This window comes from Oncorhynchus kisutch, linkage group LG17, assembly GCF_002021735.2.
Source record: "Oncorhynchus kisutch isolate 150728-3 linkage group LG17, Okis_V2, whole genome shotgun sequence".
Taxonomy (NCBI): Eukaryota; Metazoa; Chordata; class Actinopteri; order Salmoniformes; family Salmonidae; genus Oncorhynchus; species Oncorhynchus kisutch.
The window spans coordinates 23,259,653-23,331,741 of record NC_034190.2 but is presented as its reverse complement, the minus strand read 5'-3'; the positions used below and the strand labels follow the sequence as shown (position 1 = coordinate 23,331,741).

Genomic DNA, 72,089 nt, shown 5'->3' with positions numbered 1-72,089 from the left:
GCAACTCCGAACACAACGTGTCTTTATATTTAATTATCTTTATTTCACAGAGACATCGCTATATGCCACGACTTAACCTCAATGATGTAATGTAAACAGTTAGCGTATATTTGTTTTACAGCATGGTGGATGATGCTACTATCCTCTAGACCCCCATAAAGACATTTGGTGTGTGTGTGTGTGTGTGTGTGTGTGTGTGTGTGTGTGTGTGTGTGTGTGTGTGTGTGTGTGTGTGTGTGTGTGTGTGTGTGTGTGGTAGCTAGCTGTGTGGCTGAGGCTAAAACGCTCCACTTCAGCCCTTTTGCCTTGGGAGGCCCATGATTGATGTGTCTTGGAGATCATTTGAACAGGAAATGGCTGAACTTTACCACACAGATAGTGCATTTTCATCTTCCTTGCAGACCACCAGGGCTCTCAGTCCCCTGTGGTTGGTGGGGAATCAATGAAGGCAGGAAGGAAGGAGAGGAAGGACAGGATGGTATGTATGGTTCTCATGAGGAAAGGTAGTTAGTGAACAGGCATAAAAAGAACAGGCATATTGGCAAAACAACATTTATTACTGGAAAAGGACCAGTACTTACATGGAGTTCACTAGGTATAGACTACACCTTCGACATCACATCGTGATGGTTCTGGATGTTTAAGGCATCGTGATGGTTCTGGATGGTTAAGGCATCGTGATGGTTCTGGATGGTTAAGGCATCGTGATGGTTCTGGATGTTTAAGGCATCATGATGGTTTTGGATGTTTAAGGCATCGTGGTGGTTCTGGATGGTTAAGGCATTGTGATGGTTCGGGATGGTTAAGGCATCATGATGGATCTGGATGGTTAAAGGAGCTTCATGGTTCAGATGGTTGGTGGAGCATGATGGTTCTGGATGGTTAAGGCATTGTGATGGTTCTGGATGGTTAAGGCATCATGATGGATCTGGATGGTTAAAGGAGCTTCATGGTTCAGATGGTTGGTGGAGTTTGATGGTTCGAGAGGATGGTTGCTTGATTGTCGTAGGATCGGAAAGGGGAGATGAAGACTCTGAGTGTTGGGATGGGAGTCCTGGTGGGCTCTGCTTCTTGGTGCAGAGTTGATCCCCTTTATGGATCCTGGAATGTAACAGGGAGAAGAGCAGAGGCAAAAATGTGTTGAATCAACGTAGTTTCAATGTTCGGCCAGCCAGATAGGACCAGTTAGGAGTTGAACTGCCAGATTGGACCATTCAGCAGGCCAGATATGACCAGTTAGATAGTACCATTCGGCCGGTCAGATATGACAAGACGGCTGGCCATATAGTAACAGTCGGTCAGTCAGATAGGACAAGTTGGCTGGCCATATAGTAACAGTCGGTCAGTTTGATAGGACAAATCGGTTGGCCAGGTGGGACCAGCTGAAGGTGTGGGTGTGTGAGTACTATCTGGCCGTCCGGGCGACTGGTCCCATCTTCCCAGCCGACTGGTCCCATCTTCCCGGGCCAACTGGTCCCATCTTCCCGGCCGACTGGTCCCATCTTCCCGGCCGACTGGTCCCATCTTCCCGGCCGACTGGTCCCATCTTCCCGGCCGACTGGTCCCATCTTCCCGGCCGACTGGTCCCATCTTCCCGGCCGACTGGTCCCATCTTCCCGGCCGACTGGTCCCATCTTCCCGGCCGACTGGTCCCATCTTCCCGGCCGACTGGTCCCATCTTCCCGGCCGACTGGTCCCATCTGAGCTCCAAAAGTGTTGGGACAGTGGCAAATGTTTTGTTGTTTTGTTTCTGTACTCCAGCACTCTGAATTTGAAATTATACATTTACAGACGCACAAATATAATACCCCCATAACCTCTCACCATTACAATAACAGGGGAGGTAAAATTTTTTGGAGGGGTATGAACTTTCTCCATCCTCATTATTCACAATTTTTCAGGATTATCTGTAATCATGGTAGCATCCACATTAATGTTGAAATGTTTAGAAACTATTTACAATTGAAAGGGACTCCAAAAGGACACGATACATTATTTACCATTCATCAATATCGGGCACATAATAATCTGATAGGTCCACCCGGCCGGCTGGCCGTCCTCCTTCCTTCCTCTCTGGCCTCCTTTTGAAAAAGATCAAAGGTAATCGAGGAGAGGCAGAGAGGAGAGGAAAAGTGGACGAAAATGTGTTAGTTTATAGATAAAAGGATGTAGCATATTGTTTTAAATTGTTTGCAGTGGACGGAAATATATAAAATGAGAATGAGACCTATCGTACCATCCGACCGACCGACTGGTCCATTCTGGCCGTCCAACTTCCATTTCAACCAATGACATTCATGTGATGACATGGAAAACTGATTGGATTTGCAAAAAGTCATCAACATAAGGGCATTTCATCTTTTTCACCCGACTTTTAACCTATATCCAATGACATGGGGACATTTGTTGCTGATTTCACATTAAATTCAAGTTAGTTGACAACTCAACCAAATGTAAATCCAAACTAGACTTTGAACTGCCTTCTGTGCCCAGTGGGAAGCTTTGTCATTTCATGCAATTGAAGTGATCTAAATTATATTCTGTTTTTTACAACCCTGTGTGACTGGATGTCCATGTATTCAGTCAAAATACAAGTGAATCACACAGGAATGCTAAGAGCAATATTTAGGGAGAATGTAGAAGAAGAGGTTAAATCATGAAAATCAGCTTCAATAGTTTTATTTTCAATGATAACATTCATTTCAAAATGGCTTCGCCTCCCAAACAGACAGGAAACAGTAAATTGTGTGCAATAAACTGGCTCCACTATAACGGTGATGATTCATTTTATAAAAAGTATCCTGCAAGATAATCCCGAAGCTATAAATTCAAACTCTGTTTCCCTGGCTCGCCAACAAACTGCAAAAACAGATAAACACACCCACTCAAATGAAAGAGTAGACTAGAGGTGACTGCTTCTCTGTGCAACAATAAAAGGGTCATTGTTGTCCGTGTTACCAGAGCCACAGGTCTCAGTGTAGCTCAGATGCCATTAGGACTCCCACCAGAAGCCAACAGGAGGATCACTACTCCTCTTACTGCTCCTCTCGCCAATGTTTCAGTCTCCTCCAGTCTCCTGCAAGCTCACAGGAAATATCTATTGGATCTACAACTCTACCACTGGGCTTTAGGATGATTCTTAACTTCCATCAAATGGCAAAAACTTGTGTGATAATATTGCCATAGTACTACAATTTTTGTCAGGTGTCATTTTTGGTCAATATCTCTTCTTAGCGGCCGATTGGTTTTGATTTACCATAACATATCGATCTCAGGCTCCTCTCTAACAAGGGATGGTCATTGGTAATTGGTCAGTCACACCCCAATAATACTGGCTCTCATTGATCAGTCAGTCACACCCTAAACAATGTTAGCTGTCACGGTGGAAGAAAAGCTGCTAAACTGATCATCAACCTTGGAAGATCCAAGTCATAACAGACATACACAGAGTGTTGGGCTCAGATTTGTTATGTAATGTATTTCTAGCAGATTAACAACAGAATGTTGTTGTATAACAATCAAACCTTCACTGTACAGTCTTAGAAAAAAGGTTTCCGAAATGTTTCTTCAGTTGTCCCCATAGGAGAACCATTTTTGGTTCCAGATAGTAGAACCCTTTTTGGTTTCACGTAGAACCCTCTATGGAAAGGATCTTACTGTCACGCCCTGACCTTAGTTATCTTTGTTTTCTTTATTATTTGGTTAGGTCAGGGTGTGATGAGGGTGGTTTGTTTAGTTTTTGTATTGTCTAGGGGTTTTTGTATGTCTAAGGGTTTTTCTAGTCTAGGTGTTTATATGTCTATGGTTGCCTAGATTGGTTCTCAATCAGAGGCAGCTGTTTATCGTTGTCTCTGATTGGGAACCATATTTAGATAGCCATGTTCCTTGGTTATTTTGTGGGTTGTTATTCTATATTTAGTTGCCTGTTCTGCACTAGCCATATTGCGTCACGTTTTGTTTAGTTCTGTTCAGTGTTCTCTCTTTTATTAAAGAGTTATGTTCGCTTACCACGCTGCGCCTTGGTCTCCTCTTTATGACCACCGTGACACCTACATGGAACCCAAAAGGGCTCTAACTCTAACCAAAAGGGTTCTACCAAAGGGTTATTCTATGGTTATTCTATGGGAACGACCGAAGAATCCTTTTAGGTTTTAGATAGCACATGGGGCGGCAGCGTAGCCTAGTGGTTAGAGCATTGGACTAGTAACCGGAAGGTTGCGAGTTCAAACCCCCGAGCTGACAAGGTACAAATCTGTCGTTCTGCCCCTGAACAGGCAGTTAACCCACTGTTCCCAGGCCGTCATTGAAAATAAGAATGTGTTCTTAACTGACCTGCCTGGTTAAATAAAGGTAAAATTAAAAAAAAAAAAAAAAAAAATTCGAAGTGTGTATGCTTCAATTAGTCCTTTCATTTTTCTAAGTCTATGAGGAGTGTTCCTAGATTAGCAGCTACAGTAAAGTTTCTGGTAGAATCTAGTCTCTGGCTGAATGTACATTTAGTGAAGTGAGAGTTTTTACAGACTACCCACCTCTCATTTTAGCTCAGCATGAGACTGTAATATGGATAGCAATGATGGGCTTCTTGTAAAGAAACTGTTTTACCCACAGCTGTTCAGCAGACAGTTGTAACACTGATCACTGAACATATGGCCTAGCAACATCTTTGTCAGTGTTGTTGTGATAATAGCTGCATCACCTTGGCATAGACCTTTCCTCATGGAACAATAGTTATTTGAATTTGAAAACTGTGTCTGGTCTATTCCTGGGACTTGTAACATGACTGTTGAGTTTCAGTGAGCTCCTGAGAAAGTAGTTCCAGTCAGACCACCTTGGATCCATACGCCTTTGGCAATGTAGTTCATACACGCACACACACCTTCAATCCCATGGAGGACCACAAACAACATGGAGGTTATCTCTCAAAATAGTAAATAAATTAGAAATACATTTACAAAGGTAGAGTGAGTTTTTATGTCATTGTTTTGATGACTTTGCTTTTTTTTATACTAGGTACATTTTTCAGGCTGAGGACTGGAGGGGGTTTTCGGTGCCAAGCGAAATACACAAAAAATGATTGTCAACCAAACAGAACTGCATGACGTTGTTGAAATGTTTTTACAGTGTGCTGCATAAATTGGCTAAACCTTTTACGTTCTCATGGAGCTGGAAAACCTCACGTCTGACAGAATATCATCTTCGGTTTTTGGTGATGATATGTTATTGTTTACATTTAGTAGTAGCAATAATATAGAGGAGTGGCCACCAACTGGTCGATCTCCAAGGCATTCCTAGTCGATCTCCAAGGCATTCCTAGTCGATCTCCAAGGCATTCCTAGTCGATCTCCAAGGCATTCCTAGTCGATCTCCAAGGCATTCCTAGTCGATCTCCAAGGCATTCCTAGTCGATCTCCAAGGCATTCCTAGTCGATCTCCAAGGCATTCCTAGTTGATCTCCAAGACATTCCTAGTCGATCGTCAAACATTTCTGTAAAAAACCTGTAAATAAACCTTGCGTTCCTATTTTTTTTAATTCATCTCGAGTTGTTGGATGGTAGGTGCACCAGATTCAGTTCCCCTGCTCGCCGGGTAGTTGATGTGTTCCCATTTTGAACCAATTCATATGTCTGAAGGTACAAACTCTGAATTCCCGGAGGGAGCAAATCTCCACTGGCCAATCAGATTACTCAGATTACTGTGTATTTTTTAGGGAGTAGATCAGCTTTAATATTTCAGATAGATTGTGGGTTCCATCAATGTTATTGTCTGCATCATTTCCAATCTCCAATATATTTTTTGTAAATATATAAAATACATATTTTGATATATATTTTCTTTATTATTTTCCCCTAACCCTACCATCCCGTAATTAGAGTAAACTAATGGACAACAACTCTTAGGCTTCTACGTCCAGATTATACATACTATATACATTTTACGGTCACAGTATATTTTACAATAGTTATCTTTTGTTTGTTTTGAGTCCCATCCTTCAGCTCCACTCAACCCTCCCAACTATCTCTGAACACCATCCGGTGGCGGCAGGGTAGCCTAGTGGTTAGAGCGTTAAACTAGTAACCGAAAGGTTGCAAGTTCGAATCCCTGAGCTGACATGGTACAAATCTGTCGTTCTGCCCCTGAACAGGCAGTTAACCCACTGTTCCTAGGCCGTCATTGAAAATAAGAATTTGTTCTTAACTGACTTGCCTAGTAAAATAAAGATAAAATAAAAATTTCTATTTGTCATATATTTTTCAAATCTTTTGTGATGTCTCACAAAAACCTTTCTATTCTCATAGATTCTACATATTGTAAATTAAAAATATATTTTTTTGCTAAGAGTATTATTATATTATTGATTGACTATGACTTTTTAAATCACTCAGCAGTGCTATTTGCAGAGTTAGCTCCAGGTATATGTTACAATTCTTCAGACATTCCTGAACCTGCGACCAAAAACAAGCTACTTATGGGCAGTACCAAAACAAATGATCCAATGATTCTGTCTCTGCGGGGCAAAATCTGCAGAGCTGGGATGGTTGTATCCCCCAAATATATAACGTCCTACTGGTTGCAATTTTGTAAAATAATTCAAATTTAAAAACTAACTTTGGTATCCAGCATTGTTTTGTGTATCAGTTCATAAACCGTGTGCCATGGAATCGGTACATCGAAAATCTCTTTTGCAATCAATATGACACAGCTGTCAATTTTTTGGTCCTTAAATTATCTGGTCAACTTCCTTATTCATCACAATTTTGTTTAGCAAATGTTGGTCTTTAATTCAGGGTAGACAGATAAGTTCCTTACTTTCTCCCCCTTCCACATGTCTCTTCCATTTTTGCAGTAATACTGCGATTAGTTGGTTGTAATTTTGAGTAGAGCAGACATTTCCATATATTTTGTTAGCTGCATGTTTGACATAACTCCACCAGTCCTATTTATGATAAGTTGAGACTGTGAGATTTCTAAACTTTAAAAACATGACTAGAGAGAAACTATCGATGAATACAGTAAAGAGTGGATGTTTTTATGAGTTCATGTTTACATTTTTACTCAGCATTGTCAACACTTTTTATTTAACACTTTTATAAGCCATAATATGCGCGTTCTGGAACATGGTGTCCCTTTTTGGTCAGTGTCAGTGGAGGAAAGGGAAAGTGAAAAGATGCTTCTCTCTCTCCCTTCACTGAGACAAACAATCAGATGCAGGATCATAAGCCAGGTAAAATAAAAAAAGGAAATGATTTAAACATATACTCACTTAGTTGTGCCTCACAATAAATACAACAACTTATCTATTACCAGTGTGATCATATAGCCTACCTCAAATGTTTTGTTCGTTTAATGGTCTGAGATGAACAACAATGTATTGGCAGGGCAATTCAAGCAAAGCCAAAATGCTATGATAATGTTTTGGGCCAAATAGCCTACTGCACAAACCTCATTACTCCAATACTGTTTTAATAGGTTTAATAGGCTTTTTTTTTTAAATGGTATGTTAAAAAAAATCTGATCGGTAGATCTCGGCTTGTATTTTAACTCAAAAAGTGATCTCCTGTCACGACTTCCGCCGAAGTTGGTCCCTCTCCTTGTTCGGCGGTCAAAGTCACCCACCTTCTAGCCATCGCTGATCAACTTTTCATTTTCCATTGGTTTGGTCTTGTCTTCACCTGGTTCCAATTCCATCAATTACATGTTGTGTATTTAACACTCTGTTCTCCCCCGTGTCCTTGTCGGTAATTGTTTCTTGTAGTGCTTATGCACGGTATGCTGGTATTACCGGGTTTTGTTTGACCCATTTATTGTATTGTTCTGTTGACGGTGGTTTATGGATATTAAACGACACCATTGTAAATCAGTTTTCGCTCTCCTGCGCCTGACTTCTCTGCCGCCAGTACGCACCTCACTACATCTCCACTCAAACAAAGTAGTGACCACTGCTTTAGAGACTTCCTCCTGAATCATCTGTCAGATCTGTCTACACACACACACACAGGCGTACTCACACACTTGCTTGTGTTCACATGTTGGTCTTTTCAAACAGCCCCTCCAGTTAACCATCTGTGTCTCTACATTTAAACACACCTTATGTCCAGATTCAGACATCTACCATAGAAAACTGAGACCATTGTTGATTCTCTTCCTCTGTTCTTCCCTTCTTTCTCTGGATGGTTTATAATGGAACATTGATCCAGGGTGTCACACACACACACACACACACTTTGAAAGGGCCAGGCATCTCTGTAGTGCATATACTCATTCCTCTGCACAGTGTGACGCTGTGGAGTCTGTCAGGAGACACTGCGGAGGGGAAGAGAGGAAAGGAAGACTGGAAGGGAGGAGAGGAAAGGAGAAGAAACGCTGAAGACGGCTAATCCCTGGTGCCAGCAGCCTGTTGGTTCACACACACACTCACATTCACACTTATACTATGTGAAATATTATAAAGAAGTGTTCTGGTCACAAAATGACACAGCAGCAAATAACATAACCCCCCTACACACACACACACACACACACACACACACACACACACACACACACACACACACACACACACACACACACACACACACACACACACACACACACACACACACACACACACACACACACACACACACACACACACACACACACACACACACACACACACACACACACACACAAAGTAATCACGTAGATGTGCAGAGCCAATCTCTATGTAGTCACCAAGGCCTTAAACGGATTATGGCCTCCAATGAAGCATTGATTTGCGATCCGTTGACTAACTGGATGCCCCATCAATCACGTTATCAATGGGGTGTGAGAGGAGAGGGAGGCTGTTGGTATTTGGCACCAGAGATCCCCTGCACACAGGGCGCCAACCCAAAGAGAGGCTTAAGCTCCAGGACACTCGACAAACCATTCTCTGTCAACGCAATACTTCACACTGTCTCCACCACCGCCCAGCCAAAGATATATGGTGCATATCCTGTGGATGTGGAAGTCAGAGAAGGAAAATGTAGGAGTAAGCTCTCTCTCTATCTTTTTCTCTCTCTTTCTCTCTCTTGCCGTTATCTCTCTCTCTCTCTCTCTCTCTCTCTCTTTAATGCCAGAAAACCACTCTTTCAAAACTGGAATTGGACCTCAGCTTGAGACCTACAGAGGTAGGGAAGGGATTTGTTATATTATTCATCTGTACAATAGACCATTGACAAGTCGCATAACAGGAGGAAGAAAAATAAGCGGACGTATGGCGGAAGGTGGAAGTTGGACTGAGAGAAAACTGTAATGCTGCGATTAGTTGGTTGTAGAGAAGACATGTCCATGTATTTTTGTTAGCTGCATGTGTGACATAACTTCACCAGTCCTATTTATGACATAATTTACAAAGATTAAACTATTTTTTTAAATTCAGTTAGCATATTTGTGTTCAACCATAATATTTGTTGTAATATTTGTTCTGTCTGTTCTGGCGGATTAAACTGAAATTGCAACCAGCTTTCAGATTACCGTGTCTGCCGTAATGTAGCAGGTGTAAAAGAAAGATACAACAAAGTTGAGACTGTGAGATTTCTAAACTTTAAAAACATGACTAGAGAGAAACTATCGATGAATACAGTAAAGAGTGGATGTTTTTATGAGTTCATGTTTACATTTTTACTCAGCATTGTCAACACTTTTTATTCAATACTTCTATAAGCCATAATATTCTCCCTACTTCTACTAGCACTACAACCAGCACTGCAGCTGCAATGAATGGGTAAGAAAGTGTATCGATAGGCTTGCATTGTTGTTATTAGCAGCTTGGGACTTTTTCATATCAAGGAAAGTTTCACTTTCTCTGGTAATAGGACATAAAAATATTATTTCCACGCTTAATAAAGAGATATACACTGAGTGAACAAAACATTAAGAACACCTTCCTAATATTGAGTTGTACCCCTCTTTTTTTCCATCAGAAGAGCCTCAATTCATCGGGGCATCAACTCTACAAGGTGTTGAAAACGTTCAACAGGGATACTGGCCCATGTTGACTCCAAGGTTTCCCACTTTTGTGTCAAGTTGGCTGGATGTCCATTGGGTGGTGGACCATTATTGATACGCACGGAAAACTGTTGAACATGAAAAACCCAGCAGTGTTGCAGTTCTTGACACAAATTGGTGCGCCTGGCACCTACTAACATACCTGTTCAAAGGCACTTTAATATTTTGTCTTGCTCTTTCACCCTCTGAATGGCACGCATATACTATCCATGTCTCAATTGTCTCAAGGCTTAAAAATCCTTCTTTAACCTGTCTCCTCCCCTTCATCTATACTGTTTGAAGTGGATTTAACAGGCAACATCAATAAGGAATCATAGATTTCACCTGGATTCACCTGGTAAGTCTATGTCATCAAAAGAGCAGGTGTTCTTAGCGTTTTGTACACTCAGTGTATGTGATTGTATACAAATGTTTTAGTCAAAATAAAATCTGTTATGGCTTCTTGCGGTCAATTTCCAGTCTACAAATAATTGTCATTATGTTCCAGCCCCTTGACCACAAGAAAAGAAAAGAAGAAGAAAAGATTGGCTGAATCTAGTTGATGATCCCTGATCTAGGCTGTCGAGGCAGACAGGAAACACACTGGTTGGAGATCACACAAGGACAGTCTAGCCTATGGCAGTAGCAGTGGGTGAGACCATACTAGGACCATACTTGCCTGCAGGATGTGTTTTGAAACAGCAACACAAACACACATGCACACACGCACTCAGGCACACACATACACACATACACACACACACATACAGACACACATAAACACACACACCTGCTTCCCACAGACAGAACACTCCTCCCTTTTCTCACATTTCCGTCCACACACATACACACACACCTCTTTTCACATTGTCCACACAGTCCACACACACGTTACATGACCCCCATAACTCTGGTGACGCATGCTGCCCTGGCCACTCATGATGTTATCTCATGGCCCCTGGGGGCCCCACATGGCAACACACTGCAGCACAGCACTGCAGTTTCTCCACATCCTGAGAGGAGCTGAGTTGAGCGTTTTGGCTTGGTGCTTTTGTGCACCTTTCAACTATCTCTCTCTCACACAAACACACAAACACACACACACACACACACACACACAAACACACACACACACACACACAAACAGCCAGGAACTTCCATTTACTGTGAAGATTTATGAATCCCCTCACTGTCTACTGTTGTCCATGACTTTAATCAAATCAAATCACATTTTGTTCGTCACATGCGCCGAATACCACAGGTGTAGACCATACAGTGAAATGCTTACTTACAAGCCCTTAACCAACGATGCAGTTTTAAGAAAATACCTAAAAAATAAAACATTTTTAAAAGTATGCGATAAGAAAAACTAATAATTGAAGAGCAGCAGTAAATAACAATAGTGGGGCTATATACAGGGGGTACCGGTACAGAGTGTTACGGCTTTCTTCCGTTGAAGGAGAGTCGGACCAAAATGCAGCGTGGTTAGTTCGATACATGTTTAATGAAAACGAATACGAACAATCCAAAAACAACAAACGGAAAATGTGAAAACCTATACAGCCTGTCTGGTGAATACAAACACACTGAGACAGGAACAATCACCCACAAACACACAGTGAAACCCAGGCTACCTAAATATGGTTCCCAATCAGAGACAACGAGAATCACCTGACTCTGATTGAGAACCTCAGGCAGCCATAGACTATGCTAGACACCCCTACTCAGCCACAATCCCAATACCACTAAAACCCCAATACAAAAACACAACACAAAATAAACCCATGTCACACCCTGGCCTGACCAAATAAATATATAAACACAAAATACTAAGACCAGGGCGTGACACAGAGTCAATGTGTTAATGTGCGGAGGCACCGGTGTCGAGGTATTTGAGATAATTATGATTATGCAGGTAGGGTTGTCAAGGTGGCTCTGCATAGATAATAACAGAGAGTTGCAGCAGTGTAATGGGGAGGGGAGGGGGGTGCAAATAGTCTGGGTAGCCATTTGATTAGCTGTTCAGGAGTCTTAGGGATTGAGGGTTGAAGCTGTTCAGAATCCTCTTGGACCTAGCCTTAGTGCTCCGGTACCGCTTGCCGTGCGGTAGCAGAGAGAACAGTCTATGACTAGGGTGGCGGGAGTCTTTGACGATTTTTAGAACCTTCCTCTGACACCGCCTGGTATAGAGGTCCTGGATGGCAGGGAGCTTGGCCCCGGTGATGTACTGGGCCGTACGCATTACCCCCTGTAGTGCCTTGCGGTCGGAGGCCGAGCAGTTGCCAGGCAGGGATGCAACCAGTCAGGATGCTCCCGATGGTGCAGCTGTAAAATCTTTGAGGATCTGAGGACCCATGCCAAAACTTTTCAGTCTCCTGATTGGGAATAGGTTTTGTCGTGCCCTCTTCACGACTGTCTTGGTGTGCTTGGACCATGTTAGTTTGTTGTTGATGTGGATGCCAAGGAACTTGAAGCTCTCAACCTGCTCCACAGCAGCCCCGTCAATGAGAATGGGGGCATGGTCGGTCCTCTTTCTCCTGCAGTCCACAATCATCTCCTTTGTCTTGATCACGTTGAGGGAGAGGTTTATGTCCTTGCACCATATGCTCAGGTCTCTGACCTCCTCCCTATAGGCTGTCTCATCGTTGTCGGTGATCAGGCCTACCACTGTTGTGTCATCAGCAAACTTAATGATGGTGTTGGAGTTGTGCCTGGCCGTGCAGTCATGAGTGAACAGGGAGTACAGGAGGGGATTGAGCACGCACCCCTGAGGGGCCCCCGTGTTGTGGATCAGCGTGGCGGATGTGTTGTTACCTAGCTTTACCACCTGGGGTCGGCCCGTCAGGAAGTCTAGGACCCAGTTGCAGAGGGAGGTGTTTAGTCCCAGGGTCCTTAGCTTAGTGGTGAGCTTTGATGACACTATGATGTTGATCGCTGAGCTGTAGTCAATGAATAACATTCTCACATAGGTGTTCCTTTTGTCCAGGTGGGAAAAGGCAATGTGGAGTGCAATAGAGATTGCATCATCTGTGGATCTGTTGGTGCGGTATGCAAACTGGAGTGGGTCTAGGATTTCTGGGATAATGGTATTGATGTGAGCCATGACCAGCCTTTCAAAGCATTTCATGGCTACAGATGTGAGTGCTACGGGTCGGTAGTCATTTAGGCAGGTTACCTTAGTATTGGGCACAGGGACTATGATGGTCTGCTTGAAACATGTTGGTATTACAGAATCAGACATGGAGAGGTTGAAAATGTAATTGAAGACACTTGCCAGTTGGTCAGCTCATGCTCGGAGTACACGTCCTGGTAATCCGTCTGGCCCAGCGGCTTTGTGAATGTTGACCTGTTTAACTTTCAAAGCATTTCATGGACCCATCCCGTTAGCGGGATCATTTTCGTTAACATTTTCAGAATGAAAATGAAAATTAAATTACTAAAAATATTTAACTTTCATGAAATCACAAGTGCAATATAGCAAAACACAGTTTACCCTGTTGTTAATCCGCCTGGCGTGTCAGATTTCAAAAAAGCTTTTCGGCGAAAGCATACCAAGCGTTTATGTAAGGACATCTCTCTCAGCAGACAAAACATTACAAACAGCTAGCAGCAAAGTAGATTGGTCACGAAAGTCAGAAAAGCAATAAAATGAATCAATTACCTTGATGATCTTCGGATGTTTGCGAAGTTACACAATAAATGTTCCTTTTGTTCCATAAAGATTATTTTTATATCCAAAATACCTCCATTAGTTTGGCGCATTATGTTCAGAGATCCACAGGCTCGAGCGCTCACCATAAAGTGAAAAGTTCGTAAAGTCCGTAGAAACATGTCAAACATTTTTTATGATCAATCCTCAGCTTGTTTTTACAATATATAATCGATAATATTTCAACCGGGCCGTAGCTTTTTCAATAGGAGTGTGAGAGAAAATGTCTGCTCCAAGCTGCTCCCGCATGCAAAACGCTGCTGGCACCCAGCCATCCACTGACGCAATGTGATCTTTCTCACTCATTTTTCAGAATAAAAGCCTGAAACTATGTCTAAAGACTGATCAGACCATATGGAAGCCATGGGAAAATGAATCTGGTTGATATCCCTTTAAATGGAGGGAAGGCATGCAATGGAACAGAGAGGTTTCAGGAAAAACAGCACTTCCTGGTTGGATTTTCCTCAGGTTTTCGCATGCAAAATCAGTTCTGTTTCTATCCTAATCTGACAATTATATGCTTATTCTAGATTCTGGGCCTGAGAAATAGGCAGTTTCATTTGGGTACATTTTTCATCCAAACATAAAAATACTGCCCCCTACACTCAACAAGTTAAAGGTCTTACTCATATACTTGAATCTAAAGTAAAGCTCCGCCTTATCTCAGCTCACTGGTCACGATGGCAACACCCATCCGTAGCACGCGCTCCAGCAGGTGTATCTCACTGATCATCCCTAAAGCCAACACCTCATTTGGCCGCCTTTCGTTCCAGTACTCTGCTGCCTGTGACTGGAACGAATTGCAAAAATCGCTGAAGTTGGAGACTTTTATCTCCCTCACCAACTTCAAACATCAGCTATCTGAGCAGCTAACCGATCGCTGCAGCTGTACATAGTCTATTGGTACATAGCCCACCCTTTTCACCTACCTCATCCCCATACTGTTTTTATTTATTTACTTTTCTGCTCTTCTGCACACCAATATCTCTACCTGTACATGACCATCTGATCATTTATCACTCCAGTGTTAATCTGCAAAATTGTAATTATTTGCCTACCTCCTCATGCCTTTTGCACACATTGTATATAGACCCCCCCTTTGTTTTCTACTGTGTTATTGACTTGTTAATTGTTTACTCCATGTGTAACTCTTTGTTGTATGCTCACACTGCTATGCTTTATCTTGGCCAGGTCGCAGTTGCAAATGAGAACTTGTTCTCAACTAGCCTACCTGGTTAAATAAAGGTGAAATAAATAAATTAAAAAAATAAAAAAATCTATGCTATCGTGCCCAGAAACCTCCTCCTTTTACTCTCTGTTCTGAACGGCCAGTTCATATAGTCTTTAGCCGTACCCTTATCCTACTTCTCCTCTGTTCCTCTGGTGATGTGGAGGTTAATCCAGGTCCTGCAGTGCCTAGCTCCACTCCCACCCCCCAGGTGCTCTCATTTGTTGACTTCTGTTAACGTAAAAGCCTAGGTTTCATGCATGTTAACATTAGAAGCCTACTCCCTAAGTTTGTTTTACTCACTGCTTTAGAACACTCTGCCAACCCAGATGTCTTATCCCTGTCTGAATCCTGGCTTCGGAAAACCACCAAAACTCTTCAGGGAAGTTAGGAACAAAAATACACAGGCAGTTAGAAAAGCTAAGGCAAGCTTTTTCAAACAGAAATTTGCATCCTGTAGTACAAACTCAAAAAAGTCCTGGGACACTGTAAAGTCCATGGAGAATAAGAGCACCTCCTCCCAGCTGCCCACTGCTCTGAGGCTAGGAAACACTGTCACCACCGATAAATCCACCATAATTGAGAATTTAAATAAGCATTTCTCTACGGCTGGCCATGCTTTCCACATGGCTACCCCTATCCCGGTCAACTGCCCGGCACCCTCCACAGCAACCTGCCAAAGCCCCCACCATTTCTCCTTTACCCAAATCCAGATAGCTGATGTTCTGAAAGAGCTGCAAAATCTGGACCCTTACAAATCAGCCGGGCTAGACAATCTGGACCCTCTCTTTCTAAAATGATCTCCCGAAATTGTTGCAACCCCTATTACTAGCCTGTTCAACCTCTCTTTCGCATCATCTGAGATTCCCAAAGATTGGAAAGCTGCTGCGGTCATCCCCCTCTTCAAAGGGGATGACACTCTAGACCCAAACTGCTACAGACCTATATCTATCCTACCCTGTCTTTCTAAGGTCTTCGAAAGCCAAGTTAACAAACAGATTACTGACCATTTCGAATCCCACCATACCTTCTCCGCTATGCAATCTGGTTTCAGAGCTGGTCATGGGTGCACCTCAGCCACGCTCAAGGTTCTAAACGACATCATAACCGCCATCGAGAAGAGCCATTACTATGCAGCCGTATTCATCGACCTGGCCAAGGCTTTCGACTCTGTCAATCACAACGTTCTTATTGGCAGACTCGACAGCCTTGGTTTCTCAAATGATTGCCTCGTCTGGTTTACCAACTACTTATCTGATATAGTTCAGTGTGTCAAATCGGAGGGCCTGTTTTGTACGGACCTCTGACAGTCTCTATGGGTGTGCCACAGGGTTCAATTCTCGGGCCGACTCTCTTTTCTGTATACATCAATGATGTTGCTCTTGCTGCTGGTGATTCTCTGATCCACCTCTACGCAGACGACACCATTCTGTATACTTCTGGCCCCTCCTTGGACACTGTGTTAACTAACCTCCAGACAAGCTTCAATGCCATACAACTCTCCTTCCGTGGCCTCCAAATGCTCTTAAGCGCAAGTAAAACTAAATGCATGCTATTCAACCGATCACTGCCCGCACCTGCTCGCCCGCCCTGCATCACTACTCTGGACGGCTCTGACTTAGAATACGTGGACAACTACAAATACCTGGGTGTCTGGTTAGACTGTAAACTCTCCTTCCAGACTCACATTAAGCATCTCCAATCCAAAATTAAATCTAGAATCGGCTTCCTATATCGCAATAAAGCATCCTTCACTCATGCTGCCAAACATACCCTCGTAAAACTGACCATCCTACCGATCCTCGACTTCGGTGATGTCATCTATAAAATAGCCTCCAACACTCTACTCAACAAACTGGATGCCGTTTATCACAGTGCCATCCATTTTGTCACCAAAGCCCCATACACTACCCACCATTGCGACCTGTATGCTCTCGTTGGTTGGCCCTCGCTTCATACTCGTCGCCAAACCCACTGGCTACAGGTTATCTACAAGTCTCTGCTAGGTAAAGCCCCGCCTTATCTTAGCTCACTGGTCACCATAGCAGCACTCACTCGTAGCACGCACTCCAGTAGGTATATCTCACTGGTCACCCCCAAAGCCAATTCCTCCTTTGGTCATCTTTCCTTACAGTTCTCTGCTGCCCATGACTGGAACGAATTGCAAAAATCTCTGAAGCTGGAGACTCAAATCTCCCTCACTAGCTTTAAGCATCAGCTGTCAGAGCAGCTTACAGATCACTGCACCTGTACATAGATGGGCTGTTTACAGATGGGCTATCTACCTACCTCATCCCCATACTGGTATTTATTTATTTATTTTGCTCCTTTGCACCCAAGTATCTCTACCTGCACATTCATCCTCTGCCGATCTACCATTCCAGTGTTTAATTGCTATATTGTAATTTACTTCGCCATCACTGTATATAGACTTTTTGTTTTCTTTTGTTCTACTGTATTATTGACTGTATGTTTTGTTTATTCCATGTGTAACTCTGTGTTGTTGTATGTGTCGAATTGCTACGCTTTATCTTGGCCAGGTCGCAGTTGCAAATGAGAACTTGTTCTCAACTAGCCTACCTGGTAAAATAAAGGTGAAATAAAAAATGTAATAAAAAATATCGGCTGCGGAGAGCATGATCACACAGTCATCCGGAACAGTTGGTGCTCTCATGCATGTTTCAGTGGTACTTGCCTCAAAGCGAGCATAGAAGTTATTTAGCTCGTCTGGTAGGCTCACGTCACTGGGCAGCTCTCGGCTGTGCTTCCCTTTGTAGTCTGTAATAGTTTGCAAGCCCTGCCACATAAGACGAGCATTGGGGCCGGTGTAGTACGATTCGATCTTACTCCTGTATTGACGCTTTGCCTGTTTGATGGTTCGTCAGAGGGCATAGCGGGATTTCTTATAAGCTTCCGGGTTGGAGTCCCACTCCTTGAAAGTGGCAGCTCTACCCTTTATCTCAGTGCGAATGTTGTCTGTAATCCACAGCTTCTGGTTGAGTATGTACGTACTGTGGGGACGACATCCTCGGTGCACTTATCAATAAAGCCTGTGACTGATGTGGTGTACTCCTCAATGCCATCTGAAGAATCCCGGAACATATTTCAGTCTGTGCTAGCAAACAGTCCTGTAGTTTAGCATCTGCTTCATCTGACCCCTTTTTTATAGACCAACTCACTGGTTCTTCCTGCTTAAATGTTTGCTTGTAAGAAGGAATCAAGAGTATAGAATTATGGTCAGATTTGCCAAATGGAGGGCAAGGGAGAATTTTGTACGCGTCTCTGTGTGTGGAGTAGAGATGGTCTAGAATTATTTTCCCTCTGGTTGCACATTTAACATGTTGATAGAAATTCGGTAAAACTGATTTAAGTTTCCCTGCATTAAAGTCGCCGGCCACTAGGAACGCCACCTCTGGATGAGCATTTTCCTGTTTGCTTATGGCGAAATGCAACTCATTTAGTGTGGTTTTAGTGGTATCTAAACAGCTACGAAAAATACAGATGAAAACTCTCTGGGTAAATAGTGTGGTCTACAGCTTATCATAAGAAACTCAACCTCAGGCGAGCAAAGCTTTGAGTCTTCCTTAGATATCGTGCACCAGCTGTTGTTTACATAAATGCACCCCCCCCCCCCTGTCTTACCAGGGGCTGCTGTTCTGTCTTGCCGATTGTGTATAACCCGTCAGCTCTATGTTCCTCTTAAGAATCCACACCTTTTTTTCATTTTTTTTCTCCTAAAATGACACACCCAAATCTAACTGCCTGTAGCTCAGGCCCTGAAGCAAGGATATGCATATTCTCTGTACCATTAGAAAGGAAACACTTTGAGGTTTGTGGAAATTTGAAAGGAATGTAGGAGAATATAACACAATGGATCTGGTAAATGATAATACAAAGAAAAAAACAACCATTCTTTTGTATTTTTTGTGCACCATCATCTTTGAATTGCAAGAACAAGGCCATATTGTATTATTCCAGTCCAGTTACAATTTAGATTTTGGCCACTAGATGGCAGCAGTATATGTGCAAAGTTTTGGACTGATCCAATGAACCATTGCATTTCTGTTCAGCATTCTGTAACAAGACTGCCCAAATATGCCTAATTAATTTATTAATAACTTTTCATGTTCAAAATTGTGCACTCTCCTCAAACAATAGCATGGTATTCTTTCACTGTAATAGCTACTGTAAATTGGACAGTGCAGTTAGATTAACAAGAATTTAAGCTCTCTGCCAATATCAGATATGTCTATGTTCTGGGAAATATTCTCGTTACTTACAACCTCATCCAATCGCATTAGCCAACGTTAGCTCAACCGAAGGGACACCGATCCCGAAGAAGTTTTAATGTTGTCGTTCATCCACGACTCGGTGAAGCATAAAATATTTAAGTTTTTATTGTCCTGTTTGTAGGATATACGTGCTTTCAGTTCATCCCATTTCTTTTCTAGCGATTGAACGTTAGCTAGCAGATTGGAGGGCAAGGGCAGATGATCCACTCGTCGCCTGGTCCTCACAAGGCACCCTGATCTTTTGCCTCGAAATATCCGTTTCCTTCTCCAGCGAATCACGGGGATTGGGGCCTGATCGGGTGTCAACAGTATATCCCTCGCGTCCGACTCATAGAAGAAAAGAGTGAATGGTTCAACATGAGTGTAATGTTCAGAGTAATATTGCTGACGAAGCATTTTGAGAAGTACCTCACAGTTTGTTTTATTTCATTTTGATCATACGACACGATACAGTCCAATTCCTCTCCTTCTCTTTGCTTCCCACCCCACTTGGCCCTCTCTCTCTCTCATTTTCTCTCGCCCGCTCTCTCTCTACCTCTCTTTCTCCCTCTCCTACTTCCCCTCTCTTCCACTTTCTCTCTCTCTCCTGTTCCAGACAGTTTAACATATGCCAGATCTCTCCGGTCCAGGCTGAATTGTGTGTGGGGGTAGAGAGAGTGATGAAAGACCAGTCATAACATGTGCAGGAGACTGCCATTAGCACCTTTGGGTATTTCATTACTTTCAGTTTGAAAGGAACAGCCTTGGTTTATTATTTAATGACCAATAATTGCTGTAGTTAATAGGGAACAAGCGCTGAGAAAGCAGAAGTAGCATAAGGATCCCTCACACACACACACACACGGATAATCCACCAAGGTTTTGAGGACTTCTGAGCTGTGTTTTAAGTCTCAATCATTATGAAAAGGCTAAACGGATCCTAGATCAGTACTCCTACCCTTAGACTTTGTGAATAATCACCTAGTGTACTGGGCCAATATTCACAAAGCGTCTCAGAGTTGGAGTGTTGTTCATGAATCAGGTCCCCCTCTTATTCATTATGTTTAATAAAAGGGCAGAACTGATCCTAGATCAACACTCCTACTCTTCGACTGTGAATAATCCCCAGTGATCTGGTTACTGCTCTATACCCTCACAGGCTGTAAAGTGCTTCAAGCTCTGTGGCCAAGAGGAAAGAGGAAAGCGCTGGTCACTCACTTTATATCCCCCATGGCATTTGTTTATAGCCCTGAGCCCTCCTCTCTTCCTCTCTGTACAGCTCTCTACTTCACTCCATCCTTTATCAAACAAACACACCTGCCCAGGCTTTTCAATCTAGCACACTGCTTAAATGTCTGTCTTCAGCAGTGTTAAAATGTCACCATCGTGTGTGTGTGTGTGGTGTGTGTAGAATAGTGATGAAACCTCAACTGGACCTCCAGGGGTATCCCTGTGGTAGGAGTTCAGCCAACATGTTTTCACTGTATAGTATACCGTGGTTGTGTTGTGATGAATTAAGATTTACTTGAGGGAATTCAATAGAATTAAAAAATATATACAGTGGGGCAAAGAAAGTATTTAGTCAGCCACCAATTGTGCAAGTTCTCCCACTTAAAAAGATGAGAGAAAATCACATTGTAGGATTTTTCACCATAATTTGCAAATAAATTAATAAAAAATCCTACAATGTGATTTTCTGGATTTTTTTTCTCATTTTGTCTGTCATAGTTGAAGTGTACCTATGATGAAAATTACAGGACTCTCTCATCTTTTTAAGTGGGAGAACTTGCACAATTGGTGGCTGACTAAATACTTTTTTGCCCCACTGTATGCATTGCGTTTCAGACAGGAATTTTAGACAGGACTGATGCAGCCAGACAGAAACAGACAGGACTGAAACAGACTTAGACAGGACTGATACAGCCAGACATAAACAGACAGGACTGAAACAGACTTAGACAGGACTGATACAGCCAGACAGAAACAGACAGGACTCAGACAGACTCAGACAGAACTGATACAGCCAGACATAAACAGACAGGACTGAGACAGACTCAGACAGGACTGATACAGCCAGACAGAAACAGACAGGACTGAAACAGACTCAGACAGGACTGATACAGCCAGATAGAAACAGACAGGAGTGAAACAGACTTAGACAGGACTGATACAGCCAGACAGAAACAGACAGGAATGAAACAGACTCAGACAGGACTGATACAGCCAGACAGAAACAGACAGGACTGAAACAGACTCAGACCGGACTGATACAGACAGGACTGAAACAGACAGATTTTCTTTGGAGACGCCCAGACAGAGTAGAGGGTTTGTCTGTCAACAACCTGCTCTCTTCCCCTTCCCTCCCTCTCTTTTCCTCTCTTCACTTCTCCTCCACTGCCCTCACTCTGGTCTCCTGCTTTATTTAGTCCCCAAGGACCAACTACTGTCCTGCCACAAGACCCACTTCACCAAAACCCCTTTATTTGGACTCTCCTCCTTTCTTTCTCTCCCTCTGTCACTCAGCCTGTGTGTGCCTCTCTTTCTCTAACTGCCTTGTTTAATATACACCTGGACAGTTAGTGACATGCCAATGAACCATCAGCACTGTTCCTCACAGAGGTGTCATGCCCCTATTTTGAAGTGGCATGGATGGCCAAATTCAATATCATTGAGTAAGAATGTGTAAAGGAAACTGTAGAGTGGTAAACTAAAATGACCTGATGACTGCTGGGGAAAATAAAAATGGGAAATTGCTCAGTGGCTGGGACTGAGACAGACATGTTGGACTGACAGAAGTATGGCGGAGAAATAGAGAGAAAATAGCCTTAGAAGAGCTAGCGAAGACCTTGGAAAACCACAGAAGAAGAAAAAACATTGACATACATCAAAAGTGCAATGTGGGTGACATCTATGTCTATGACTGTGTCATGGGTCAAGGCAATGACTCTTATGTCATTCCAAACTGGGTCTGATTCCATTTTAAAGACAATAAAACAGCCTGCAAACCATTTTTGGTATTAACTAAACTACCACTTCTATTACTATGGATAACACTGGCCTAAATGCCATAGCAATAGCCTGGACCCAGATCTGTTGGTGCTGTCTTGCTTGCTCCTATGGGCATTGTTACGTCAAATTGTACAAGACAGGACCAACAGATCTGGGACCAGGATGCGGCAGCAATGCTTTACCACTCGGAATGCAACCCCAGGAAGGAATAATGACTTTTGAACAATTCTGTGATGTAAATCACAGAACAAACTGTGACAACTGTCGAGATCAACAACAGACAACAGATCTGACTCGTCCTTTTGATCACCCAGAAAATCAGCTTTCAAACATAAATTCCAATCCTTGATCTACTACATTTTGATGTAAGACATTTGAAGGTGGTGATTGATTGCCGGAGTTGTACATTGACACAACGATTCATTTGTCAGAACTCAAAAGTTCTACCTCTGACCCATCCATTACAGGGCAAGATACCAATCTGTACTGTACATAACAGTTCAAACCAACTTCAGAATAATAGAGTAAAAAGGGAAACTGTCTCCATGAGTTGCAGCCAGCGGCTGTATGTGTGAGTGAAGACAAACTCGTTATTAAAAACACTTTCACTAGACAGAGTCCCTCATATGACAGGGGACAGGGAAGGCCTCTAATGCAGGTGCATATTTCTGGCAGAGAGCCCATGGAGGGAGGGAGGAGAGAGAGAGGGAAGGAGAGGGCGACGGAGGGAGAGAGAGAGCACATGGTACAGTCTACATAGGCAGGATCTTAATTTGAGCCAGTTTGCTACAGCAGGACAATAATCCTGCAGCGAATGGAATTGTGAATTATGATGTGGATTATAATTAATGGACATTTTTGTAGGAGTTGATATATTTTTCATAAAATATAAAGTCTAACATTTCAAAGTGAAAATGACAAACTTCAGAAACCTTTTTAAACCTCATATACACTGGAAATTCTCAGGAAAGTTCTCCTGCAACAGGGTGATCAAAGATCAAGATCCTACATCTGTATATGGGACGCAATGTTGTCTCAATGTTACTCTGATGTTGTGTAACAGTGTAGAAGACACTTCTGTCCACTCCGGACCACTGAAATCCCCAACTGGGTTTAGGAACGTTCTGACGGGCCTTTCAGATGACACTTCTGCAGTAATCAGTCATCTTTGGGCAGATGTTTTCAGCTTCATTGAAAACTCGGAGAGCTTTTTAGGAGTGTATATTTTTACACAGGTTTTTATTGCGAGAGCTGCACACAAAACACTCGTAGTTCTGCACTTTATCTGTCACTGGAACCTTCAAGCATTCTTGAAACAATCATCCATTGTGCAAAAGTTATAGAACAGCACTATTGTTCCAAACTTAATGACCAATATGAGTCCACACCCCACCTCAACCATGATGGAAAAAGACAGCTAGCCCCCCTAAATGAAATATTTCTTAGATGCATTCTCAGTTTCATTCACAGTGATTTTCTATAACCATATCTTCCATAACCAGTAGTCTTTCCTTCTCCTAGCCTACTGAGGGAGCTGACCATGTTACTGTTTCTCATTGCATGGTGACTTATTCTTTGCTGGAAAGTTCACAGTGGCCACAGCTGTAAGCCTTGCAGTCAAATAGGGGGTTAGAATGAATTGTCTCTGTCTGGGAAGATGTATCAAGTCCTCGGTGAAGGAAACACACACAGCCACAAATATTAATTCTGAAGAAGACACATTATAGAACATGAGAGATTAATAATTACACATACATTTTATTTTTTAATACACAATATAATAATAGGTATTTGTGCTTTTCAGGACACTCAAATACACTTTTCCTACGGCAGAAGGCCTGGGAATGCCATCTAAAATGAGTTGTGGTGTGTGTGGTGTGTGTGTGCACTGGGAAGTGTGCCTGTCATTGTCAGCCCCTGGGGAAATCCCAGTCACATGGGACCAGACTATGTGTGGCAGGAGGCTCTAATGTCTCACTTGCAAATCCTGGTCTGAAACCAGTGGAAGCTTCTGGAAGTCATTTGACTTTTTCACTCTTTAGAAATTGAGTTTCATATTGATTTTCCAATCTCGTTTACGGACTACCCATGAATATGGGGAGGGTGTGCAAAGAATATACATACAGTATACCCGTCAAAGGTTTTCTTTATTTTGACTATTTTCTACATGGTAGAATAATAGTGAAGACATCAAAGCTATGAAATAACACATATGGAATCATGGCAAAAACATGCTAAACAAATCCAAATGTATTTTATATTTGAAATTCTTCAAACTAGCCACCCTTCGCTGCAGTCACAAAAATCATCAAGCGCTATGATGAAACTGGCTCTCATGAGGACCGCCACATGAATGGAAGACCCAGAGTTAACTCTGCTGCAGATGATAAGTTCATTAGAGTTATCAGCCTCAGAAATTGCTGCCCAAATCGATGCTTCACAGAGTTCAACATCAACTGCCCAGAAGAGAATGCGTGAATCAGGCCTTCAAGGTCGAATTGCTGCAAAGAAACCACTAAAGGACACCAATAATAAGAAAAGACTTGCTTTGGCCAAGAACCACAAGCAATGGACATTAGACTGGTGGAAATCTGTCCTTTGGTCTGATGAGTCAAAATGTCAGAATTTTTGGTACTTACTGCCATGTCTTTGTGAGACGCAGAATAGGTGAACGGATTATCTCCCCATGTGTTGTTCCCACCGTGAAGCATGGAGGAGGAGGTGTGACGGTGTGGGTATGTTTTGCAGATGACACTGTCAGGGATTTATTTAGAATTCAAGGCACACTTAACCAGCATGGCTACCACTGCATTCTTCAGCGATACGCCATCCCATCTGGTTTGCGCTTAGTGGGACTATCATTTGTTTTTCAACAAGACAATGACCCAACACACCTCCAGGCTGGGTAAGTGCTATTTGACCAAGAAGGAGAGTGATGGTGTGCTGCATCGGATGACCTGGCCTCCACACTTGGTCTCCCGAGTGGTGCAGCGTTCGAAGGCACTGCATCTCAGTGCTAGAGGCGTCACTACAGACCTTGATTCGAGTCCAGGCTGTTTCACAACCTGCTGTCATTGCGCATCCCACAGGGGGGCACACAATTGGTCCAGCATCGTTAGGGTTTGGCCTGGTTAGGCTGTCACTGTAAATACGAATTTGTTCTTAACTGACTTGCCTAGTTAAATAAAGGTTAAATAAAATGTATTTTTTTTCAAAGTTGGACCCTAGAGGAAAGGAAAAGCAGCCAACAAGTGCTCAACATATATGGGAACTCCTTCAAGACTGTTGGAAAAGAATTCCAGGTGAAGCTGGTTGAGAGAATTTAAAGAGCGTGCAAAGCTGTCATCAAGGCAAAGGGTGGCTACTTTGAAGAATCTCAAATATAAAATAGATTTTTTGGCTACCACATGATTCATAGTTTTGATGTCTTCACTATTATTCTACAATGTAGAATAAGTGCATGGCGCCAAGTCTAGGACCAACAGGCTCCTCAACAGCTTCTACCCCCAAGCCATTAGACTGTTGAACAATTCATAAAAATCACCACCGGACAATTTACATTCAAACATTTTCTTTCAGAAAAATAAAACATTATGCTTGATGACAAAGTCAGTAAACCCTCAATAATTGGCCGTTACGTGAAATTGCCAAATGTTAAGACTGATGCAGTTTCACATTAAGTCAAGTTCTGGGCTCAGGGCTTGCATGGAAAGAAAATGACAGCATTTGTCGAGCAGATGTTTGTGTTGTGTTCAAAGTGAACGATCTGGAAAGTTTAAGTCTATGGCTGCTGTGCTGTGTGTGAAGGGAAAAATGTCCAGATTCACCACATTTAAAAACAACAAAAAATGCCTTTGAGCATTTGATCACAGTCAACTTTAATAGATTATCATATTCCTTTTGTTAGGTCCAGTAACGTATAGAAAGCTTTTTATTTCTGTCCTGAAGAAAAAAACTTTTTTTTTGATAGAACGAAAATACACACACAAACACACGCGCGCACACACACACGCGCGCACACACACACACACATACACACACACACACACCAATAAATGTTGTTTCATAGTTTGGAATTAACATACTTTCCTTTATAGTCCTGCTTTATATAACACGTTTTAATTTGTAATGTTTATGGCCACTTATTAAAACTTTATTTAATTTCAAACAACAATGACATGCTTAAATAGAATAAGTCAGTCAGGCTGTAACATAATTTATAGTGTAGTACACATTATGTAAGTTGTAATAGCCTATATTTTGATACAACTGTAAAATGTGAGCAGGGGCTACAATTACAGTCCAATGACGACCTACCCCGGCCAATTGTACACCGCCCTATGGGACTCCCAATCACAGCCGCCACTTGGGAGCCCCACTCAGTGATATTTATTCAATCCGCATTATCAAAGTATCGCGGAAGATTTGCCTTAAAATGTAAAGGTCCTTTCCGATTGAGCCGACATATACAGCGTTTACTCCCAGATCTCAGGATAAGACCCAGATGCAGACAACTAGACCAAAACAGAGGCAAAACACAGGTCAAAGGCAGGCAGAGGTCCGTAATCCAGGGCAGAGTCAATAAGGCAGAGAACAGCAGGAAGGCTCGGGGTCACGACAGGCAGAGGTTCGTAAACGGGTCAGAGTCAGGCAGGTATAGAAAGGTAGGCAGGCTAGGGGTCAGGACAGGCAGGTATAGAAAGGCAGGCAGGCTAGGGGTCAGGACAGGCAGGTATAGAAAGGCAGGCAGGCTAGGGGTCAGGACAGGCAGGTATAAAAAGGCAGGCAGGCTAGGGGTCAGGACAGGCAGGTATAGAAAGGCAGGCAGGCTAGGGGTCAGGGCAGGCAGGTATAGAAAGGCAGGCAGGCTAGGGGTCAGGACAGGCAGGTATAGAAAGGCAGGCAGGCTAGGGGTCAGGACAGGCAGGTATAGAAAGGCAGGCAGGCTAGGGGTCAGGGCAGGCAGGTATAGAAAGGCAGGCAGGCTAGGGGTCAGGGCAGGCAGGTATAGAAAGGCAGGCAGGCTAGGGGTCAGGACAGGCAGGTATAAAAAGGCAAGCAGGCTAAGGGTCAGGGCAGGCAGGTATAAAAAGGCAGGCAGGCTAGAGGTCAGGGCAGGCAGGCTAGGGGCAGGTATAGAAAGGCAGGCAGGCTAGGGGTCAGAGTCAGGCAGGTATAGAAAGGCAGGCAGGCTAGGGGTCAGGGCAGGCAGGTATAAAAAGGCAGGCAGGCTAGGGGTCAGGGCAGGCAGGTATAAAAAGGCAGGCAGGCTAGGGGTCAGAGCAGGCAGGTATAGAAAGGCAGGCAGGCTAGGGGTCAGGGCAGGCAGGTATAAAAAGGCAGGCAGGCTAGGGGTCAGAGCAGGCAGGTATAGAAAGGCAGGCAGGCTAGGGGTCAGGGCAGGCAGGTATAGAAAGGCAGGCAGGCTAGGGGCAGGTATAGAAAGGCAGGCAGGCTAGGGGTCAGGACAGGCAGGTATAGAAAGGCAGGCAGGCTAGGGGTCAGGACAGGCAGGTATAAAAAGGCAGGCAGGCTAGGGGTCAGGGCAGGCAGAATGGTCAGAATCTGGGAAACTAGGAAACAGTGTTGAGAAAGCAGGGGTCAACACGCTGGTAAGACCTGACAAGACAAACTGGCAACAGAGAACACAGGTATAAATACACTGGGGATAATGAGGAAGATGGGTGTCACCTGGAGGGGGGTGGAGACAAGCACAAAGACAGGTGAAACAGATCAGGATGTGACAGTTTACCGTGAATGCGGTCTCCAGTAACGCGGGAACATTGCCTTTAAATTGAAATAGGACCTTCCGCTATACTTCTTTTCTTTTTTTGTGACCAAGTTTGTTTTTGTTTCTAATTCTTTTCTGATGAGAGATGAACATGTTTGTGATAACTAAGTCATTTTTAGCTAATTATCTTTAAAAGTATAATTTACATATAATATCCATACTTTTCTATGATGTCTGTATTGTTTATGATAGCATCTACTTTGGCTGCAGTATTAATATGCGTGACTGAGTCGTTTATCACTCATGGTGTGAAGTGACATATCAGCACCCTTACCTTCAGTTCCTGGCCCAGACAGAACCATTTCTCCATACCAGCTATTGTGAAAGCGGCTCTTATGCCAATAAAAATGGCTCTAAATGCCTAAAACAGCTGTCACTCATGGTCCCCTGCCAGATTATTGGAGGGCTTATGGTTTCCTGCATTTCGTCATCGAATTTCATCCAGCAATAATCTTGTGATTTGGAACAATTTCCTGAGCACAAATCCAATCCCTTAGTCTCACATATTCTGCTCTCTCCACTGTCACAGCTATAACCACAGTGTGGTATTAGACTTAAGTGGGTTATTATTATGTTATTACACAAATTCCATCATTATTGTATTAAACAGTAAAGTAACTGACCATTTGCCATTTTGTCAATATCTGATTTATTTTGTGATGCTGAAGAACTTCATGGTGTCAGTTTGAGCCTTAATAAGTAGACCTATAGTATTTATTGGTCAGAGTGCTGTTTGGTTCAGATCAGTATGATAGAAAACCCAGGTCAAGAAGACACACCGTTGGCCTTAAACACCCTGGAATGCTAACCAGCCATGAAGGATGTGATGTGACCTGATCTGCGAGTTATGCCTAATTATTATGCCTAAACGTGCAGCAGTTGCCCTTTTTTTTATGTATCCCAGATGAACCATGTCTTGGACATGTCCCAAACTGTCTGTAAAAACGGTGAGAAATTAAACCCAGGCATATCCATGGTCAATATCATTCTCAAAGCAACTCAGCCGCTGAGAAACAGTTGAAAACGTTCAAACTCGCTTTGAAAACACTGATATTTCTGTATCTGCTTAAATTGTGTCGCCGGAAAGCGATTCTAGATTCAAGACACGGATCCTGTCAGTCAACGTCTGGTTCGAAACCTATTCTGCTATCAGAGAGAAACAGAAATCACAATCTTCACTACAGTTTGGGGTATCGTACTACAGTGGACATCATCTATCAACACCTACCCTTTACTGAGAATGATCCGAAATCCCTTTCAGTTGGAAAAGCAAAGGAGACACTCAGATCCAATGTGGAAAAGTCTTTAGTTGACGTGTGTTGTTCTTGGCATGGATGGTTGTAATGACAACATTACCCTTCCTGCAGAAGGAATGCTGCTCCCGAAGGGGTCAAGGTAGAAGGTTCCTTCAAGATCAGACATTACACAGTCCAGAGGTATTCCACAACAGCAGGCTGTCTACTAAACCTTCCCTTCACACTGTAATACAGAACAGTGGAGTATCATTGAAATGGAATTAGAGAAGATTGCATTAGCTGTCTACACAATGGGCACATCAAATCCACACTGGGAGGAAATTCAATTCAAGAAATTCATCACACTGTTTAGACAGGTCTCTGGGAACTCCAGCTGGACATTTGGCTAAGCTTCACTATAAAGCCTCATGAATACGTTCCTCATTTATCCTCATTTATTCTCCAACAGCTCTGACTCACTTCCTGAAGAGTGTCTCTGTGTTCTTCTTTAATCAGGCGATGTCATATACAAACAGCTAAATCAGACTGTCGGCTAATCAAAAAAACTGAGAGAGAGAGAGAGAGAGAGAGAGAGAGAGAGAGAGAGAAGGCAGGGTTCTGAAGTCTGATGGAGTCTGACCACAACTGAACACAAATCCACTTTGTTCATGTTGTGTATGTGATTCTGAGGGAGCTGGAAAGCCACAAATCAGTTAAATCCAAACTTGCGGAGCTATTGGATAACCAGCTGGTCCTGTGCTGTAGGAGGCTACAACTCTGCCACGGCCAAAACCAGCTGGTAGTGTACCGTAGGAGGTTACAGCTCTGCCACTGCCAAAATGCCACTCTAAAACACAAATTAGAATACACACTCATACAGAAGGCAAATAAATGCTTACATTATTTCCAATATTCATTAATTTTTACTTATACATGTCTACTATATATACATAAAAATTGTGTAATATTGTGACAATGTTCAAGAACCTGACAATGACAAATACATTTTTTGATTGATCAGTTTTATTCACTTAAGAAACCATTATGTCCCAGATTTATATGTAATAAAGGGATATATATATATATATTTCACTCAAAGGTAAACTTTTAAGACTTAGTGGGAGAACAATGTAAAACCAATGGATCAACAGTCGTGAGATGTTGACTAATATGTATCATTCAGTTATGTTGTAAGTAAATCAGAATAATAGGACTCACGGTAATAGCCTACTATTCAATTCAATTCCACATTTTTACTTAAAGCTCATTGCATGATTGTTTTATTCCAAACCAAGAAAATACAGTAGAATTTAGTCTTTGCAAGGCACTTGTGGAATGTTCACAATAATATCCTGTTATATTCCCAATTTACAGTCTCAGGAGCTTGAGGCTTTGCTCACAAGCATATCTTTTTTTATTTGATCTTACACATCCAGTTGATCATTCCATCCTCGTTCCATTCCTTCCTCTTCTTGCTTACTTTATCTTTCTTCCTCCACTCCTTAGCCAATCAACAAACACCTTTAGTCAGAACACCCGTCGTTGTTGTTTCTTGAGAGAGTATAAGCCCATGTCTTCTTTCTACTCATGAGAGCATAGTGAGTATGTAGGCCTATGTATGTAATTCTGTACCTACAAATGCAACATGATCACATCAACTCACTGCAATTTTTGACGTTTTTCCAAATGGCTGCAAAATTGACCTTTGACCACTGCGTGGCCTATGTGGCGGGTCAGGGTCATAACTGAGCGTGCTCTGAGCTCTGGTCGCTGTCGTGACTGTCCTCATTCCTAGGGGAACTGGAGGAGTGGTGTAATCCTCCCACCATGCCACAGTACTCTGACGGCAACAGCGTTCCCTTCTTCGCGTTGACAAGTTCTTTTTCCCGGGCTGCTGCCCCCTGTTGACCTCCTTTAACACGCTTCCACTTCATCCTTCTGTTCTGGAACCACACCTTCACCTGGAGGAGAGGAGACCAATTGGTTTACAGGGAAATTAGTGGAAGTTATATGACAGGGGGGTCCAACTCAATACCTGGTGGACCACAGTGGCTGCTAATTTCAGCTCTTTCCTTTGGTGTCTGATTTAGACACTCCTAGGGAGGAAGGAAAGCATGCAGATGCTGTGGCTCTCAAGGACTGGAGTTTGACACTTGGATCGTTTGCAGGAAAGTGAGTTGATCATAGCCCTTCTCAATAACAAGGGCAATATTAACCAAGGTTTTAGAAAGTATATTTAGGTTAGTAATAATAACCACATGAAGAAAACATCAACAACTTTTCATTGCACAAAGTTTAACTGTAGTCTTAAGGCCTTGTTGTGAGAGAGTGGAGATGGGGTGTATATGGAGTGTGAGGGTCTGAGGTAACTCAATGCCACTGTGCGTTGGTTGTAGGGTTCTGGAGACTGAGTTCTTGGCAAATAGACCCGTCTGTAAAACCCTAGCGTCCCCCCACCTCTTCCCCCATCCCTCCTCAGTAAAACCCTAGCGTCCCCCCACCTCTTCCCCCATCCCTCCTCAGTAAAACCCTAACGTCCCCCCACCTCTTCCCCCATCCCTCCTCAGTAAAACCCTAACGTCCCCCCACCTCTTCCCCCATCCCTCCTCAGTAAAACCCTAGCGTCCCCCCACCTCTTCCCCCATCCCTCCTCAGTAAAACCCTAGCGTCCCCCCACCTCTTCCCCCATCCCTCCTCAGTAAAACCCTAGCGTCCCCCCACCTCTTCCCCCATCCCTCTTCAGTAAATTCCTAGCGTCCCCCCACCTCTTCCCCCATCCCTCCTCAGTAAAACCCTAACATCCCACTGTGTGTTGGGAAACTCAATGTCCTGAATCTGTTGGTGTGAACCCTCCTCTATCAGTGTATGTGACTGGGAGATTTACGGCCTCGGTGAAACAGACCTCTACCAGCACAGCAGAGCACACACAAACACACGCATGCACACACACACACACACACACACCACAGGAGTGTGCAACCCAGCTCCCCCACCTCTCATTTCACGAACATACACACACACACACACACACTTCTTCCGACACACCAGCTCCCCCCCACACACCCTCTCTAGCTCCCCCACCTGCCTCTTCACAATGCATGATCTTATGTAAACCCCCTCATCTACCGGAGCTGGCAGCCAAGAGCCAAATGAATATCTACAAGATCATTAGTCGCAGTCGCACACCAATTGAGTCTGGGATCCCCTGTTGCCGTCAACGGGGTGCTTTGGGTCATTTCGACCTCACTGTGTATGATGTATGTTTCACAGGGTGACACTGAACCCTGGGTGTACATTGTGGATAGCGCTTGATGACACTGAACCCTTTGTGTACTTTGTAGGTAGCGCTTGATGACACTGAACCCCTTGTTCTACGTTGTAGGTAGCGCTTGATGACACTGAACTCTTTGTGTACGTTGTAGTTAGCGCTTGATGACACTGAACCCTTTGTGTACGTTGTAGGTAGCGCTTGATGACACTGAACTCTTTGTGTACGTTGTAGGTAGTGTACGGATCTTTTGTTTCACTCTTTTGTTGCTGAGAATTTTCCCACACATCGGTAGTTCATTCAAGGTTTAAAAGGCTTTAAAAGGCTACAGTTGATCATTTCAGACTTGATTTGCAGTAACAAAATTGTCATCAATCCCTACAAGAAATGCAGGATTATTTTCCTAATGTAGCAAACTGTCTCAAATGAAGATCCTATATCTGTAGTAAGCCCCTGATGTTTATAGCATGTATAACGCTGGGTGACAGTGAACTGAGCAGCCGACTGGCAGCCACATTGGACTTCGTGGTTAGTGTTGACTGTTGAGGCGTCTTATTTCGACATGGCCAGGTATGTGCTGATCCTGCCTCGGATCTTGTTCCTGACTCCACAGATCCTCCAGTATTCGCGGCTCCTCTTTGTGATGATAAAGCTGCTGCCTAAAACGGCCCGATCGGATCGAGACCGAGCGAAGCCCCCCCCCCCCCATCACGTCACCTACTGCCCTTGTGTCATCCATCCCCCAACCCCCCTGACGCCCCTACACCACCCTACCCCTTCCTGTTGGCCCTCCCCCTGCCCCACAAACTGCAACACCCTCCAACAAGCCCCTGATCCCCCCGACTCCCCTCTTATCCAGCGTCCGAGCGACCTGCTTTCTCACAGGAGCCCTATGCTCCTCTGTAGGATTTATTTTAGGCATTGTAGCCTGCCACTCACAGCCCCAAGATAGGAGTTAAGTTTACAGAGTAAACACACGCATGTGTGGCTAATTTTCAAATAAACAGGCTTATAAGCGTCAACCGCCTCATAAAAGTCCTCTGTAAGTTGTTGTTACACACAACCACACACACACACACACACACACACACACACACACACACAATCATCTGCCACTGTATACGCCCTTGGGTACAGTCCTAATTGTGCAATAAGTAATTTGTAAGTTGTTACCTGAGACGGTTGTTACACACATACACACACACACAACCACACACACCAATTCACAAGGTTCAGTTGACCTCCAGGGGTGTGAGGGGCTCTTGGGCTGAGGCCCGGCTTGTACAATCATTGTTAGTAAAGCTATACAGTAGTTAATAGCATGATTAGGGGGATAGAAGCTGCACTGTAAGATAATAGCCAGAAGGATGTTAGACTGGGTTTAACATCCATGGTCAACCCTCACACACACACACACACACACACACACACACGCACACACACACACTTACACACAGGATCAACCCCCACACACATCCAGATTTATGGGCCCTGTATTGGGATTGTGTGGAGAAGAGAGGAGAAGAGAGGAGAGGCAGTCAATATGAGAAGGAGTAGGGAGGGATGGTGAGGGACAGGGCTCCTAGCAGGAAGGGCCAACTCCTGGTTGGGTTGTTGCCTGGCTGCCTGGGCTTGGCCTGGCTGCAGCCAATACACTCTGATTGGATTTAGACAACAGATGATGAGTTCCAGAAGCCCTTATGGGTGTGCTGAGTGTGGAGGTTCATTTAGTTTAACACATCACATCACATCATTTAACACACGTTTTTAACCGTTTTATGCAGGCAGATTAGGCATAAATTATTCATTTAAAAAAAGGCTTTTCAATTAAAAGTTTACCTCTTTTCATATAAAATATAGCAGAGAATAAGAAGCTTTTTCACTGCCATACATTAAGGGGAGATTAAACCTATACTCTCCTAGACTCCTAGAACACCTTGAATGGATGTTCTCCATTGAGCGTAGTGTGTGGAAATCTGTCCCTTAATGTGCCCCAGTGTATTTCCTATTGGTGTTGGAAGGGAATTAGAGAAACATCTGGTCTCTGACACATGCCATCAGACTGTCCCTGCACACCCACAGACAGCCAGACCAGCAGTGCTGGCAACACACACACACACACACGCACGCATGCACACACACACACGCACGCACACATGCACACACACGCACGCGCACGCCCACACACACACACACACACACACACACACACACACACACACACACACACACACACACACACACACACACACACACACACACACACACACACACACACACACTGCACAGATACTGTACATCAAAGAGCCTCTGTGGTTTGGTTTGGAAGTGATTACATTCAGTGCGTTAGCATGACATGTCCAAGCGTTTGCTAGTGTCAAAAACATACAGGGTTTTTCATTCCGAGGTTTTTAATAGAATCCATATCAACTGTCGTTAGCTGCCATTTTCTATGTTCACTTCACTGTGACTCTTTGAATACAAGTGTCTGAGTTATTAGCGTAATTACAGTATTAATCCTGTAACTGCGATTCCTTTAGTTATTTTGTTCACACATGAGCTGCCAATTTTCTGATTTATTTGATCATCAAAGGGAGAAATAAACTGCATCGTGTTTTTTTAGCAAGACAACAGGTCTTACTTTTTCACATAAACATTTTTTTCTCACTTTTCACATGCAACTTATATTGCATTTTTTCATATGCAGGTAACGTACTTGTCTTTCTGTGAGGTCGAGGTTGACTGCTATCTCATATCGCCTAAGTCTCGTCAGGTAGTTGTGGTGCGCAAACTCTGACTCCAGTTCCCGGATCTGTTCCTTGGTGAACGCTGTCCTCTCCTTCCTGGGCTTGCTGTTCACGTCAGACTTATAGCTCCCATCCTGGGAATCTAAAATGAAAAACAGAACTTTTTCCAGACACAGTTGAGTCGCCAAAAAAGAAAGGAGAACAAAAGGGGTGGGAAAAAAAGAAGGGATTGTGTGATAAACTGCTGAAACACAAACCAAGAGCTAAACAATTATCAGTGCCAATCACCTTTTATTATGGGGATATTGGTCATGCACACTATAGTGTCTTCCTGGGGGGGGGGGGGGGGGGGCTGCATGAGAAGAGCCATGCAGGGAGTACTGTCCCAGAGCCCAGCTCACTCAGGCAACCTCCAAATATGCTCTTTCTCCGAAACAGACTCACTCATCTTCGCTCACTCCTTAGCGCATAGAAAGAAACGGACTGATATCTCTCAAATACCATTAAGTTGTAACACATTCTTACTGTATGTGAACATTTCACAGATCAATTTGCCAAAGCCTCATTTCTTTGAAACCTAGGCGACAGAGGATATGTCCTATAACAACCATTTGTTTAACTGGAAAGCTGGTGAAATTGTCTCAGCCTCTCTCCAGTACTTATCTCTCCAGTACTTATCTCTCCAGTACTTATCTCTCCAGTACTTATCTCTCCAGTACTTATCTCTCCAGTACTTATCTCTCCAGTACTTATCTCTCCAGTACTTATCTCTCCAGTACTTATCTCTCCAGTACTTATCTCTCCAGTACTCCAGTACTTATCTCTCCAGTACTTATCTCTCCAGTACTTATCTCTCCAGTACTTATCTCTCCAGTACTTATCTCTCCAGTACTTTATCACTTATTTGAAATAGAAGTTTTATCCAAAAGGAGAGGTAATGTTTGATGCTAGCCAACTCAAGACTGTAGCTCTATTGTTGAAAGACAAAAGTGATTCCAAGAGCTCATCTCTGGTGGATCTGAGGGTAGATGAAGCTGAGGTCCATCAGGGGTGGGGTAATGTGAAGCGGTAATGTACACTACCGTTCAAAAGTTTGGGGTCACTTATACATTTCCTTGTTTTTGAAAGAAAAGTCAATTTATTGCTTATTAAAATAACATCAAATTGATCAGAAATACAGTGTAGGCATTGTTAATGTTGTAAATGACTATTGTTGCTGGAAACGGCTGATTTTTTATGGAATATCTACATAGGAGTACAGAGGCCCATTATCAGCAACCATCACTCCTGTGTTCCAATGGCACGTTGTGTTAGCTAATCCAAGTTTATCATTTTAAAAGGCTAATTGATCATTAGAAAACCCTTTTGCAATTACGTTAGCACAGCTGAAAAATGTTGTTCTGATTAAATAAGCAATAAAACTTATTTAGAATAGTTGAGTATCTGGAGCATCAGCATTTATGGGTTCAATTACAGGCTCAAAATGGTCAGAAATGAAGAACTTTCTTCTGAAACTCTATTCTTGTTCTGAGAAATGAAGGCTATTCCATGCGAGAAATTGCCAATGAACTGACCCCATAAAAATTAGGTTCATGCTGCCTCTGCTATGTGGGGTGTGTAGTAGCGTGATAATGTGGTGTGGTAATGTGGGACAGTAGGGTGTGGACCTCCCAGCTATCACCTAGTAGGCTGAACAATAGACCAATAGATACACAGATCAGCTGAGCACCAACCACGGGCCTAGACATAAAATGGAGCATGGTCTGAAAATTTACACCAGCCCACTCTACAAAGCAATTCAGACGATGACAGGGAGGAGAGTGTTGTGTGTGTGATTCGTTATATATTTGATTGAAGTTAAGTAGACTTGAGAAAGACTTTCCAGATTGTACTTCCTTTTGATCCAATTGCCTGTATTTAATCCAGATTGTAATTCCTTTTGATCCAATTGCCTGTATTTAATCCAGATTGTAATTCCTTTTGATCCAATTGCCTGTATTTAATCCAGATTGATCAATTGGATTCTGAAAAGGGTCCATTAATGAAATCCTTTCAAATATATTTTCCCTTATAGATGTGGCTTAAAATTGGGCAAACATCAATGGATTTCTCTAAACATCACACTTCAGGGCGTCAAATGCATGGAGTTGTAATTTACGCGCTGTTCTTTAGTCCGCGCCACACAAAACCAGCTGACATTTTCTTAGTTCAACTGTAAATGTTGGATGTGTTGGATATGTTGACAAACCAAATAGTGTCAGGAAAGAGTCTGTCTCTGCCACATCACACAGTCACAGCACAGCTTGTACCCTCTATCCATGGCACCTCCATTTGTAAAAACAGAATATGAGACAAAGATGTTTCTGGAAATAAGTTTTCAAACAAATTGTCTTTCACACAGTTTGGGGATTATATTTAATTTGAAACAATTGTTTAATGATTTATACTGTACAATATATTGCAATACTCCTTTAATATTTCCACAAAATTAATCTACAATACATTTTAAACTTTGTTTTGCATTCTTTGTTTTTTACCAAGGTGAATTTCACCTATTATTTCACTAATGCCACATCATTGTTATACCATTGCCTCATCAGAAATAGAAACTTTAAAAAAAGACCATGTTGCCTTTTGTAATGTGCCAGGGAAAATAAGGAAATGTCATTTGTGTTAGAGGTGTTCCCTAATGTCCATGGCAGCTCCTGGGTTATGCTTCAGACTTCTACTACCTGTCAATCAGAATTGCACCCTGGTGTAAAACTGACCTGAGAGATGGGAAGTGAAGGAGGAAAGTTAACTACTGGACACAATTGCACGTGTGCTTGCTGGGAGAATAACACAGATACATGCAAATCAAATGTGCCCATCCTATCAGTGCCCCAATAAAATGTGTTGTTGCACGACGCCACTGAAAGCAGGTGTCAGTGAAATGGCTTCTGGATACGGAGAGCAGTCCTCTTGTCGTGACCCTACGCTGATGTCCTGAATCAGCCCTTGTGTTTGCAGACATGTAGCCGCCAGGAAGTACAGCCACTGTGCTAGTAACTTATTAAGGACCTAATGTGTCTAGTCTCTAAATGGATGGAGCTTGCATTACTATGGTGTCTGTCGATAATAATGAGGGCTACAGCCATATACAGCCATATTAGGTCTAGTGCTGTGCCCTGAATGACGAGTCCAACGCATTTAGCCATCGGCCATTTTGAGACTCCACCCGGGGTCCAGATCAGTTTGTCCCTTACACCCTCAGCGTTCTCAAAGGCAACACAGTCGTTCAGTGGCCAGGGTGTAAAATTATATCACCGACTTATGTACACACTCACACGTGCCACTGACTGTGCTCATCTCAAAATAGATGTTTAACAAATGTGGAAATGGGACCTAACATAAACCTTCTTTTATCATGTAACTCTTCACTGCACAAAAATGAGAATTTCTGTCTCTAATTGGCAATAAAGTTATATTCCATTCCGTTCCGTTGCATTCCGTTTCATTCCATTCCGTTCCATTCCGTTCCATTCCGTTCCGTTGCATTCCATTCCGTTCCATTCCGTTCCGTTCCATTCTGTTCCGTTGCATTCCATTCCGTTCCATTCCGTTCCATTCTGTTCCGTTGCATTCCATTCCGTTCCATTCCGTTCCGTTCCATTCCGTTCCATTCCGTTCCATTCCGTTCCATTCCATTCCGTTCCATTCCGTTCCATTCTGTTCCGTTGCATTCCATTCCGTTCCATTCCGTTCCATTCCGTTCCATTCCATTCTATCATCCATATTGCAGTGGTATCCAAAAGTAGTATGGATGAATTCTCCACTGCCATTATTAGCCTGCTTTTCCGCACAGCTGTTGCGGCTAATGCTATAGGTACATACATTCTACAGCCATAAATACTATGTACGTTTAAACCTATCAAAAAGCCCAGGTGTGGCCGTTCTAACAGTTTAAAAGGTGGCTTCACAGAAATAACACTGGTAGGACATTAATACCCTGGAGGAAAATGTCACTGTTGATTATCCCTGGGAGCCTGAAGAGAGAGACAAAGAAAAACTTGGCTGTCCCAGGCTATAACCTATAACATTGGTTTGAGGGCTGTTGAGATTGGAGAACGTTAAAGGAGAAACAGTTTAATAGTCTAATTAGAATGGTAGATTGAGGTAAAAGTGAGTCAATCCATCTAGGTAAATATTGCAAACGACAGAGGTAAATCATCACCCTGATTACAGTACCGCTGAGAGAGTATCTTAATATCTGCTGTTGAGACAAATGGAAAGGCAATGGATCTAATGCTTCACATAACAGAAGATGACTGCAAATCAGTAATGTATCTCACTAGCTCATGTCTTTATATAAGATTGTCAATGGAATAGTATGACAATTGACCTTAGCATTAATAAAGATAATTTAACCTTTTTTTTGTCCAATGGTTTAATTGAATTTGGATCATTTTGCTTCCCAAAAATATTTCCTTAATAGATTAATTAATTTAATATATGTTGTTCTACTGAAAAGGGAACAAAATGATGGTATGAGAATAATTGTATTAATTGCTCTTGGGTGAAATGAAGTACAAGATCATATTTGATGTTTATGGCCTTGCTGCCTAGGGTTTCACACAATAAGATGTTGTTTCTAAGAAGTGCTTGCCTGCATTTATTTTAAATATGAATTAGCAAATAAAGTTAGCCTAATTCTACCTCGTTAATTTGTAAACACTTATTCCGGAGATGAATGAATGTCAATACAGTATGGAAAACAGTTGAGATAAGCTAATATAAGACAATCAATGTATCAAGATAATCTAAGATATTTAAAGAAGCTATAACAGAAGGTCTTATAGTGAAATGTCTTCCCAGTATGTTAGTACAGTTAGGTGTTAAATTACAGCTAACCTTTGCACAGTAGCTGGTAATTGAAATGAATAAATTACATTTGCAATTAGACAATTAAGAAAACTAAATTATATTTAACATTAAACTATGAGCATCAAGCAGTCGGTAATCAAATAAGACATCAGTTTTAATCATCAGAACTAAGTCTATTTCAAATAACCTTGAAGTTGAATATTTATACCACAAAAATATTGGCATATGGCCATCAGTATTATCCGGACAAGTACTGTAAAAACAAGGCCCAAACGCCCAAACAAGCCTACTAGTAAGTGAGGTTAAAAACTAAGAAATTTAAGAACTAAGAACTTTCAAACTAAAAGGTATGCGCTGGACTTCTCATGAGGTTCTCCAATGTAGGCTCACTGACACATAAAACTACAGCGCGTTCAGTGATCATGGAAACATTAGCCAATTAACAAGAATGCAACAAATAGATGTTTTATTACTGTATCACACACTGTTCTCTGCTGTTTCAACATCTATGGAACTGTCTGCTGACACAGAGATATGAGAATAGACAAACCAAACACTTCAAATCATTATACTCCCTCGCTATGTGATGAAAACTCCTCAGTGAGTTTTGAAAGAAACTACCAAAACCTTGAGACTGAATGTCGCGGTCGTCATAAAGAGGAGACCAAGGCGCAGCATGGTAAGGGAACATAACTCTTTAATAAAAGAGAGAACACTGAACAGAACTGAACAAAACAACAAAACGAACCGTGATGCAATATGGCTTGTGCAGAACAGGCAACTAAACATAGAATAACAACCCACAAAACCAACATGGAAAATGGCTACCTAAATAGGATCCCCAATCAGAGACAACGATAAACAGCTGCCTCTGATTGGGAACCAATTCAGGCCACCATAGACCTACATTACCTAGACATACAAAGATAGATATACAAAAACCCTAGACAGGACAAAAACACACATACCCATCCTCGTCACACCCTGACCTGACCAAAATAATACATAAAACATAGATAACTAAGGTCAGAGCGTGACACTGAAGTCAAAGCTAAGAGAAGAGAAGAGGAGAGAATAATGTCCTCATTGTCTTCATCTTACCTGAGCTGTGCAAGTCATCTTTTCCTTTACTGTTCCGTCTCTGTTCCGTCTCGTCCGGGGACATCGTCTGTCGTCCAACGTCCCCAGGAACACACGACACACCTGTAGGGTCACTACTACCTCCTAGACCGGGGTTAGTCTGGAATCCACACAGATTCACGGTCCCTCCACCACACAGTTCTGAGACTTGCCTGTCCGGAGGAAGTAGGCAGAGGCCATGCCTGGTGTTGGGTGAGGGAATCTGGGGGACATGCCAGGGGGTCTGGTGGACCTGGTGCTGTGAGTGGTGGGGGTGCTGTTGATGCTGATGGAGGTGTCCTCCACGATGGTGGTGTTGCTGCCCTCCGTACGCCTCCTCCCCCCCAGGTCCAGGGTACCCCCCACAGGGGGGCGAGGAGTCGGGCAGGTTGGAGTAGGAGATGTGGTCGGAGCGTCCGTGCAGCACCAGCGGGGACTGGGTAAAGGCAGGGTGGGGGTGCAGGCCCTGGGCCGGGGCGTGGGGACTGCGGAGGCACCCAAACAGGGAGTGATCCATCACGGTGCTCCACGAGATCCACCCGTGAGACGAACTCCCCTAAGTCCACCACACACACAACCACCAAAACCTCCAGGAACAACCAGACACTAATAGAGACCACAAGACAGAGAGAGAGTAGAGAGGACTGAAGCCAGTTGAGGGAGGTGTGCGGACACGGCGACTCAAATCAGGGCTCTCCTCCACGGCTCTCTCACCTCGCACCTCCGTGTGCCCCGCGTTAGTTCCCAGGGAGAGAGATCGAAGCAGGAAGGCAGAGCTCACAGTGTTGAAAGGTAAGGCCTCCTGTAATCCTGAGCATGCAGCTTGTTGCCAGGCTTGTTGCCTGGTCAACACTGACTATGCTGAGATGGTAGACGGAGAGGAAAGACGGAGGAGAGGAGAGACGGAGGAGAAGAGAGACAGCTGAGGCCAGAGTGGTTCCAGGGAGAAGGTGGTTCCAGGGAAGTTGGGAGAGAGAGAGAGATAGAGAGAGGGAGGGAGGGTGGGTGGGTGGGAGGAGGCCGAGGAGGGGGATGTTATATATAGGACGTAACGTGAGAGGGAGGCCGGGTCACTGGCTCACTGCTAGGCTACTGACCACATGTATACGATCTTCCTCCAAAACGCAACGCACAATCAATCTGAACCATTCCAATGGCCTGGCCTCTGGAAAAAATTGGCAATTCATTTTGAAACCACCCGACCCCTCATTTACTGTCAAAGTTGCACTTTGATCTGAGTGTTTTCTGCCAATAGAAATAAAACTCACATTCACGTACCTTCATTGCAATACAGTAAAGTAACAAAAACTAATTATGGAAATTATAGGGGTATTTTTGAAACGCAATAGTGAGAAAAACGAATTTAGCACAATGAAATGACTGTTATTGTTTAGTTAAAGTGATTCATTTGGCTGTTGTTTTAACCAGCTTTTCATTTACAAGGAAAAATGCCTTTGGTATCAAGTGAAAATATCCATATATTCCCAAGGTGGTGGTTTTGTAGCAGTGGGAATATAACAGAGGAGATGTGTGAAGAAAACATCACGAACAAGGAGATCAAATGTTAAAATGGAAATAAGAGACTTTGATACCAAAGTCTTGTCATAGCTACTATATATATAGCTAGGGGTCCTGGAGCTAGGGGTCCTGGAGCTAGGGGTCCTGAAGCTAGGGGTCCTGGAGCTAGGGGTCCTGGAGCTAGGGGTCCTGAAGCTAGGGGTCCTGGAGCTAGGGGTCCTGGAGCTAGGGGTCCTGGAGCTAGGGTCCTAGAGCTAGGGGTCCTGAAGCTAGGGGTCCTGGAGCTAGGGGTCCTGAAGCTAGGGGTCCTGGAGCTAGGGGTCCTGGAGCTAGGGGTCCTGGAGCTTGGAGTACTGGAGCTAGGGGTCCTGGAGCTAGGGGTCCTGGAGCTAGGGGTCCTGGAGCTAGGGGTCCTGGAGCTAGGGGTCCTGGAGCTAGGGTCCTAGAGCTAGGGGTCCTGAAGCTAGGGGTCCTGGAGCTAGGGGTCCTGAAGCTAGGGGTCCTGGAGCTAGGGGTCCTGGAGCTAGGGGTCCTGGAGCTTGGAGTACTGGAGCTAGGGGTCCTGAAGCTAGGGGTCCTGGAGCTAGGGGTCCTGGAGCTAGGGGTCCTGGAGCTAGGGGTCCTGAAGCTAGGGGTCCTGGAGCTAGGGGTCTTGGAGCTAGGGGTCCTGGAGCTAGGGGTCCTGGAGCTAGGGGTCCTGTAGAAAAACACTGTGTTTACAAATTAGGCCAATTAGTAACTGTGTAAAGTGATTTGTGGGTTTAAGCCCTCGTTCAGTATGATTATATGGTTTCGTTTTGGTCTGGGGTATGGAGGCCGGCTGTACAGTAGAATGGAGGTAGGTGCCCCCAGGGGTAGATGTTGCTCCCCAGCTCAGCCTGAAACTCCTTTGCAGACCCTCTCACACCACAAAGGAGACCCCTAACCCTCCGTAACTAACACCCGGTTGGATTTTCAACAGGTGAGTCCTTTCACTTTTTTCACACTGCGGGCCGTGGCAGGTGTGTGTCAATGTGTGTGTGAGGGGTTGAGGCGGTGTGTGTATCTGTGTGTGTTTATATAGCCTCTATAGTGAATATGATAGACATGTAACTGCTGCTGTTGGTTCCCCCTGCAACCTGGCTTTGTCAATCAGTCTGGGTTGACAGTGTGAGAAGGATAGCCTGTGCAATACCTACAGAGCTCACATCCCGCTAGCAGACGATGCATTAGAAACAGTAGTCCCTCACTAACCGCAATAGCTTCGTTTGTTGTGATGTAACAGTTACAATTCAAATATACATATGGATCAGAATTGTGCTTGTAATTTGTTGAATCATCTTCAGATTTTAGTCTAAAAATGTTTAATTTTAAAATAAACTGAAATAAACATCAATAATGCGTATAGGCTGCAGTTCCTGTAAATCAGAATTTGTTCTTAACTGTCTTGCCTAATGGTTAAATAAATAAATAAATACAGTTTACTTGCGGCCTGTTAGGTTTCTGTCTTTTGTACTGGGATTTCTCTGAACTTCAACTTCAATGCAGTCTGAAGTTTTAAATGGCTACATATTCATTTGAGGAGTTTTAAAACGTCAACTTTCCAAAGGAAGAACAGTAATGAAGCCTAACTTTGGTTCTGTTGCTTTATTGTGGTGCTTTTATTGTTGAGCCTCAAAGAGAGTTTCCCTGGATCCTTCCTCAATGAAATACAAACTAACTCTGTTGCTTTGTGATATCAGAAATGGAGTAGGAGTGTGTGTATGTGTGTGTGTGTGTGTGTGTCTGTGTGTGTGTGTGTGTGTGTGTGTGTGTGTGTGTGTGTGTGTGTGTGTGTGTGTGTGTGTGTGTGTGTGTGTGTGTGTGTGTGTGTGTGTGTGTGTGTGTGTGACTAACTGTAAATCCCTCCGTCAGCCACTGTATCAGATAGACTCAACAGCCGTGGCATCTTTCTTCTGTAGATGCCAGCTACTGTTTCATAGAGATACAACTATTTCAAAGCATGTAAAGACGTTTCAGACTCTTTCTACAACAACGTCATGTTTCATAGTTGTCATGGTATATTCAATGAATCATAACACAGGGATAATGTTATTTCAACAAATGTAAAAGCAATTCAGACATTTTAAAATATATAACATACAGTATAATTTACAGTTCATTCGGAAAGTATTCAGACCCATTGACTTTTTGCACATTTTGTTACATTACAGCCTTATTCTTAAATTTATTAAATTGTTTTTCCTCGTCAATCTACACACAATACCCCATAATTACAAAGCAAAAACAGGTTTAGAAATGTGTGCAAATTTATAACAAATAAAAAACTGAAATATCACATTTCCATAAGTATTCAGACCCTTTACTCAGTACTTTGTTGAAGCACCTCTGGCAGTGATTACAGCCTCAAGTCTTCTTCGGTATGATGCTACAAGCTTGGCACACCTGTATTTGGGGAGCTTCTCCCATTCTTCTCTGCAGATCCTCTCTAGCTCTGTCAGGTTGGATTGGGAGCGTCGCAACACAGCTATTTTCAGGTCTCTCTAGAGATGCTCAATCTGGTTCAAGTCCGTAATACAGTATGAATCCAGCAGATATTTGACACTGTGCAGAGTGTGTATCTATGTGAGACCATCTGACTCAAGTCTGTGACTCAAACTCTCTTCACCACTATCAGGAATAAAGTATTCCATGTTGTATACGCCACACTGTCAAACCTTCTTAAACTGGTTGGTTTCTAACAAACACAAAATCCACTGACAGTCAGTAGTCATATTGATAAATGAGTTAGTCTTTTTGTTTTTTTGTATGATCTATTATTGTAAATCCTCCTGTCTTTCCAACTTCTCACTCTTTCTCTCTGCTTCTGACTCTCCCTGTCTCTCTTTCTCCCTCTCTCTCTCTTCTTCAGTCCCGATCTCTCTCTCTCTCCCTTTCACTCCACTTCCTCTCTCTCCCTCCCCCTCTCTCTCCCCTCCCTCTCACTCTCCTAACCCCCACCTCTCTCATTCTTGTTCTCTCCCCTCCCTCTCACTCTACTTCCCTCCCTGCTTCTCTCATTCTCGTTCTCTCCCCCTCCCTCTCTCTCTCTCTCCTTCCTCGCCTCGCCTCCCTACCTATCAAATTCTCATTCTCTCCCCCTCTCTCTATCCCCTCCCACTCTCTCTCCTTCCCTCCCTAACTCTCTCCTTTACCTCCCTACCCCTCTCTCTCTCTCTCCACTTCCTCTCTCTCCCCTCCCTCTCCTTCCCCCCACCTCTCTCTCTCCTTCCCTCCCTACCTCTCTCATTCTCGTTCTCTCCCCCAACCCTCTCTCTCTCTCTCGTTCTCTCCCCCCTCTTTCTCTCCCCCACCTCTCTCTCTCCCTCCCTCACTACCTCTCTCATTCTCGTTCTCGATCTCTCCCCCTCTCTCTCACTCTCCTTCCCCCTCCCTCTCTCTCTCCTTCCCCTTCCCTCTATCTCTCCTTCCCTTCCCCCTCCTCTCCTTCCTTCCCCACTTCTTTCTCTGCTTCCCTCCCTCCCTCCCTACCTCACTCCTTTTTGTTCTCTCCCCTCCCTCTAAAGCTGACATGTCATATGGTTGAATGGTTTCCTCTACTTCTCTTCTTAAGGTCTTCAGGCTCTCTGGCCAACTTCCTAACTGCTATTTCATTCTGCAAATGGCTTTGTACTAAGCAACTGGTATTACCCACATAGATCTAAGTGTATGACTAATGATTTTTAAATGCATGATTTATTCATCTAGCGGTTTTCTTGCCGCCACAGAATATAACAAATGTATTTCTCCTAAATGTGTTGCACGCATTCCCTGCATTTCTGATCATGTCCAATAATTAATATGTTCCAATATATGAACTGTGGTTCAATGGGGGCTGGTGACTATTCAATGCCTATACAGAACATACCAGACCATGTACTCTGAGACTTTATCCCAATTTACTACAGCGGAGGTGTCATGCCCATAGGAACTGAATGGGTCACATTCAATTTGATCCTTAAAGTGTATTTGATGGCCAGAGGTTTGCATCATCCAGGCTGTGTCACATCCGGCCGTGATTGGGAGTCCCGTAGCGCGGCACACAATTGGCCCAGCATCGTCCAGGTTTGGCCGGGTTAGGCCGTCATTATAAATAAGAATTTGTTCTAAACTGACTTGACTAGTTAAATAAAGGTTAAATATAAAAAATTTACAAATAAAACATAAACATAGTCGGCTACTTTATGAACGCACTGCCCTCTACTGGTCTGGTGTGATACTACACACTAAGGTCCAGATAATACAGGTATAGGATCGTATTTTGATCACCCTGTTCCAGGAGAACTGTCCTGCAAAGAAGGAAATGTAAAACTTGTAATGTTTTTGAGGTTTAAAAAGGCTTCTGAAGCTGGTCATTTCCACTTTGAAATGTCAGACTTGATTCAATTAACCCCTACAAAAATGTCCATGAACTATAATCCACATTTCCTTTCATTTTCCTGCTGTAGCAAACGGTCTCAAATTAAGAACCTATATCTGTACAGTAACATCAGAGTATAAGGTCTGCCTCTGAACTCCATCCAAGGTCCTATAGGCTGCTCCTTAAATCAGGGGTGACCAACTGGGCCAACTGGGTATACAGGCTTTTGCTCCAGTCCTGCTCTAACACAGCTGATTCACCTACCCAGGATCCTGAGACGCAGCTGGTCAAGAACAAAAGCATTGCTTGGTTCACCCCCAAAACCAGCACAGAGCTTTCTCACAGATTGGACACAAAACCTAGAATCCCTTTTGTTTATACATGAGGTTTTTCAATCAGCCTGTTTTAAACAAGACACCAGTTGAGGCTAAGTGTTTGATTCTGCCCGTAAATCACCAGCCCACATGTTCACACACACACACACACACACACACACACACACACACACACACACACACACACACACACACACACACACACACACACACACACACACACACACACACACACACACACACACACACACACACACACAGAGAGAGAGAGTCCTATTTGTTCTCTAATCAGGGGCACTGTTTCAAAAAAATGACCCTAGAACGCCGATCAGAGAGAGAGCGTACACACACAGCATCATGTCTGCCATGTTCGCGTTGTGGTGTGGTCGTAAATACAGCACGTACAGCTCTTAAAAGCCACAATCAAAAAGGCCAGAATGCAGCATTTTCTTAACTAATGGGCCATGTCGCAGTGCTGAGCCATGTTTACATGGAGCCAGATTGACCTCTTTACAGAACTGATTCATCCAAAACACTGTAGGCCCAATTAAGGGAAAACCTTCAATGTTAGATAGCTACACTCTCTCTACTTCCCTCTGTGTACATAGGTAATACAGACGTGGACACACACACACACACACACACGGGTATTTATCTGAAAGTTTGATTTAAGAGGAGATCATCCTCTTTATCGTGATGATGGTGATGGTGAAGGGTAAATAGTTGGTAAATCTGTTTCTGTGATCACACTGCCTGTCATAAACACTGTGATAAACAGATGTGTTTAAACCACCACTTGTGGGAGTCTGACAGAGTGCAGAGCCTGGCTCTGTTCTCTCAGTTCTGTCTGGAGGACAACACAATACTTTTTACCTTTCATTTTTTAAATGTATTTTCATTTTAAAACTGTCTGCTGGGTGGGATTAGAGGAAACATGACTTTCACCTGCCCCATAGTCTCTGACCTTGGTACAGGACTCCATATAAGGCAGAGTAGAAGAATATACAGAGTATATGAAAGTAAAATATAAAATGCTGTTACTCACAGTCCAAACCCTCAATCCAGCCTGTATAGGGCCAAACACCGGAAACCCACTTCGCCTTGTCTGCCTGTCTCTCTTTCTCTCTTTGTTTCCTTCTGTCTTTCTCTCTCACTCACATTGCGCTATACTGTAAGAACCACTATTGTAAAACAATATCATAATAATCAGGATCCTAAGGAAAGCTGAAGACATATGGATCTAGAGGTTGACCACGGCCGAATCCTCCACATGTCATCTCTAGTTGAAGACAAGACTAACGTGTCATGGAGGATGAAAGACACAGCTCCTCCCCCTCTCTGGGTGGGAAGTTCAGTACACAGGTAGTTCTCCTCCAGCAAGAAAGTGGTGTTATTTATAGCCAGATGAGGCCCTGTGGACGACCGACCTAAAGATGTCACGCGAGCATACACACACACACACACACACACACACCACTGGTAATCCACAGGGCCTCAGACGACTGACTGACCAATGTGCCTATTATCACCTGGAACAAGCTCAGCACGACACACACTAATACAGCCAATGCTAACACAGGTTTGCAATTCGCTACGGTGGCTCATGTCTCCTACCTCATAGATTGGCTGTTCAGGAACCCAACCCCAACCCAGTGCTGATGTGTCTGGGCCGGGCCCCAGAATGTCAGTACCGCCGGGCCAACTGGGCTGATCGCAGACTCCTGGTTGCGTGAGCCACACAGTAAATCTAGAGTCCCCACATGATGCTAGCCGCATGCCATCTAAATCACCAAGATGATGTAATTTCCTGTGGGATTCTGGAGAGGGACAGAAGGGGGGCTAGTTCAGGGTGCAGGGTGGAGAGGAGGTTTGAAGTTGGTGGAGTGGAGTTAGTCCCAAAACTTTCTCATTAAAGATCTTAGGAAAGAAAAGAGGCCCCTGGAAGGGCATGGTGCCTCCATCTTCCATCTAGGGGCCTACCAACATGAGACAAGAGCTTCTCCAACATGACTCACCACCACCATTTTACCACAAACTGAGAGGCAGCAACGTCTGAGCATGCTAAGTATGGGCGGAGGGGGAAGAGCAGTGGTGTAAAGTACTCAAGTAAAAATACTTCAAAAGTACTACTTAAGTACTTTTTTTGTGGTATCTGTACTTTACTATTCATATTTTTGACAACTTTTACTTCATTACATTCCTAAAGAGAATAATGTACTTTTTACTCCATACATTTTCCCTGACACCCAAAAGTCCTCGTTACATGTTGTGTGCTTAGCAGCACATGAAAATGGTCCAATTCACGCTCTTATCAAGAGCACACATGGTCATCCCTACTGCCTCTGATCTGGCAGACTCACTAAACACAAATGTAAATGATGTCTGAGTGTTGGAGTGTACCCCTGGCTATCTGTACATTAAAAAAAAGTAAAAATATGGTGCCATCCACTTTGCTTAATATAAGGAATTTGAAATGACTTTTACTTTTGGTACTTAAGCATATTTAGAACTAAATACATTGACTTTTACTCAAATAGTATTTTACTGGGTGACTTTCACTTTTTACTTGAGTAACTTTCTATAAAAATAGGTTTCTATATTTTTACTCAAGTATGACAATTGGGTACTTTCTCCAGAGAAGGAGAGAAAGAAAGAGAGAGAGAGACGTAATAAAATATATGAGAGGTATGAGGGGATATGATTCACAGTTTAGTCTATAACCATGGGGAGTAAGCTGCTCTACACCTTGCACTCTACTCTTCTCTCTGTGTTGATCTGTTTATGGTCCTATGGTCTGTGGGGGAAGTCATATAGGAGTATGTGGATTTAAGACATAGGCCTACAGATGTAGGATCTAAACTTGAGCCAGTTTGCTACAGGAAATGTGAATTATTATGTGGATTTTAATTGGTACACATTTTTGTTGGGGTTGATACATTGATACAGGGAAAATCTAGTTTGAAATGTCAAAGTCGAATTTACAAACTTCAGAAGCCGTTCTAAACCTCAAATACACTGGAAAGTTAACGTGCAAGATCCTACAGCTGTACATGGTATTTCAAACCTTGGGATACTCCATGTCTGATGACTAGAGAGTGTAGGTCATTCAGCACAACGCTTTGCTACAGTATAGTTACAGCCAGATGTACACACTGCAAATCCATTTCACAGATATCGTGCTGACAGGGTTTTGACGATGAGTCTCTGGCACTATGTTTTCCATCTCAAAGAAAACTATTTTTGTCTCGGATAGCAAGGAAATTAGGAAACATTTTATCCCTATTTTTTTCCACTTGTGTTTGTGTTGACAAAGGCTGCAACAGAATCACCACATGGATCGCTCAGTGTATTTTCTGCTCTCTTGTGAACTGTCAGCATAGAAACATTATTATAATACATTCTAGAGCTGTGTAGGTTTATGACATCTGCCACTCTAGTATTATATATCTATGCCTGGCTGCCAATATAGTTTCTCTGGCCAGCCAAGGACCCATCTCACAGTGTGGTAACCTAAACTTGTCACCTCATTGGAGGTTTCCATCCTGGGTTGTCTCAATTATATACCTCAAACAACCTGTACCTGCTGGAAGTGGAAATGTCTGCAAATCTGATGTGGGTTTTTTCATGCTCCCTGAAAAATACTTATATTGCCATGGCTTTAGTTAGGTATAATGGGTGATGATAATCTGCTGAGGTGTGTAGAGCAGTACATTGAGGAAAACAAGGTCATTCTCCTTTGAGATGAAGGAAAGGACAGCAAAGCGAATGTACAACAAGCCAAATGATGCAGCATAGAGTTATGAAAGAGGCCATCAATATTCTCCTCCAGAAACATTCACCCCTTCATTCCCACTCTAAATATCAGTTCACATCAATAACTAACAATACAGAGAGTGAACACGCTGCATTTCCATTGGCTGCCAGGAGTGCGGTATAGAGGGGAAATTGCCGTGGTAATGAGTGATTTCTTGGTCCATTTCACTTTATTTTTCTTGGGTTTGTATATTTTCAGAAAGCAAATAACAGAACTGGCACTGGCATAATATTTCCTTCAACAGTCAGTCGGTTCCCTTCTCCCTTGTGGCTAAAGGCCTACGTGTGTTTCTTTTCTAACCAGAAAGACCAAAACCACCAGAGTGTTGTGGTGTGGAAGGGCAAGTTTGATGTTTATTCTGTCTTAGACTATGTCTGTCCACAGCTCTGTGGTCTACTGTAGACACCCAGCCCTGAGATGTGTGAGACCCTTTCCTGATCTCTCACCCCTAACCACAAACTAGGCTCTTGTTCAATCAAAAAAACAAGCCTTTCTTCTTGGACAAGTTCAGGTATAACCTTAATGCCCAATGAACACCACCCATGTGACTCCCCACTTAGTTAAAGCCCTCCTCTCTGCCCTCGTCATCTCAAGAGAAAAGTATCTCAAGCAGTTTCCATACGGTTAGAATTACTGCCTCACACCACCAGGTGGCACTGTCCTCTCATAATTCAGATTCCGTATTTAAATTTTACTTTACTTTTTTTTTTACAATCGCTCTCACACCAAAAGTGGTACTTGAGGCACACTCAGTGAAACCATTAACTCATGTCCCTAATCTTCAGACCAAGTCTGCGAAACTGCAAGCACGTTATCTGCTTTACACTCAGTTTGCAATTGTAAAAACACACTTTTTGCAGAACACTAAACACAATTCTCTACATTAGACACATCATTCAAAATGAACAGGTTTTGTGTTTGGAAAACACTGCCATTCAAAATGCCACACTCATTTACCGATTACCTACAGCCAGTGCTCACGTGTGAAAACACTTATAGCTCATTTCTTAACTTAGAAATCAGAGGTTGGGCACGATAAATAGGATTCAGGTTTGCTTTCTTTGTTTGGACAACAATGGAGGACAATTTTGGAGAGCGAGTTAGAGGAAGAGGAGAGAAAGAGGGGGACGAGGACGTGGACAAGGAGTTCTGTGGTGACAGACGAGGGGGCATGCCAGAGCTGGATACTCCACTCCAGACGCTACCACCCCAGCTGTTTAGCCAGAGAGAACATTGCTTGTGATGTCGATGAGGAGCTGTGGCCAGACCCAAATAGGAGACAGGATGCACCCTAAAAGTTTTTTTCTTTATAGTAACAAGCCTATTTATTTTGTCTGTTGATGTTCATCCCGAAATCTGGATGAAAATACAATGTTTTGAGAAAGAAAATATTTTATTTCTCCCTTGCATTTCTGTTTATAGTGTAAATATGTACTGAATATGCAGACATACTGTATATATTTGTGCACAAACATGAACGTGTGAGTACTATGATAAACATGTACGTGTGAGTGCTATGACGAACATGTACGTGTGAGTGCTATGACGAACATGTACGTGTGAGTGCTATGATAAACATGTACGTGTGAGTGCTATGACGAACATGTATGTGTGAGTGCTATGACGAACATGTACGTGTGAGTGCTATGACGAACATGTACGTGTGAGTGCTATGATGAACATGCACGTGTGAGTGCTATGACGAACATGTACGTGTGAGTGCTATGATGAACATGCAAAAGACACAAGATTGTAGTGTTTTACATTTGTCACATCCGTGTGGAGTTGGCGTATATAAGAGCTAATCATTTTATGGTTTGTATGTATGTTTTGACCCAAAAACACCATTTTGAGAAGAGTTCAAATAGTTTTGAATGAAGTGTTTGGTTTTGCAAGAGATGTGTGACATTTTGCATGTTGTGTGTGTGTGTGTGTGTTTTGGGGTTTTGTGTGTAGAGTCTAGAGAAAAGGGAGCCATAGTTTCAGAAATCATGTGGAAGCAATTGTCAAAAACGGTATAAGGCTCCCCATTAGCTGTTGCCAAGGCAGTATCTACTTCTCCTGGGGTCCAAACATAGATACAACATTACATCCAACATTGTGCATTATACAAATTTACATTGCTCCATTATTACAGTACAATATTACAGTACTACATGACAATACTAAGAATAATGTGTGTGTGTGTGTGTGTGTGTGTGCGTGTGCTTGTGTCTCTTCACAGTCATCATTGTGCCGTGAGGTGTTTAATAAATCCGATTTTACTGCTTGTTTGAGTTACCTGAGGTACTAAGAGAGTTCCATGTAGTCATGGCTTTATATAGTACTGTGACTTTCCTCACCTTTGTTCTGGACCTGGGGGCTGTGAAGAGACCTCTGGTGGCATGTCTTGTAGGGTATGTATGAGTGTCTGAGCTGTGTGTAAGCTGATTGAACAGACAACTCAGTACTTTTAACATGTCAACACCTCTCACGAAGACCAGTAGTGATGCAGTCAATCTCTCCTCTAGTCTGAGCCAGGAGAGATTCATACGCATGTTGTCGATAGTAGTCCTCTGTGTACACGGACAGCCTTCTCATTATGGTGAAGCGATCTGAGAAAAGAGACATCTGTCCAATAAAAACAGAACATAAAACACAGTCTGTCAGGTCATCGTTACAGCGAACGGCCTCCTTTAGACTAGACGTTGTGAAAGTAAAATCAAACAAGGTTCTCATGAGTAAAATGTCGGTTTTCATGAGCCTGACAGAAGCAGTCAAATATAATGAGTGCGTTTCAAACATTTTCCAAAAATTCCCAAAAGCTGGTGAAACGATTTGTAACCAGTCTTAGTCCATTCCTGATGCATTTCATACCTCTCACAGCAAAACCCTTAGTGCTGCTTCACTAGGCCTACTACACAGTAGAGTACCCTACAGTAAGACAATACAAACCCTTAGTGCTGCTTCACTAGGCCTACTACACAGTAGCGTACCCTACAGTAAGACAATACAAACCCTTAGTGCTGCTTCACTAGGCCTACTACACAGTAGAGTACCCTACAGTAAGACAATACAAACCCTTAGTGCTGCTTCACTAGGCCTACTACACAGTAGCGTACCCTACAGTAAGACAATACAAACCCTTAGTGCTGCTTCACTAGGCCTATTACACAGTAGCATACCCTAGAGTAAGACAATACAAACCCTTAGTGCTGCTTCGCTAGGCCTACTACACAGTAGCGTACCCTACAGTAAGACAATACAAACCCTTAGTGCTGCTTCACTAGGCCTACTACACAGTAGCGTACCCTACAGTAAGACAATACAAACCCTTAGTGCTGCTTCGCTAGGCCTACTACACAGTAGCGTACCCTACAGTAAGACAATACAAACCCTTAGTGCTGCTTCGCTAGGCCTACTACACAGTAGCGTACCCTACAGTAAGACAATACAAACCCTTAGTGCTGCTTCGCTAGGCCTACTACACAGTAGCGTACCCTACAGTAAGACAATACAAACCCTTAGTGCTGCTTCGCTAGGCCTACTACACAGTAGCGTACCCTACAGTAAGACAATACAAACCCTTAGTGCTGCTTCGCTAGGCCTACTACACAGTAGCGTACCCTACAGTAAGACAATACAAACCCTTAGTGCTGCTTCGCTAGGCCTACTACACAGTAGCGTACCCTACAGTAAGACAATACAAACCCTTAGTGCTGCTTCGCTAGGCCTACTACACAGTAGCGTACCCTACAGTAAGACAATACAAACCCTTAGTGCTGCTTCGCTAGGCCTACTACACAGTAGCGTACCCTACAGTAAGACAATACAAACCCTTAGTGCTGCTTCGCTAGGCCTACTACACAGTAGCGTACCCTACAGTAAGACAATACAAACCCTTAGTGCTGCTTCGCTAGGCCTACTACACAGTAGCGTACCCTACAGTAAGACAATACAAACCCTTAGTGCTGCTTCGCTAGGCCTACTACACAGTAGCGTACCCTACAGTAAGACAATACAAACCCTTAGTGCTGCTTCGCTAGGCCTACTACACAGTAGCGTACCCTACAGTAAGACAATACAAACCCTTAGTGCTGCTTCGCTAGGCCTACTACACAGTAGCGTACCCTACAGTAAGACAATACAAACCCTTAGTGCTGCTTCGCTAGGCCTACTACACAGTAGCGTACCCTACAGTAAGACAATACAAACCCTTAGTGCTGCTTCTCTAGGCCTACTACACAGTAGCGTACCCTACAGTAAGACAATACAAACCCTTAGTGCTGCTTCACTAGGCCTACTACACAGTAGCGTACCCTACAGTAAGACAATACAAACCCTTAGTGCTGCTTCACTAGGCCTACTACACAGTAGCGTACCCTACAGTAAGACAATACAAACCCTTAGTGCTGCTTCACTAGGCCTACTACACAGTAGCGTACCCTACAGTAAGACAATACAAACCCTTAGTGCTGCTTCACTAGGCCTACTACACAGTAGCGTACCCTACAGTAAGACAATACAAACCCTTAGTGCTGCTTCACTAGGCCTACTACACAGTAGCGTACCCTACAGTAAGACAATACAAACCCTTAGGACACCACATGCAATGAAGCTGAAACAAACCCTTAGGACACCTCATGCAATGAAGCTGAAACAAATGTTAAGTTGCTAAGAGACACTATGAATTACATAGCAACCCACTGTATGTCAACAGCTCCCTTTGATACTGTCTAATGTCGCTATGGCTGAATGAACTTGAGTCAAGTAAAATGGTGATCATAGTAATTCTCTCTCATAGTCTTCAATATAAATGTGTCCAATTTGTCAATAGCGCCAGTAAGATGTGAAGTGGTGGTCCTCCTGCTGGAAGCGTCTCATAGTTATGGAGCTTGGCAACTGAACAGAACACATCCCCATGGGACAGGAACACCAGTCAGCAGACCATGAGAACACCTAGACCGTCATAACACAATCTCTTAATCGTGTACAGTATCTCAAGATACACTGATTATACCAAACATGAGAAACACCTTTCTAATATTGAGTTGCATGTAAATCCTTTGGCGTTTGGGTGGGGAAAGCATACGGGGGCAGAACATCAGAACCACACATTGAGTCTATAAATGGACAAATCCTTGACAAATGATCCAAAGCGTGTGATTTTTCACTGCTGTAGGTCCTCTCTAGTCTAGAAGGCCTTTTAGCTCCAGTAACACATCTACTCTGGTGTATCCACTTAAAACAGACATCAGACAACCTTATAACACATTAGTCTTCAGCAGAATCTTACATCCAAAAATCTGACAAAGGACTCGCCTTTAGAAAGTAATCCACTATGTCTGTATTTTGCACAGACCTGGGTTCAAATACTTCTTGTTTTACTTTGAATGCTTCGGCCGTGCTTAAGCTTGCCTGGTACAATGGAACCAATGGAATAGTCCCAACGTGCAAACCCCTGCACATATGGCACTCCAAGGCAGGCTCAAAATATTTGAAAGAAAGACATACTATTTGAACCCAGGTATGTCTTCTGCATGGTCCTGATTGGGATCTGATGCTCACTATAAGAGGCCAACTCCGTCAGTGGGGCTCACAACGCTATTCGCCAGGTATGTCTTCTGCATGGTCCTGATTGGGATCTGATGCTCACTATAAGAGGCCAACTCCGTCAGTGGTGCTCACAACGCTATTCGGCAAAGTAGTAGCACTTCCTCTGTAACTCCAAACAGATTTTTAGGATTCGAAAGCTGCACTTCTAATTTGTCATAGAGAAGTGTTCTTTTCCCAGAATATAACTATTATTCACCATTACAACATGTTCCCTTTTCCATTACCCTCCACTAAACCATTCACACTCCCCACTAAACTATTTTAGTGTCTGTCCACATCAATAGCATTGGTCATATGTCTGCAGATGTCCTCCTGGTTCGGGTCAGTCTCAGTTATATGTCTGCAGATGTCCTCCTTGTTTGGGTCAGTCTCAGTTATATGTCTGCAGATATCCTCCTGGTTTGGGTCAGTCTCAGTTATATGTCTGCAGATGTCCTCCTGGTTCGGGTCAGTCTCAGTTATATGTCTGCAGATGTCCTCCTGGACAAGCTCATTCTCAGTTATGTGACTGCATATGTCCTCCTGGACTAGCTCATTCTCAGTTATGTGACTGCATATGTCCTCCTGGACTAGCTCATTCTCAGTTATGTGACTGCAGATGTCCGGAGTATACTCCCCAGCCGGCCCACCCAAGTAGAACCCAGTGATCTCCCCTGGCGATGACTGATGAGCACTCACCAGGAGGAAGAAATGCTTATCATCGTCATCATCCTGGCAACAAAGCTTGGTGACACAGACAAACTCTTTGCCTTCTGCAGTTGATGACATGACAGGCTTAATTTTCATGGCACACCTAGGACAACACAGACTAGCTCACCTGGGAAGACCGAGAGAGAGAGAGAGAGAGAGAGAGAGAGAGAGAGAGAGAGAGAGAGAGAGAGAGAGAAAACAAAAATAACGGTGTTCCAAAGGTCCAAGGTCCAGTTGCCAGGATCACAAATACAAATTCCATCTAGACACCCTAGAGCACAAAATATATATATATATATACCTCAGCCTAAACATCAACACCACAGGTAACTTCCACAAAGTTGTGAACGATCTAAGAGACAAGCCAAGAAGGGCCTTCAAAGGAATATAACATTTGACATACCAATTAGGATTTAGCTAAAAATATTTGAATCAGTTCTAGAACCGATTGTCCTTTATGGCTGTGAGGTCTGGGGCCGCTCACTAACCAAGAATTCACAAAATGGAACAAACACCAAATTGAGACTCTGCATGCAGAATTCTGCAAAACTATCCTCTGTGTACAATGTAAAACACCAAATAATGCATGCAGAGCAGAATTAGGCCTATACTCGCTAATTTTCAAAATCCAGAAAAGAGCCATTGCATTCTACAACCACTTAATGTAAGCAATTTACAAACCTTCCATAACAAATCTATTACCTACAGAGAAATTAACCTGGAGAAGAGCCCCCTAAGCAAGCTGGTCATGGGGCTCTCAAGAGAAGACAGGCTATGTACACACTGCCCGCAAAATGAGGTGGAAACTGAGCACCCACTTCCTAACCTTCTGCCAAATGTATGGCCATTTAGGCACACATTTCCCTCAGATTACAGAGACCCACAAAGAATTAGAAAACAAGCCCATATCCCATATCTACAGGGTGAAATACCACAGTGTGCCATCACAGCAGCAAGATGTGTGACCTGTTGCCACAAGAAAAGGGCAACCAGTGAAGAACAAACACCACTGTAAATACAACCCATATTTATTTATTTTCCCTTTTGTACTTTAACTATTTGCACATCGTTACAACACTGTATATATGCCATTTGAAATGTCTTTATTCTTTTGGAACCTGTGTGAATGTAATATTTACTGCTCACTTTTTGTTTATTTCACTTTTTTTCACAAGCCTTGGCAATTATTTTTTTATTTTTTTTATTTAACCTTTATTTAACTAGGCAAGTCAGTTAAGAACACATTCTTATTTTCAATGACGGCCTGGGAACAGTGGGTTAACTGCCTGTTCAGGAGCAGAACGACAGATTTGTACCTTGTCAGCTCGGGGGTTTGAACTCGCAACCTTCCGGTTACTAGTCCAACGCTCTAACCACTAGGCTACGCTGCCACCCCCAATGTAAACATATGTTTCCCATGCCAATAAATTGATAGAGAGAGAGAGAGAGAGAGAGAGAGAGAGAGAGAGAGAGAGAGAGGGAGAGAGATGGGACCACAGGCTGAGTAAAATGCTGAATCGCTCCTCCAAGTGGGATTTAAACATCATAAATGTATACTACCCAAGACAGGGTACACAGCACAGCTACCCTACCTCATATAACAAGGTGGCGATGTCTAACAGTGGACTGTTGACTCACATTAATCAACACCTACACTACAGAATGGCAGGAGAAACAATATCACATAACATGTCTGTCTGTCTGTCTGTCTGACTGTCAGGATCTCTTAACAGCATTTTCACCACAATAATCATTATGAATATTGTGTTCACATTTAGGAACTTTATTTATTTACCCATCTGGTGTCTATGTCATGGTGAGGGGCTGAACTATCACTGAACTAGAAATATGGCAGAACGTTGACTTGACTGGGAATGTCCATTATAGTAGTCGTCCTATTTCTATGGTTACCTATCAACCATCCACTGGGATCATGAGAATGTTACTGTACTCTTTAGCCTTACATCAGTCTGCCATGCGACCCGATCAGGTGTCTTTTATTCATCCTGTCAGCTCTGACTTGTCAGGGTGTTAAGAGCATACTACCCAGACCCACTCTCGCTTTTGATATGTCTATGTAGACGCACTGAAGCACTCTCCATGCTCTCAAGGGGCAGAGATCTTACTCTCTCTGTCAGGAAAGAGGAACAAGCTGAAGATATGGATATGAGTACCCATGAAGGGCCTCTGTGGAAAGTACCCCCTCACGCAGGCACACACACACACAGTGGTGTAAAGTACATATGTAAAACTACTTTACTTTTTGGGGTATTTTACTTTTACTTCATTACATTCCGAAAGAAAATGATATACTTTTTACTCCATACATTTTCCCTGACACCCAAAAGTACTCGTTACATTTTAAATGTTTAGCAGGAAAAAATGATCAAATTCACACACTTATCAAGAGAACATCCTTGGTAATCCCTACTGCCTCTGATCTGATGACTCACTAAACACAGACTTTGTTTGTAAATGATGTCTGAGTGTTGGAGCATGCCGCTGGCTATTCGTACATTAAAATAAACAAGAAAATGAAATTTATTCAAGTTGGATCATTTTTGGATGCCGACAGCAGTCGCACCATTGGAAGACATAGCTTGGACTGTAGCCTACAAAAACCTATTCTTGCTCTTTTCCCGCCATCCATCAAACACATTTGGTGTGTCATCATAGTGGTCATCATAGTGGTCTCTGACTTGTGGTCAGACGTGGAACAAACTTAAATTTGCACTTTTTTTCAATGTTGATTTGAATGTCATTGAGAAACTAGAGAAGTGTCAAATATTATTTTGTGCAAACATCCTTTCAGAATTTAAAAGTAATCCATGAAGTAATCATCTTCTTTTTTCAAAATGATCTGTAATCTGATTACATTATTTGGGCTGGTAATGTAACAGATTACAGTTACAGTTGATTTTAAATAATCCCTTACATGTAACGGATGACATGTAATCCGTTACTCCCCAACCTTGCAAGTATGACAATTGGGTACTTTGTCCACCGCTGTACACACCTACACACACACTTTCACTCTCATTCAACAATTATAATCGAGCCAAAATAACTATTCATTGCCTGTGACATTTATTTCTCTCAGTATTGCTGCCAGTTACTGTGCCATGTGATTACCAAACTAAAATGGCTGTCTCTTCAGATGAAGTGACAAAACCAACACTTCTCACTAACGAGGGAAAATCCTACAGGTGCCAATGAGGAGAAAAGGAAAAAGGTGTGAAATGAACATCTGTCTAGTGACTGTGAGGATAATGATGAAAAATCTTCTTTGTAAGAGAACACTGTTTAATATTGTATAGATTTTGGGTTGAGGATTGAATTTATGAAAATCCCCTGGCCAACTCTGCCAGGTCCTAAATCCAGTCCACAAATAGAGGACATCAATTCATTTTAAGTTGGCCTATATCAATCAACCTCCGATATCTGACTCAATTGCATTTTCCTCATATTTGGCGCCAACCGCCGTTTGCTAATCTTTGCTAAATGTTTAGCTATCATAGTAGCGTTTTCAAGTACGTTCCTACTGCTAATCATGTTATACAGTTGTTATACAAAATATCACACTCGAGTAGAAATGTTAACATTGTAGAGGAGTTTCAGGTTACATTGTATCGTCGACCTGTAGGCCCTATGCTAATTGTTCATTGTACATTTTTATTATTTATTTATTGCATTTTTAATTTAACCTTTATTTAACTAGTCAAGTCAGTTAAGAACACATTCTTATTTACAATAACAGCCTACCAAAAGGCCTCATGTAGGGATGGTAGCTGGGATTAAATAAATAAATAAAATAAAATAAAATATATATAGGACAAAACACACATCACAACAAGAGAGACAACACACTACATAAAGAGAGACCGAAGACAACAACACAGCATGGTAGCAACACAACATGGTAGCAGAACAAAACATGGTACAAACATTATTAGGCACAGACAACAGTATAAGGGCAAGAAGGTAGAGACAACAATACATCACACAAAGCAGCCATTGTCAGTAAGTGTCCATGATTGAGTCTTTGATAAAACTGTTCTTAATTAACTGACTTGCCTAGTTAAATTAAATAAAAATACCACAGATTCTTTGTGGACTGATTTTGAGCAGTGAGAAAGAGGCGACGTGAGAGGTTTTACTCCCCCTAAATCAGTCCACGAAAATAAGCCCACAAAGTGAGAAGGAGAAGGAGAAGGAGAACAACGAGAGGGTCGAATTTGGTCAACAAAACATTTAACTGCTAATTTTCCACGTGGGGGTTATTTCATCAAATTAAAGTTTCGTAATGGTTAGCTTGTTACGAATGTACTGATATAAGTGGATACACATGGCATTTCGGCAACCTTCTTTATGTCGGAGTTGTGCCTGTTTTGATAGATATAGATAGAGGACTCATCATGGATAAAACCTATTTTAGAATGGACATCGGCATTGAGGGCTTCTGCCATTTTAAACCAGTCAACTGGGTGGGAATTCCTATGAGTTGGGAGCAATCAGCCAATGAAGAAGAAAATATACTACTTTAAAATGGAGATAGCATGGGCAGTGAGGCCATTGAGGCTGTCGCAGACAGTATAATGGCACAGACACATAGATGAGTCCTCAATCTATCTCTATGGCCTGTTCTGCTAAATTCTAAATTCTGGAAAATGGTCAAATCCCTGAAGGGTTCTACTTCCTCCTCTCTACCACAACAAATTAATTCAGACACTGGCCTCATTACAGAAAAAATGCCATCATTGATGCATTTAATCACCATCTTTATTTCAGCGGGCTATCTCTTTGAAATAACTTCTAAGTCTATTCACAATGATACTGAGCTGGATGCTGATATGGGAAACTCGCTGAGTGATCAGAGAAACGATAGTCAAAGCTTTTCTTTTAGGCTATTTATAGAAAAATAAGTCCAGGATGCTTTGCTAGAAATCCACAGGGGCCGACCAATTGGATCCTGGTCTGCTTAAGGGTGCAGCGCCCATCATTATAGGCTCAATTAACCCACACTTTTTATTTCACATTATTATCAGGAAATATTCCAAAACTATGGAAATAATTCAGGTCTTGTGCTGCCACTCCATAACAGTGGGGATAGTAGAGATCTTAATAATTATTGTCCCATTTCAAGGCTTCCTTGTCTAGCTAAGATTTTCAAAGCCTTGGTAAATGTACCACATTGTTCTTTTTCATCTGAAAAATGTATTTTGATTGTAAATCAATCAGGGTTTAGGCTGGGGCATAGCTATTTTACAGTAACCACTTCAGTTGATCTTGTCAATGCTTTAGACACTAAAATGAAATGTGCTTTGTTTGTGGACCTGTCAAAAGCTTTTGATACTGTTGTTCATACTATTAATTTTAATTAGTTGTCCTCTATAGGCCTGAGCTCCGACACCTGTTCTTGGTTTCATGATTCTTTTAGAGACAGAAATCAGGCGATTGTGAAATCAGGCCACAGAGGTGTACCACAGGGGTCGATATTGGGACCTGTTCTTTTCACTCTTTATGTAAACACCATTGGTCAATCTGTAGAAAATAGTCAACTTCATCTATATGCAGATGATAATATTATGTATGCTATTGCCCTGACTGTTGATCTGTCTGTGTCAAAACTATAGTTAGATTTTATAGCTATGCAGGAATCCCTTGCTGATTTAAAACTTGTGCTTAATATGGGCAAAACAAAATATACGTTGTTTTTAAACTCTCTGAAGAATGTTTCAGATAAACTACATGTTCACGCATGTAAATACTTAGGCATTTGGATTTATAAGGAATTGACATTTAAAAAACATAGATGAGCTGGTTAAGAAGATAAGATTTAAAGTTGGCTTTTTCCACAGAAACAGATTGTGCCTTTCTCTAAGCAGTAGGAAGCAGATTATTCAGTCTTTTTATCTTTTCTTGATTATGTTGATGTTATTCATCAAAGTGCAGCTGCAACTACCCTTAAACCTTTGGATGCCATCTACCATAATGCCCTTTGTTTTGTTACTGGTGACAGTTTAGATACTCATCACTGTATCCTGTATCAAAATGTTGGCGGGACTTCGCTAAAGACCCGTAGATCTCTACATTACTCAGAGTTTTGCAAGGCCCTACTTCATGAAAATTCTGTCTTATCTAACTTTGCTGTTGAAGTTTAGACAGCTGAGTTTTCTAACCCCGTTCACAGGATTGATTAACTCTTGAGGTTTCTAGGGTCTCCACCGAGCTAGGTAAATCTGCTTTCAGTTTTATTGCACCGTATTGCTAGAACAAAATTCTAAATACATTTAATCTTGATGTTCTGGTGCTGTTCAGGCAATTTAAAGTATTGATTGGGGATTTATTTGTGGATGAATGTAAATGTTTCTCTGGGTGAGTTGTGATGTTATATTTGAGTTTACCATGACATTGTTTTTGTATTCTAATGTGTGTGTAGCAATGGAGGCTGCAGAGTTATCTTTTTTCCTGAGATATTCAAATGTGTTATGTACTGACCATTGATTAGCATTGATTATAGAGTGAGATGTCACTTGATGAAATATCTGTTCCGGTGTACTTTGGATAATCCCAGTGTTAGGGGTTGGACTTAAACTCAGATGCTCAAAGGGTTACATTGTATAAGTTGTCCATGTGATCAGGCCAAAGGCAATAATGAAAGACAGCTGAGAGAAAAGATGTCTTTCATAATCCATATGAAACCTGAGAGATAGAGGGAGAAGAGGAGAAAGAGAGGGGGGAGGTATGGAAGTGGAGAGCATGGGATAAAACCAGATATCAGAGCATGGATAAACCACGTATCAGTCAATCAATCAAATGTATTTATAAAGCCCTTTTTACATCAGCCAATGTCACAAAGTGCTATACAGAAACTCAGTCTAAAACCCCAAACAGCAAGCAATGCAGATGTAGAAGCATGGTGGCTAGGAAAAACTCCCAAGAAAGGCAGGAACCTAGGAAGAAACCTAGGAAGAAACCTATATAGGAACCAGGCTCTGAGGGGTGGTCAGTCCTCTTCTGGCTGTGCCGGATGGAGAATATAACAGGACATGGCCAAAATGTTCAAATGTTCATAGATGACCAGCAGGGTCAAATAATAATAATCACAGTGGTTGTAGAAGGTGCAACAGGTCAGCGCCTCAGGAGTAAATGTCAGTTGGCTTTTCATAGCCGAACATTCAGAGTTAGAGACAGCAGCTGCGGTAGAGAGAGAGTCGGTCCGGGACAAGGTAGCACGTCCAGAGAACAGGTCAGGGTTCCATAGCCACAGGCAGAACAGTTGAAACTGGAGCAGCAGCACAACCACGTGGACTGGGGACAACAAGGAGTCATCAGGCCAGGTAGTCCTGAGGCATGGTCCTAGGGCTCAGGTCCTCCACGAGGGGAGCGAGGGGGAGAGAGAGAGAATTAGAGGGAGCATACTTGAATTCACACAGGACACCGGATAAGACAGGAGAAATACTCCAGATATAACAGACTGACCCTAGCCCCCCGACACATAAACTACTGCAGCATAAATACTGGAGGCTGAGACAGGAGGGGTCGAGAGACACTGTGGTCCCGTCCGACGATACCCCCGGACAGGGCCAAACAGGCAGGATATAACCCCACCCACTTTGCCAAAGCACAGCCCTCACACCACTAGAGGGATATCTTCAAACCACCAACTTACTACCCTGAGACAAGGCTGAGTATAGCCCACATGGATCTCCCAACACAGACAAAAGATCGTCAGTGATCTCAAGTGGCGCACCCCTCCTAGGGACAGCATGGAAGAGCACCAGTACGCCAGTGACTCAGCCCGCGTAATAGGGTTAGAAGCAGAGAATCCCAGTAGAGAGAGGGGAACCGGCCAGGCAGAGAAAGCAAGGGCAGTTAGTCGCTCCAGTGTCTTTCCGTTCACCTTCACACCCCTGGGTCAGACTACACTCAATCATAGGACCTACTGACGAGATGAGTCTTCAATAATGACTTAAAGGTTGAGACCGAGCCTGCGTCTCTCATATGGATAGGCAGACCATTCCATAAAAATGGTGCTCTATAGGAGAAAGCCCTGCCTTCAGATGTTTGCTTAGAAATTCAAGGGACAGTAATGACGCCTGCGTCTTGTGACCGTAGCGTACGTGTAGGTATGAACGGCAGGACCAAATCGTGGGGGATAGGTAGGAGCAAACCAAAAATCAGCCCCAGCCTTAACAGGAAGCCAGTGTAGAGAGGCTAGCCTTGGAACAATACTGATCACATTTTTTGGTTCTAGTCAAGATTCTAGCAGCTGTGTTTAGCGCTAACTGAAGTTTATTTCGTGCTTTATCCAGGTATCCGGAAAGTAGAGCATTACAGTAGTCTAATCTAGAATTGACAAAAGCCTGGATTAACCTTTCCGCATAATTTTGGGACAGAAGTGATTTTTGCAATGTTACGTAGATGGAAAAAAGTTGTCCATGAAATAGTCTTGATATGTTCGTCAAAAGAGAGATCAGGGTCCAGAGTAACGCCGAGGTCCACAGTTTTATTTGAGACGACTGCATAACCATCAAGATTAATTGTCAGATCCTACAGAAGATCGCTTTGTTTCTTGGGACCTAGAACTAGCATCTCTGTTTTGTCCGGGTTTAAAAGTAAAACATTTGCCGCAATCCACTTCCTTATGTCTGAAACACAGGCTTCCAGGGAGGGCAATTTTGGGGCTTCACCATGTTTCATTGAAATGTACAGCTGTGTATCGTCCACATAGCAATGAAAGTTAATGTTACGTTTTATATAATGTAAAACATAGAATCAAATTAATAAAAGCAGCATTTGCACTTCTAAGCTCTGGCTTCAAGTCGATATGGACACTGGCTTTGATCCTCAATTTACATATGAGCTCAACTGCCACTGTATATTCCACCAATGTCCTCTCCAGCAGAAACAAATGTATAATTTAATCAATTAGAAACAGAAATCCTGGGACCTCCACTGGGCCTGTCGTAGTCTACCAAGCACAGACTGTCTTTGTCTTGCTTGACAAATTCTGTAAGGTCTGGATGTAACATCCTGCAGGAATGAGAACCAGGTGTGTGTGTGTGTGTGTGTGTGTGTGTGTGTGTGTGTGTGTGTGTGTGTGTGTGTGTGTGTGTGTGTGTGTGTGTGTGTGTGTGTGTGTGTGTGTGTGTGTGTGTGTGTGTGTGTGTGTGTGTGTGTGTGTGTGTGTGTGTGTGTGTGTGTGTGTGTGTTCTCTCTGAGAATTAGGCAGCCGTCTCCTGACACCCTGGTTATTGGTTCAGAATCAGAACACACACGGAGACCGCCCGGCTCGCCGTCCATCTACAAGGCTCTGGCCAAATGTTACACACTAGCCACTATAAACAGGGGTGCTATTCTGGAAGCAGACATAAAGTTGAAGTTGGAAGTTTACATACACTTAGGTTGGAGTCATTAAAACTTTATTTTCAACCACTCCACAAATGTCTTGTTAACAAACTATAGTTTTGGCAAGTCAGTTAGGACATCTACTTTGTGCATGACACAAGTCATTTTTCCAACAATTGTTTACAGACAGATTATTTCACTTATAATTAACTGTATCACAATTCCAGTGGGTCAGAAGTTTACATACACTAAGTTGACTGTGCCAAAAAACAGCATGGAACATTCCAGAAAATGATGTCGTGGCTTTAGAAGCTTCTGATTGGCTAATTGACATCATTTGAGTCAATTGGATGTGTACCTGTGGATGTATTTCAAGGCCTACCTTCAAATTCAGTACTTCTTTGCTTGACATGATGGGAAAATCAAAATAAATCAGCCAGGACCTCATTGTAGACCTCCACAAGTCTGGTTAATCCTTGGGAGCAATTTCCAAACGCCTGAAGGTACCACGTTCATCTGTACAAACACAGCCGTCATACCGCTCAGGAAGAAGACGCGTTCTGTCTCCTAGAGATGAAAGCACTTTGGTGCGAAAAGTGCAAATCAATCCCAGAACAACAGCATAGGACCGTGTGAAGATGCTGGAGGACACAGGTACAAAAGTATCTATATCCACAGGAAAACGAGTCCTATATCGACATAATCTGAAAGGCCGCTCAGCAAGGAAGAAGCCACTGCTCCAAAACCTCCATTAAAAAGCCAGACTACGGTTTGCAACTGCACATGGGGACAAAGATTGTACTGATTTGGAGAAATGTCCTCTGGTCTGATGAAACAAAAATAAATCTGTTTGGCCATAATGACCATCGTTATGTTTGGAGGAAAAAGGGGGAGGCTTGCAAGCCGAAGAACACCATCCCAACCATGAATCACGGGGGTGTTGTGGGGCTGCTTTGCTGCAGGAGGGACTGGTGCACTTCACAAAATAGATGGCATCATGAGGTAGGGAAATTATGTGTATATATTAAAGCAACATCTCAAGACATCAGTCAGAAAGTTAAAGCTTGGTCGCAAATGGGTCTTCCAAATGAACAATGACCCCAAGCATACTTCCAAAGTTATGGCTTAAGGACAACAAAGTCATAGTATTGGAGTGGCCATCACAAAGCCCTGACCTCAATCCTATAGAAAATGTGTGGGCAGAACTGAAAAAGCGTGTGTGAGCAAGGAGGCCTACAAACCTGACTAGGTTACACCAGCTCCGTCAGGAGGAATGGGCCAAAATTCACCCAACTTATTGTGGGAAGCTACCCAAAACGTTTGATCCAAGGTAAACAATTTAAAGGCAATGCTACCAAATACTAATTGAGTGTATGTAAACTTCTGACCCACTGGGAATGTGATGAAAGAAATTAAAGCTGAAATAAAAAATTATCTCTACTATTATTCTGACGTTTTAACATTCTTAAAATAAAGTGGTGATCCTAACTGACCTAAGACAGGGAATTTTTCCTCGTATTGAATGTCAGGAATTTTGAAAACTGAGTTTAAATATATTTGGCTAAGGTGTATGTAAACTTCCGACTTCAACTGTTGTATACTGGGAATAGGCTGGCATTTCAAGAGCAGACATTGTCATTCTATTTAAACTATGGCCAATATGTGCTATGCTGTGCAAAAGGGATGGAATGTTTGGTTGTGATGAGGTGAATCGATGGTGATTAGATGGATCGATGGAGATGAGATGGATCGATGGAGATGAGATGGATCGATGGTGATGAGATGGATCGATGGTGATGAGATGGATCGATGGAGATGAGATGGATCGATGGAGATGAGATGGATTGATGGTGATGAGATGAATCGATGGAGATGAGATGGATCGATGGTGATGAGATGGATCGATGGAGTGTGGCTGCTTGCTGTGGCTGATCATTTTCCCCATCGGTGTCAAATCAGTGTCAGATCCGTGTCAGATCATGAGTGCTGCTAGGCCATGTATTCCCATGTGTTCTATTGGTAATGGGGAGGAATAGCCCTGTAGTTGCACTGGCTCTGAGAGACTCTGGTTTGGCAGCAAGCCTGGTAATAGCAGAACATTTTCTCATGAAGAATTTGGCCTTATTATATTGGATCGTTACCAGATGGACCAAGATGGACCTAGCTCAGTTCAGTTCCGACGCCCACCTGCCCAGCACCCCGGCTGGGGTGAGAAGGTCACCACCTACCCCCTCACATCATATCAACTCCCTGGTTGAGTTCAGTAGAGCACACCGTAGAAAAATAATATATATGTTTTGAAATCTTTTGAAATGGAAAAAGTCCAAGTATTCCCTCCCTGATTTAGTCCCTGTTATTTCCGGTACCTAATGAAAATGACCCTGGTTCGTCAGGTATAGGTTCTGCAGGTGGACTGTAGAAAGGTGAGTCACATTTCCTGGGAAAGCATTTAATGCAGTTCAGTGTGAGACATCAGGCTACGACAGGATGTGGAATTCTGTCCAAGTCAACTATTACAAGATTACAAGGCTGAGCCTGAAAAGTGCTTCCATAAGCATGTAATTATGAGATTGTGGGATAATTCATGGTCCTACAGAGAGCAATGGTTAAACAGAGAGAGAGAGGAGGTGGGGCCAGCAGTGCGGAGATTGAAACACTGGTAGGCTAGGATGTGATGACAGGGTATAAGTAACAAATTGCATGCTTCAAGATGAGAGAAAGACAGGGAGAGAGAAAGAGAAAGAGAGAGAGAGAGATAGGTTTACTGTCTGTCCACTAGGGTACAGGGAGATGGTGGTCCCATCCACCAAATTGAGAGGAGTTACCCAGGGGAGCGATTCAGGGGGAATGCTGATTTGGTTCAGAACACAGCAAACACATTACATAGAACTAATCAAAACAGGAGTCCTTAGGGTGGTGGACCATTCCTGATACGCACAGGAAACTGTTGAGTGTGAAAAACCCAGCAGCGTTGCAGTTCTTGACACAAACCAGTGTGCCTTGCACCTGCTGCCATACCCCGTTCAAAGGCATTCAATATTTTGTCTTTCCCATTCACTCTCTGAATGGCACACATACGTAATCCATGTCTAAACTGTCTCAAGGCTGAACAATCCTTCCTTAACATGTCTCCTCTCCTTCAACTACAATGATTGAAGTGGATCTAACAAACAAGGGATCATAGCTTTGACCTGGATTTACCTGGTCAGTCTGTCATGGAAAGAGCATGTGTTCTTAATGTTTTGTATACTCAGTGTATATCCTCACATCAGAATTCACTAACTACAAGGAAGAGAGCTTATCCATTCTAGAAGAGGAGATCAATGATTTCCGGGCCCAGGGAAATGTTCTGATCTGTGTTGATCTTAATGCTAGGACTGGAGAAGAACCAGATACCTTTAGCACACAGGGAGACAAACACATAACTACAAAGCTCAGCATTCCTCTGCCCTCATATCCCCCCAGGAAGAACTTTGATCAAAACAACAACAGAAACGGGAACCAACTACTGCAACTCTATCGAACGCTGGGTCTGTATATAGTCAATGGAAGGCTACAAGGAGACTCTTTTGGGAGGTATGCATACATACAACTCACCTCTTGGCAGTAGTACTGTACATGATGTCATCACAGACGTAGATCCAGTACTCACAGTCAGCCCACTAACACCACTATCCGACCATAGAAGAATTACAGCATATCTAAACAGGGAGAAGAGCACAGTAAATTACACAGGACCAATCAGTCCTATAGATAGTAAGAATAGTATGGAGAAGAACCAGAAAGCAATTGGCAATCAAAAAATGTAATCCCTCCTAGACAACTTTCTGGCCCACACATATCATTCAAATAATGGCAGTGTAAATTTGGCTGTACAAAACATAAACTTTTTTTAATTGATTTATTTTTTACAAATTGGCATCCTTATCTAATTAAAAAAGACAAAATGGTTTGATTATGATGGTAAATCTATAACAAGAAAACGTAGGAATCTATCCAACCAAAAACATAGAAAACCAGACAACCGGGATATGCGCCTTCAGTATTGGGCAACCCTAAAAGAATCCAAACAGACTCTAGGAACAAAGAATGGACAACACAAGAGACACCATTTTAATGACATTGAGGAATCCATTGATTCAAACAACTTCTGGGAAAATTGGAAGTCCCTAAACAAACACCACAGAAAAGAATTGGCAATCCTAAAAAGTGAACTATATAACACTCACTTTACAGATCTGGTGTATGTAGAAATATTAAGATGAATTTGGAACAAAAATAAATATCTGAAAAACTGCAAATTCTTGAATTAGCCAATAAAGACAATGTCCTGAGCAAAATTCAAATTGGATTCCTACCTAATCATCAAACATCAGACCACATTTATACCCTACACACCCTAATTGATAAAACCTTTTTTAATCAAAACTAAAACAAAATCCTGTTTTTTGGAATTCCAAAATGCCTTTGATTCAATTTGACATGAAGGCATTTTTCTCAAATGTATTGAAAGTGGTGGGGATGGAAAACCATATGATGTCATCAAATGAATGTATACAAATACAAATGTGCAGTCAAAATTGGAAATAAACATACACAAGGCCGTGGAGTGGAACAATGTGAGCTCAAGTCTATTTAATATATACATGAATGGATTTTCAAAAACACTAGAACAATCAACATCTACCGGGCTCACTATTAACAACACAGAAATACAATGCCTCCTGTATGCAGATGACCTGGTACTGCTGTCACACAAAAAAAGAGGGGCTACAGTAACAATGACATCATCTGCAACAGTTCTGTTAGACCTGGGCCCTGCCAATCAATAACATTAAAAACTAACTTTATTCCAGAAACGATCTCTATGTCAGTGAAACCGAGATACATTTTTACTGGGCTCCACTGACACATAACAAACACTTACACATATTTGGGACAAAAAAATAAGCGCCACAGGGAACTAAAACCTGGCTGTGAATGAACTGAAAGACAAAGCAAGGAGGGCTTTCTATGCCATTAAAATATCTATCAAATTAGACAAAAAGAGCCACTAAGTTTTATAATAATTTAAAAACACTCTTACCATTACAAAGCCCTCAACTGCCAAGAGGTAACCATAGAGAAGATTCCCCTCAGACAGCTGGTCCTGAGGCTCAA

At 42.8% G+C, this 72,089-nt stretch overlaps 1 protein-coding gene across 1 annotated transcript; it reads right to left on the bottom strand.

Moving 5' to 3' along the window:
• Positions 1-30,256: 30,256 nt before the first annotated feature.
• LOC109908437 (homeobox protein MOX-2) lies at positions 30,257-42,207 on the bottom strand. Its single transcript, XM_020507072.2, has 3 exons — positions 41,231-42,207; positions 35,236-35,408; positions 30,257-31,212 (listed from the first exon to the last, which is right to left on the bottom strand). The coding sequence occupies exons 1-3, from the start codon at positions 41,763-41,765 to the stop codon at positions 30,991-30,993; spliced, it is 930 nt and encodes a 309-aa protein (XP_020362661.1). The 5' UTR covers positions 41,766-42,207; the 3' UTR covers positions 30,257-30,990.
• Positions 42,208-72,089: the final 29,882 nt, after the last annotated feature.

What these genes read in the sequence shown, in the direction of transcription:
- LOC109908437 (XM_020507072.2), bottom strand. Translation starts at nt 41,765, where the DNA reads ATGGATCACTCCCTGTTTGGGTGCCTCCGCAGTCCCCACGCCCCGGCC. An exon ending in AGATGACTTGCACAGCTCAG is followed by an intron (nt 35,409 to 41,230) that starts GTAAGATGAAGA and finishes TTTTCATTTTAG; the next exon opens with ATTCCCAGGATGGGAGCTAT. An exon ending in TCGACCTCACAGAAAGACAA is followed by an intron (nt 31,213 to 35,235) that starts GTACGTTACCTG and finishes CCTCTCCTCCAG; the next exon opens with GTGAAGGTGTGGTTCCAGAA.